At 37.0% G+C, this 72,089-nt stretch overlaps 1 long non-coding RNA gene across 1 annotated transcript; it reads right to left on the bottom strand.

Annotated features, from left to right (window-relative positions):
* Positions 1-23,274: 23,274 nt before the first annotated feature.
* Positions 23,275-60,017, bottom strand: LOC107079923 (uncharacterized). Its single transcript, XR_001480823.2, has 4 exons — positions 59,954-60,017; positions 59,681-59,771; positions 55,322-55,354; positions 23,275-23,840 (listed from the first exon to the last, which is right to left on the bottom strand). It is a non-coding gene; the product is annotated as an uncharacterized lncRNA (long non-coding RNA).
* Between the last annotated feature and the right edge of the window lie 12,072 nt (positions 60,018-72,089).

The following is a 72,089-nucleotide window of genomic DNA, read 5'->3' as shown; positions in this document are numbered from 1 at the left end:
CTACTGATAAAATAACTTTGTTTTTTACTTGTCTCTGATCTACAATTCTAAAGTCAAAACTGATGAACACTTTTCTCTCTGTTTACAATATAAGTACTTGGAGTCCCAGGCTGCAAGCAGTGAAGAAGGGAAAATGCTTATAGACTATGATTAATTACATTTATACATGGTGGCCAGTAATTGTGTCAGTCCTGGAAATTGTGTCTTTTTCTTGTGTGTTTCAGCGGTGCAGGAGGCAATAAACAAGGATGGAGGAAGACACCGTTTGCTCAATATCCTCGACAATATGTGTAAGGGTCTGGTGATGCTGAACCAGTCTGGACCTGGGCGAAGGGGGCAGTAAAGGAAACTAAAGGAGCAACAACCCATATTGTTTTGCCAAGCTTCCTCCTTTAATCAACTGGACATACCTGCCCCAGACTCACCGATGGCAAACCTCACTGAGTGGCAATGGCCAGTTGAAAAGCACATACTGTATGAAAGAGCCAGTCAGATAACTCTAAACTTCGGAGAAGGGGGGACAGTGAGAGAGATTGATGTGGTTGGACACAAAAGGACTTGACTCGGACACCAGGGACTGAAAGCAGAGGAAGAAAGCCCCAAGATCGTCTTTCTCCCCCCTCTACCCAAAACTCCACTGGGAGACAAACAGGTTAGAGAGGGGAACACCAGGGACACTCTGTTCCGGACACCTGGGACTGAAGAAGATGCCTAAGAACAACTAAAGGAGCAACACAGAGGACAGAACTGCTGGACTGCAATCTTTGAGGGGTTTTGTTCTGGTAACTGGGATCCAAGTGCTACTTGTTCAGGTCTGAAATGTGTGCCTTGGAGAAAGTCATGGGATCTGGGTATACAGGGTGTTGGAATTACTAGAGAATAAAAAGAACACCATGCAACACTTGAGTGTACTAGTTGTCCTGGAAGATAAAAGAACCTGTGTTGAGGAAAGAAGGGTTTTTATTATACTGTAATTGCTAGATGGCATAGTCCTCTGCAAAGTAAATATTATTTCTTCATGTAGGGGTCACCTGTCTCTGACATATTCTATTAGTATTGAAAGCTTTTTGTCAGGGGAATTCCAACCAGATTTTCAAAATACAATTCTCCTATAGAGTCATGTTTATCCTGGAACAAGACATCAGTAACATTCTTTAGAAGATACAGGCATAAACTAATAGTATGTTACAAGGACTTGACAGAAACGTTGATCTTATAACCCACTTGATTTGAAATACGAACTCCTGGCCATATACAGTAGGCAAGAAAATTGCTACTCCCCTGTAATAAGCCAGGGAATGGTGTTTGAATGTAAGCAAGGTTAAACATCGATATTTATACCTAAGAAAGCTGGGGAATGCTGGGAATTGGGGTATATCCTCCCAGACTTGAATTCCGTTTAACTGATGTATAAAATATAAACAAAAACATATTATAAATAAACCTCTACTTTGCAGAGTGAATAGAGGTCAAATATACTATAATGTTGCTCATTGTACAGCAGTGCAACATGACAGTAGTATAATTTATTTGTCTGGTTATTTAGAACCATCATTCTATTGATATTTCATTGTTGTTTAGAAATTTCCTATGGTGTATCAAGGTGTTGTTAAATGCTCCAGGTCATTAACTGGTACAGAGTTGGTTGAATGGTCATTTTGATGCATCTTCTTGGCACTGGAGCACTGAGTATAGAGTATATGTGCTTGAAACCTTAAGAGCTGGAAGCAGAACAGAAATGAGGTCTGTACTAGTCTCGGCAGGGCTGTCACTTATCTGGAAATATGTTTTAAGTTCAGATCTTTGATTTGTACTCTTTGAGATCACTAGAGGGAGATGTCTGCCCTAGTTACTCAAGTGGGGAACTAATGTGGTAGAGTCTGCTTTTAATTGCACAGTCAGATCATAGGATGCAAAACATTTTTATATTGCCAGACTGAAAAGTATATGCTGTTAAAGGTAGACATTTTGGCTTTTAAGCTACTGTACATCCACTTAATGATCTACTATTCACTATCTGAAATGCTGCAAAGACTTAGGTTGTTTTTGAAAACTCATGGTTAAATACTTTCCTAAAAAATAGAAACTATTTTTACCCTAAACTCTTTTGGATAAAGGAGCACAGAACTGTTGAGATCTTTGTCTCCCTTTCTTTCCATTTCTTCCAAGGTTTCATCAATAAGTGGAGCAGGAAAAGTTGTCTTCAAACCATTAGCTTTGGTGACATTTTTCACTGTTCCTTGTTATGCTTCAGCTAAACTTTTCTTTTTTTACTGTTATATTGCACAGGGATTTAAAATACATGTTCTTGCCTCATTAACTTCCCCGGCATTTGCATTTTACCATTTCTGCACAATGTGGTACATTAGAGACCACTCTGTGTTTGTACAGAAGCTTTAAGGATTTTTGTGATTCTTTGAGAAGGTGAACTTAATTAAAATGTGAGTTTTACCTGATATCTGAGCACACGGATTAACCCTAAAATAAAACATTAGTATCAAACATGAAAATACAGAATGTGCACTGTTTAAGTAATGATTTTCTCTTTTGAAAAAGGTAGATGAGTTCAAATGATATCTGTGGCCTCAAGAATGAATTCCTTTGGTTAATGGTTACTCATTAAGATACACAGTCTAATTTTAGGATATCCCAGGGACAACTACCAAAGTCTTTGTTAAAATAAACCTACAGTATATGTTAGATCATATCTGACTAAACATCATTGAGAGCACCAAACAGCTGAAGACATACTGTAAATAACAGAGTCTCAAACCTCCTTGAATTTTCAGTATTTGTGAAGTGAAATTAGCACCAGGTATGGAGAAGCATTTACAGTGATAACAACTTAGATTATAAATATCATTTTATACTGTAACTGACAAACACGCTTTTTACAACCAAATTTTACCTTTAAAAAGCATCTGCATACAAGCATAAACTGAGTTAGGTTAAAAAAAAAACGTTTCTCATCACTGGCAGAATTTAGTTACTACCTGATTATTGACCTTACTGTGATGCTATCTTAGTACAGTATTTTACATGTGTTAAAAATATAATAATAGAATTTGCAACATCTAATCTGAAGTGTTACCAAAGAGTTTTCCCACTGGGAATAACTATGTGCATGTCTGATTGATATCTTATGGTGAGAGGCTCTTCTGACATTTCCTAAAAATAAGGTGACCTTGATGTCACTCTGTTACAAATCTGTAAACCTGCTCAAGCTAAAGATATTCCCAGAATGAATTTATGTTTTCAATTAAGGGGAGCTTTTCAGACATAAATACGAACAGTTCATTCATCAACCTCCTGTATACCGACCAGCATTAATTTTAAGACACAATGAAAATGTTGTGCATAACAGTGTTCATTCTGGTCTATTTTAAGCAAAGCAATGAGGCTATGATCAGGGCAAACAGTGATCTAAATCATCATTGTATACAGAGACAAGGTACTGTAATTGTAGCATGTACATTGGAATTTTGCTTGTTCTCTCAGTGTACAGACAAGTGAAGACAACAATAAATAAAACCGAATAGCAAGTAGTGCAAAAAGACAATAAGATACAATACAAAAGGCAGTGTATGATACAACACACAGTATAAAAATTTACAATATACTGTACAATAGCAAACAACAATATGCAGTGCAACAAGACACAACATTCAATAGTTGGTGGAAAGGATATTAGTCAGTAAGTGAGTCATGTTTGGATTTAGCTTTTAGTTATTCATTAAATGAACCACCATAAAATGGTTTCTGAACATGGTGGCCTGTGTTTTGATGATGTGGTACCGCCTGCCACATCTAAGAGGTGAAAACAGTTCTGGGGTGTCTAAGGTGTTTGCAACAGTTAATATAGTTCTCTTCAATATTTGGTACTGTAGTCAGATTCTGTATGGTCATTCTGTCCTGTGTGGTGACTACATGACCATATGGTGATTCCACCAGTCAGGACACTCTCTATGGTACAACAATAAAAACTCAAGAGTTTCGGCTTACTCATCCCATATTTCCTCTGCTGCCTCAGAAAGTGGAGGGGGTCTAGTTCCTTGTTCAGAAAGGCTTTAGAGTTGTGGGCCCAAGGCAGGTTTTTGGAAATCTTTAACCCAACAATTCTGAAAAAGAATTTTTCACAGGGCTCCTGAAACAGCTAACAATTAATAGCGCTGTCTCCTCTACAGCACAGGGAAAAATGGTCAAACAAGGTCCTTAGATCTTGACCCGTGGGACACACTGTGAGTTTCACATCCCTGACTGGAGGAGACATGCCCCCTGCCCAGTGCAAACCTGCCTGGAAGTTACTAGAGTTGTTCAGGCAGGGAGAGGTTTCAGAAAGAAGCCTTATTGTAAAGAGAACACGATAAAGAAATGACAACTTTAGAGGGAAATCATTTTCAGACAGAATTCAATAATCAGCAAAGTTTAATAATGCTTTAAAAAAGTCATTGAGGTCACTCCAAATGGATGTATAGAAAAGAAATTGCAGGCATTTGTTACTGGAGTACCAAAGTTAATAAATTCCTCTGACTGTTTTGAATCGATTTTTCTCTCACTCTCACCTCAGCTAGGCCACCACAATGAATAAGCTTGACATTATTCACAAAAGCAACCAAATACCTAAATATATTTACATTTTATATGCATGAGTTACAAATAACAAAAAATGTATGTCAATAATATAACTTATACTAGCTTGGTCTTTGTCACTTTCTTCACTTGTGCTGAGAATTCAGAAATCGCAGAACAAAAACTCCAACCAAGCCAGTATAACTTCTTAAAGCTTAAAGCTTCAATTCTTAAAGCACAATTCTCTCAATCACATCGCCTTTTCTTGTTCTGTGTGTGGACTGCATAGTGTTAATAGGCTGTAGTCTGCTATCACCTGTAAATACACATGATAAGTATTGCTATTATTATGGCTGGTATTAATTATATATACAGTACATTTGCAAACAGAGTGACCTTCAGTGGTTTAAATGTATAAAGGTGAAGACATATAGAATCATTTATTCTGGTTAAGTGGTATCATAATGTATTATATATTCTTTAACATTTAACCAAATGTGCAGTTTGATTTTAATAACTAGAACTATATTGCCCTTTTCAATTGTAAACATTAATTGTATGTTCATATTTTCATGTGTACAAAACTCTACAGAAGTTCACAATGGGCAGTACTGTATGTATCCACAGTTTAGATAATGATTTACAATAATAATCTACTAGCAAAGTAACAATACATTCGCTTCAAAGAACGATGTACTCATTTAGCATTATAGCTTTTCTTCCTGAAGGTTTCTTATTTACTTAATAAAAAGAACTACGAAACAAGAGAGGAGTGAAGCACAAAAGGACAATGCTGCCAGCTCCGTTTTATATTTGATGTTATTTTAAGAACCCCTTTATGCTGAGATTCATGTGCCCCCATAGAGTTCAACAATGGCCACCAATACAGTAACTAGTGCACCAAAGATCTCAGGTACTGTATATGTAGAAAATAATCTCACACCCGAAGAAAGCCCCGCAGCCAAAATGTGTCATTTTTCAGCATAGAATAAATCTTTACTTGTTCCTCTGCAGCCTATGCATGCTGACACAGCTCCCCACCTGAACTACTGTTGAAAATAATGCTCAGTTCTGTACACCCCTTTTTCTGTTGTCATCACTGCCACTGGTATCAGTCAAGATGAGGCTCCTCGAGCATAGAAAATACATTTGTAGTTTTAATTGTGGCCCCCAGCAACATGACTATTGTATTTTCCTCGTCCCAGTGCAAATCTATGTATTTTATTGTTTCAAGACTGGTTATAGACCTATTTGTGGATTAAAGCAATCTTTTCCCAGGTGTATATTAGCTCCTGATTGATGAAGCAGATCATTAATAGTTTTGTCAATCAGCATTAATTTGGAAATCAGATTAAGAAGGTTTCTTGATAATGAAATATGCATAATGACCCCCTGAGGTTATTGTTTGAAAATTACCCCTGCTGGTTTGTTGAGAGAACCCTGGAAGACTTATTCTATCCCTGTTCCCAACAGTGCACAGTTAATTGGGGAATCCTGGTCACATCTGCTAAGTACGTTATCAAAATACTAAGTACTTCCATTCTCCTTTAACACCAAAATTATCAAGCCTGGGAGACCCCATTTCTAATTAAAATATCCTAGAAACACTCAACAATATCACCTGACACAAAAAAAAGTTTAGCGGAGAGATACTGCCTACTAAGGTTAATATTGCTTGTGGAAATATACTGCAACCAGACACACATTCTATTCCTTTTTTGAAAAATACTGAAAGCAATTAGTAGAGGACTAATAATTAAGCTTTTTAGTAAATCTTTATAGATTAGCGGTTGCAAATTCCACTTAAGAATCCATTATCCACTCTATATAAAAAAGCCCTAACAGTGTTAATAATTTGGTAGTAACTAATAATTAGCTGCATGTTTACGCAGATTATTCTCTCATATAAATGCATAATTGAGTGTTATTAGTTTGCTGTGTCTTTATAAAATACAATCTATAGATGCTAAAACTGTTTTGTTTCCTTAGGTGAGAATATCTAGGGGGGTTGTTGGAGTCCCACCAGAATTGCTCAGTTCTAGAGACATATTTATTTTACCAAAACAGGTTAACATAGTTAGGCATCTTAAGTGGATTATTCCTACTATTTTCAGAAGAGTTTAGTTCTCCCTGTGCACTAGCCCAGCCCATTTTTCAGCTCTGAATGAACCTTCAAGGAAATACGATAATCTAAGTAACCCTGTCATTTCATATCATAATAAAATCAACTCAGATCATAACTTTCCCATTTGCAGAGGTGAACAGGGGGAAGAGAAGGAAAAGGAATAAATGAACATTGAAGTAAATTACCCAGGAAAGATTCAATTACAATCTGAGAAAACACTTAAATTTTCTTTTGTGTTCAATGTAATTGGAAAAACCATTACATTATATATGCTGGGCAAAGATAATTCTAGCAATTCCACTGCTCTATTTTCTCTAAATTATAGGATTCTTTCATTAACTGCTCTTTCTTATTTCCATCCCCATCGTGGTATTTGTGACCCCAGGCTTCAGAGTTACAGATTCACGGATTCCTCAGCATTGTATCATAATCACTTCCAATCCCTGCTTATCCAAGTCAGTCAGGGTCACGGTGGCGCAGAACCTTTCTGGAGAAGCACTGGTGTGCAGCAGGAAACACCCTGGATGGGATGTGCAGGCAAGCACTCACAACAAGGCCAATGTTACAGAAGCGAACGAACCTGCCAGCAGGTTTTTGGACTGTGGGAGGAAACTGAAGAACCTGAAGGAAACCCATGCAAACTGCCTGCAGACAGCACCCCAGGAACTGAGCCCAGGGCCCCAGGAGTGAGAAGTAGCATTGCTGGCCACTGTACCACCCTTTTGTCTAGCATGATCCCCCAAAATACAAAATTTACAAAAGTATTGGTTGACTAAATGTCTCCCAGGTGACACCAGTAGTTCTCATCTACTGTAGCTGCTGAGCTTAATTATTCATCAACAATGTATTATTTCTTCAGCATGGCTTGACATTTACAGTACTTACAGCACACTACTGAAGGTTCAAATGTTTTTAACAAAGAGTGCATTTTCTTCAAGTGGTAAACACTTTAAGATCTCTAGAGGGATTTCATGTGCTTTATTTTTCTCAGATACAAAATACAGTACACCACGCTGAGTGCAGAATAAAGATCAACATCTACTGAGAGAGAAAAATCGGGTTTGGAGGTGTTTTACTAATATTATGGAAAAACGTATTGGAAGTCTTATTCAGTGATTATTCTTGTTATATTTCATTTCTGACGAACTATAGAGTTCAGTTATTTCTATGTAGAACAGGGCTTAAATCGTTAGTATCCTTCTGGAATGTACTGTATCCAAAACAGAACAGAATTCTACATGCAGCATCAAAGTGCTCTTCCATAGCAATGCATTTTACGTGCCAGCTACATTTTGATTAAGGGATATAAACAGAAATAGTTGCTCTTCCTTCTATCGCATTTTATTTTGTTTCTCAAGTTTTGTTTTCTACTGCTGAAACATGTACTTCCTCTTTGTTTTTACTACCAATTAATCTCGTAACAACGAATCACTGGCTGTGGCAGAAACAGCCCGATCACTGAGAGCCGAGGGCTCAATCTCCAGTTCTCCTTCGGGGTCGAAAGGCTTCCTGGTTTCCGCTCCAACACGTTTTGTTATTTTAAAGATGCATTTGATTCAAGGTGGAGTTTAACTCGCATATCTTTGCATCCTGCTGGCTGTTATTTATAATTCCATGGTTAATCAGTCGTCTAGCATCCTCCAAGAATCACGCCCTAGGGTTTTCAATCGGGGGAAACATGCAAAAGGATTAAAAGCAGACTGACTCACCCAGACATTAATGCACTCGTCTAGGTTGCGGTGAAAATGATCATAATAACGCGTTACAAGAAAAGCATTCTAATAAGTTTGGCAAAAATAGAAAACCCCTAAAGAAAAGAAAAACACCGAGGAATCGTTCTGTGCGTTTACGTGGGCGACACGAAACTCCACCTTAGAGCACCTTCAAGGAGGCCACAGTGGAAAATCACATAACCCCAAATAATGTCTAAACAGAATTTGACGGATGGGATTTTTTTTTACCCCTAAATGAGGTGTAAACAGTGTGCACACAGCCGTTCCAATTATTTTTTTTTAAAACACAGCGGTCATTACCCATATCCAATGTTGATCAGCGAGGCAAAAAGTTGGAATCTAACAAATTATCTGGAAAACTGCATGTAGAGATGTTAATGAGAAAGAAAATCTGAAAGCCATGAATCACAGGAAGGGCATCATTCTTTTTCTTGGGGATGTAATGCTTCATGCATTAGGTAAAAATGCACTGTTGCAGGTTTACAGTATGTTATTTTATCTTCAGATGTGTTCAGATATTCGTAGATATCAGTGCACAGAAGCAATACATTTTTACAGATTTGGTGACTTTGACAATATTAGCCACCATCTGCTACAGAACTGATCTTTATGGAGGAAAAAAAACTTTTCCTTTTATCATGCTGACCAGAAAAAGGGTGATATAGACGTTTTTTTTTACCATCCTTTACTGTTGAAAAATCAATATAATAACTTTTACACATACAGTACTGTTCTACAGAGTGTATTTCAATATTAACAATATTAATATGGAATATTCATATTAAAATTCCAGAGTAAAATTTTCGTTTGACAATCTAATTTTGAATGTATATTCATTTTTACTGTATGTTTATTTCATTTTGAATGTTTGTTCATTATTATAGAAGATACTGTTTGCAAAGTTGGTAAGACAGTGTTTAAATCATACTGTATATAACCTTTGTAAACTGAACAAATCCTGCAGTGAAGTAAACTGTTCTTCATTGAAAGTCTCGTATAGTGTACCCAGTATCTTGTGGGGATGACAGGGACTTGGGGGGATGACTGAGAGGAGTCGCCGTGGAATCAGATTTTAGGACACAAAAAAGAGAAATGTTACTGCTGCTTTAGATTTTACAAATTATTTTGTATGCCTTAGAATTCATAATTTCTGTTCGCTTCATGCATATTTTATATTGTATTCACTTCGTGTTTCATGGCTACTAGGATTATAGTAAATATTAATGTATGTTTGTAGTTTTTTTGCCTTCTTGTGAATTGTTGGACCCTGTCCTGAAATAGTTCTCTATGGAGTTCTTTATTTACTCTAAATAACAGTTTCCCACCTCCTTCTACATTCCTTTGCAATACCTTCCAGTTTCCCCTGTGAAGAGCAAAGGTTCCCATCATGTGAAACACTCACCATCCAGGGCATGCCATTCTGCTGTGGCATTCTCACTCAATAGGTCTTTATACAGTTCTGGAACATGTGAAATCTATTGGTAGGACCCATCCACAGTAGACTCCCTGCTAAATCTGCAGGCGTTTTCCTGACTTTCTATGCTGGTGTGAAAAACCCTGCCACCTCCCCAACTCAATTGGTTGCACATATCAAAAGTAATGCTGCTTTCTTGCTTCAAACTCCTGTTGCTTTCGGATGCCTCTCAGCATGTGGCTGGAGAGAGACAGAAGCTCTAGTCATCAAAGTGCTGAACATAACAATGTGTTTTTTTAGCTATGTGCTTCACACACACAAAACAAAACTAAGCCTGTTGACTTCTTTACCATCATCGGTTAACAATTGCATTTAAAAATGCTGCCCACATATATACCCTTTTAAACACTGAGCTTATTCAGTTTCAGTTCCTTTCTAATTCATGAAAAGTATAGATCTTAATCGTCTTTATTGTCAGATAATCAAAAAGAGAATGTGAGGGATAAGGTAGAATAAAGAGTTATATAACCTCTGAAAACACTGCACTACAGTATATATTTTTTGCATTGCAACTACTCCTTCTCCTTCTTGGGTTCAATTCCTGGGGTGCCATCTTTGTGGAGTTTGTATGTTCTCTCTGGTTTCGCGTGGGTTTCCTCCAGGTCATCAGTTTCCTGCTGCAAGGACAGGCTGGTGCTGTATGCTAATTGCCTTCTGAGAAAACAAATTGGCCCTGATTTGAGTGTGTCTGTTTGAGGTGGACCGGCATATTGTTCAGGGTGCACCTGTTGCTTCTCCAGATACAGTAGGCTCTGGCTACATTGCACCCATGTATTGGATAAAGCAGTTAGAGAATGGATAGACCAGTTAATGTAATGGACAACAAATGGGGTATATTGCATTTCCCGATAAGACGTTTTCACTCAGCTCTCTTCCTGCTCACACCAAAAACAGTTCTTTTCTGGGTTTGTCATCTGCCTTTCCAGTAGGAAATGACAGAAACCTTTAATCAAGTAAACCTGAAATCTGAGGGAACAGATGCTTTGTTGGTTAAAATCAATAGATGTCGCAGAGGCTCAGAGCGTTAGTGAACTGGTGTGCACTGACCCTGTATCTCTCCTCTTCACTGCTTGGCTGGCCAGACCATTCCACTACAGCTTTCAGAGTGGACACTGACAGATTTCAGTGAGAAATTAACTCCAGCACAGTGCCCCCCCCCATAACCATCCATACGTTTTAAGGACTGAATCCATTTAATCCATCAAAATCCATTATGCCAAAGAATTAAAAAGAGAAAAATAAAACAATTTCAAAGATTCATTTTTATTTATGTGTTATCCTTTGTTTTTACACATAGAGTTTTATTATTATCATTAATTTTAAAACTCCACTTTCCATGTCATTATACTTATTTGTAAATGACACTTTTAATTTTCATTACCTGTACCTTAAAGTTTATTTTATTATTGAAGACATGTTGCTTCAATAGACCCAGAGCCAGAAAAGCAGCAGGACAGCAGCAAATTACACTTTATTAAACTTTCTCAACACTGCACAACAGCTTGATACTTCTGTCCCACTCACTTCTTCAGATTTTAATGACCTCTGCGATTTCTGCATAGCCTAAAAACTAATATGAATCAAGGAAATGTGTTTCTTTTATTTGTAGAATATGAGACATGCTTCAAAGGAGAAGTAGTTGTTCATCTAAACATTTCATTTTATTACAATGTTAGCTTCGTTCAGCGACTAATGAACATCGCTGATGAGCCTCAACAAGACACTCCATTTTTATTATTATTAGTGGGAAGAAAGTTGACTTGGAAGCAATCTGTTGGTAAAGACCAGTACAGTACATGAAGTTACATCCAGACAGGATGAAAGTTACTTCTGAAGAGGTTTCAGTGTTTTTTCCTTCTGTTTACAAAAATAAAAGACCTGCCCATGTTCCTATAAATTTCACTTGATGAGCCAGGGAATCCAATATGAGCAGCACCACCTCATTTCATCTCGATAGTGTTTAAGACTTGACTGGTGAACCAGATCAGTGACCTGCAAGCTATTTAAAAATCACTTGGAAATGTCTAATGGAGTTACAATGGTCCTTGAAAAAAGGAACAAACTATTCAAACACAGCTTGCTGTGCTCTTCTCCTGGGTTGGCTTGACATTGAGTCATGGGCATGTGAGCACAGAAAGTGGAAATTTTGCCATTGTGTGAACATACCAGAAGGGAAAGGCAAACGTCCTATTGGGACGTCTAAAAGAGGCATAAGAAATAAGACCGATCCTTCAGTCTGATGAATTACATAACCTTGGGGTTGGGTGTTTAGATTTATGAAGGGGGGAAAAAGGTTAATCTCATGCCTATTGATTTGGATGGGCTCTTGGATTTATAACAAGTGATACGAAGTAAGAGGTGAATTGCGTGTGGCCTAAGATCTTTGAATAAGCCACATTTTCTCATGTTTTTTGTATTACTTCATAATATCTGACCTTTGTTTTATTTAAGCCATACAGACAGTAAATACCAAATACTCATCTGAGAAGATAAAAAAAATGTTGCAGTTCTTTCTGGCATGGATTGCAGAAATCTTCTATTCCTTTCTTTATTACTGTTGAATGTGACTATTATATTGTAAATAGAACACAAAACACCATAACTTTAGAATGACCCTTTTGTAGTGGAAGCTTTCAAGTAAGCTTGCTTAAGGATTAACCAAGAATAAAGAAATCACTGGAGACCCTGAAGTAATTTGGCTTAAGATTTGCAAAAAATACAGTAAGTGATTTGTTGGACTTTATAATTCCCTTGAAAATCGTCCAGAGATCTTATTTGCATTGCCATTCTAAAGTTCTTTTAAAATCTTTTGTTTTATTTTCATGCTTTATCCATTCTGTTGTGTGAGATTTCTCATTTCTCTTGCAGCGAACACTCTGTGAGTCTTGAACTCTCCTTCAACCCCTTTTCTGTCCTGTTGTTTATTATGTAACCTTTACACATTGATATTGCTTTACATTTTTAAGCGGGTCTGCATCCTGTCACTATGTGATCACATATGTACCACTGTATCCATATTTTACATATTTACATAATGGACACCTAGTTTGAGCCTTAACCAGGAAGGAGTGCTACTGTATTTTTTTTTTACTTGGACGGTTGTGTCATGACATGCATTCTGGAACTTGCAGTCTTTGTGTATTTCCTAAAAGACTGAGTAGTCCCTCACTGCTCCAGCATTTCTTCTGTCACATCTCCATCAGGCCCTGTCCATTGCTGCAACACTGGATGCAAATGTGAATGGTTGTCTAACTTTATGTATTGGCATTGGGATCATGTCTAGGGATCAAATGGTATCCCTTTAATGGTGCATTAAAAACAAAAGACAAAAAAGATGGAGATCTGTATACATTTCTTTTCCCCTAATAACTAAGGGAAAATGTTAATGAAAGATCTGTGCAGATCTACAGTAATTAAGTAGCAAACTAGGCTGGTATGGTGATTTCATCTCTTAAAATATGTAACCCCAAAGCCTAATGCACAGGTGCTGTTCCCAGGCATTGTTGTAGCTTAAATCTACAAAGTTGTTTTTTTCTTTTATTTCCTTACAAATGCACTAGCTAGGGGATGAAAATTAAAAATCCAAAAGTCACATCAGCAGTGAGTGTCCCTATACACTGTGATAAAAAAAGAAAAGGATTATCAGTGCCTCTATAACAATTGTTCAACATAAAGGATGAATGTCCTGAGAAAAAATCATTTTTCAAACTTCAGACAAGAATATGGTCTTATAAGAATGCTTGATACCATAAAAGATAAAGGCTACAACATTTTCTATTTAATTTTGTAAGCTGGTGGATGAATGGATACCATCCTGTGAAGTCTGAATCCCTGGTGATGTCACTTTCCTCCAATCACTTTCCGAGTCACAGAACAAAGGTCTGAGATGAATTCATTGACTCAAATAGATTGGCCTTTCTTATTCATCATCAACTGAGATTTTAATAATGTGATATACATTTAAAGAATTGCAGCGGTCAAAAATAGCTGTGGTTAATTAGACCACAGAATTTACAATTGAAGAGTAAGAGTTTAGTCCTTGTGGGATTATTAAATCACGTTCCCTTTGGTAAGGCACTAGTTATTTACTATGAGGTGTCAAATATTGACAGGGCATTGGACAACATTTCATAATCATCAGACCTAGTCCTAGAAAGACCTACTTTAAGAAGATCTGTTGATTTGAGCAGTTAATCAGGTAGAACAACAAGGTTACAGGAAGAGACATTCAAGATCATAGGAATCATTGTGGGGTTAAAATGTTGTTTAAAAATGTAGACTTTCAGTTTATTTCTATAAAAACTAATGTATTATGAGAATGGACTGAATATGAAAATTAATGACACCTTTTTTTAAATTATTTTAGTTAGGACAACACACTCCTCTATGGCTTGGGCAGTCACTGAATATCGATGTAATGTGTTCATCAGCTATCAATTACTAAAGTATTTTAAAAAACACACTTTCTGTGTCCTACAATAGGTTTGTGACTTAACCATAAAAAACAGTGCATGCAATATGCTGCCTATCCAAGTAAAATAATCATATGGTTTTGTAGTGTAACTAAGGTTATATAACAAATGTTAAACAGACACCATAAATGTGTTTCACGATTATGTATGTTAACAGCAAATCCCTTTATGAGTCTCAGGTAAAAGAAACTAGTTTTTGGGCTTCTATGAATGTCTCTTCATTTATTCAGTTTCTGAACAGTGTATCCCAAGGTTAGATGTCTCAATGGAAAAAATGTATTGGGCAAATGTAATAAAGACATGCTTATTAAAAATCCCAAAGTTTTTTTTTCTCTCACCCAGGTTGCTGGCCCACTAGAGAATAGAATCAGTTATGATGGATGAGTTTGCAGCGTAAACAGAAACACATACTGTAATAGAAGAGAGGGCCAGGTGAAACCCTGCAGGCCTGGGGACCATTTCTGTGTCATTTGTAATCATTGGCAGAATTGGTATTACTAGTATAGGTATAGGTATTACTAATCCCCACTGTACTCTATCAGCATCACTGGCATGTGATTTTCTGTACAATGATTATAGTTTATCTGGGTGGATTTGTAATTGGCTTACTCAGCTACAGTATGGACAGGTATTCAGTGTTCTGGAGCTCTGCTGGGGTGGTAGGACAGTGGTTTTAAGTACAGAGTCATTCACCTAGATGAACTGTTGTAAGTTCCAGAAATAGATGATCTGATATTCCAGGTATTAGCAGGTCACATTGAAGAGATGCATCTCCACAGCCCTTTGTTATTTGCTGTATGTCTAAAGTAATTATACAGTATGGCGTTTCAACCTGTAAAAGCCAAGATTGTTTTACTTAAACTGCAATAATAGGTCTTGTGAGTGTCTAACAAGGTCTTGCGAGTTGTGAGTTGTGCCACATCAGTGATTTGGCCCATAGAATAAATAAAATCAGTTCATAAATACAATTTTACTGTCATAATATATTTGTTTTCACAATGGATGCACATTAGTTGGAAGGAGAGGAAGTCGACGATTTAATTATGAAGCTTGACTTTTAACCTAGTATTCTGCACTGGCCTAATTAAATTAATTGTATGCATAACTATGGTACTGTATATGCAATATATTATGCAACTGGTGGATGTTTTTTTTTAGGATTAGCAACAGTACAAAGGAGGGATTATTTAGTTTAATTGTTAAGTCTGGCGGTAGCTCACCTAATGTTCTGCCACTGCCTAATTAAACTTGCTCATTTGTAAATGGATAATGCCCACAATGACTTTGCGACTTCACTGCACTTCACTAAAATAAATCTTCAGGTATTTTTATTAGATGATTCTGCTCTTCTCTCAATTTCTATTGTTTGTTTTCTTTTAATGGACGTGTATTTGTCTTTGTCTTGTGTTTGTCCTGTAGAATTCAGTTAAAGTTCCTTTATGTTAAGGAATCACAGGGCACGCCTGTTACGTGACTCACTGATACGTTCTTATGATTGACTGACAATGTGTGATATTCTCAACCAGCTGGACATCAGAATCTAAATCTGTGATAGAGTTAGAAAATATTCCTAGATGATGTATGCCCTTTTAAACTTCATGTTAAAATAGATTTTGACATTTATGGTAACATGAGAGGTTGATCAGGTCTGTGCTTGGATTTAAAATGTGCTGGAAGTGCTTTTGTTTAAGGCTCATCTCCAAGAAAGCATAATGTCTCTCTCCTTAGATGTCTCACATCTTAGTTTCTGTTTTTTGATTATGTTACTGTTCATTACTCCTCAAATGTATTGACAAAGTCACCCCAGTGCACTACTTCAAACTCAACAGTGAAACAAACTAGACACACATGGAAACTACATAGAAGTACATTTACAGTACAACTGAGAACAGGAGGAAAACCTTTACCCAAATAGCTGTGATAATATGGAACAAACAACCCAGCCACTTGGTCAAAGCGAATACATTGCGTTTTTTCATGAAGTAGTTGTATCCTCAGATCAATTAGCTTCTTACTAATTATGTGATACAAGGCTCAGAGGAGCCAGTTTGTGTGGTTTCTATCTTCCCTGGCTTGGACTGATGTACTGTAGGTACAACAACAATCAGTCTGCTGGATTAGTTATTGGGTGTAACAGATAACTGGGTCAAGAAAGAAGGGAATTTAACTTTATACCTACTGTTGCATATAGTGTACATTAGAGGCCAGCAACAATTCTGCACTTAACACATCATGTATAGAAAATGTACAAAGCTAGTAACAGCACTTATTACACATTAAATCCATGGATAATCTTTTGTCTTTTTAAATGAAGACCTGAAACCAATTTAAAAAAGCTTCAAAAATGTGATTTTCTAAAGTAAACTTTATTCTTCAAAGTTCCTAGTAATCATTATCAGACCTCCATCCTTAAACTTGAAAATACTAAAGGATCCCAATAAGGTAATACAAGTTTTTGCAGGTTTCCCAAACCCAACCTAACAAAAATATCTTTCCTTGCTACCCATTGCTACCAAGATCTCCCCATCTACAGAACTCCTTTGAGGCCCTTCATAAACCAAACAACGCTTATTCCGCCCATGTGAGAATGTATGTTAACCTATTACCAATTATCTAATAAATTAACTAATTATGACCTGAAAGGAGCCTTTGATAGCTTCTAGTAGCAGATCATATGGTATTACAATCCCATTCCAAAACTGGCCTGCCACATCTGAAACAAATACAGTATGCAATTATGGTTTTATTGTGAACGGAAGGTGTGCAGACCTTTTGTGATTGTGCAGTCCTGTTGAGAAGTTCATTGTTGCAGTTGTTTCCTTACATGCTAAAATATTTGGGAAAGACAGGATTGCTTTGGCAAACAAGCAGACGTAGCAACCAAACAAGGACAATAATCTATAATATCAATAGTCTTCTACACCAAAAGACATTTCTGCCAGCTTCTAAGCTATTTGCATGCTAATGAGCCTGGATGAAGAGAAAAAAGAAAAGAATAAAAAAATGAATACATTTTTAAACAGTCCTCTCACTTTCAGACTTATTTCTTTTTTTTTTTCAGTTGCAAGGCCTCGTAGACAGAGTTAAAGTCAATATTGAATATGTAAAAGGCTGCCATATTCCAAGGCCAAGAATTATTATTTCTATTACAGGACTGGAGATAAGTAGAAAAAAATTATGGTGGTTGCAGTTTGTCTCTGTCACACTCTGTAGCTCCTAAGTCGATCTTGTACATCGGCAGTTTTATGGTAGCTTTACAAGGGTTTTCTGGGCATGTAAAACTTCTTTATTTAACATTTTCATTCACCAGAAACTTAAAATTGAAGAGGTATTATGAAAATTGTTGAGAATTGTTTTAGCACTTAACAATTGTTCTGTGTTGTCTCCAGCTCAGTGTACACTCCTTCCCACTCCTAAAATATTTATTTTAAAATCAAAGTCCTAGTTTTAATTACAGAAACCTCGGTAATACAAGTGCCAAATAGCTCAGTAAAGGAGTTGTGGGCTTCAAACCATATACTTTTCACTTAACTCAAGAAAAATATTACTTACTGCATGTGGACCATGATTATAGTTTAATGTTCTGGAATTGTCCAGTTATTTTTAATGGGTGTAACCAACCAAATCCAGCCATACAGTTATAGCAGACAGTAGACACAAACCTGAGGTTCCTAGGACTCCTAGTCAGTTGTGTGTTTATCAGTCTCTCAACAACATATCCAGAAGTCACAGAAGGAGAGAATAATGCATGATGAAGAGTAGACAGACTCCTGTGATCCACCCACCTCTGAGCATTCATTTTTAATAGTGTATGTCTCAGGCTCTGCAGTCCCATACAGATGCTACAGTAGGTCACTGAACAGAAGAAAGGCACATGCCTTACCAGTGTCGCAAGCCTTCAGGGGGCTTGGAAACTGCAGGGATCACTGTAATGCTGGGAGCCAAGAGAATGCTGTCTGTCTAATCCCAACCTTACCCTCAGAGGCACTCTGACCCATTGTGGGGAATCATGGTCACAGTCCTGGGGAATCATGGTCACAGTCAGCTGGTGACATGACTCAAGCCCGATCCCACGACCCCCCATGACAGACCTCATCCTGTGCTCAGTCAGGTGAGAGTATTTCCCCATGGAGCCACAGGGGAGCCTGATTTACAGTATTTTTTTAAGAAAGCAGCATGCATACTAAACTTGGCCTTCTGCACAGCAGAATTTGTTACTTTTCCTTTAAATCACTTGCAGTACTGGAGGGCAGCAGCAGAGACAATGGGGAAGGAGGAAGCAAATGCATTCTGTCAAAAGACAAAAAATGTTAAGAGCATCACTGGGCTCGACACACTTGACTGTACAAAGTATTGATGAGATTTATCATCATTTATTTAATGTAATTTTTGTATAATATGCCTTTTCATATTAAAATTGCATATGCCATTTAACCTTATTTCCCAAAATCATGTTTTTAAGGAAATTTCATGGCATTTAATTACACTAAGGACATTTTATTCTGCTATGATAAAGTATGCAGTGAACTGAGGGCTTTTAAATATGGCTACACCAGGCTTGTTTTAGAAATCAATTTTCCTCTAGCCACATGTCGAACAGTATATAAGTGCTTTGAAGGGCTTTATCGGTGCGGTACAGTAATGTGAACTGCATTGTAACTGCAGTTTAATTATACTGCACTTGCAGTTATAATTACACTCTATATGGAAATTGGTAGTGTCATCTAGGTGACACTATAAAACTGCTACCATATTTTTCTTAAAGATTTTTTAAAGTCTAATTTTATTAACCCGTTATGTTTCTTTGTTTGGTTACTCCAGTTAACTATTTCCCTATAACCACTGGAGCCAGACAGGACTAGGAAAAGGTCTTTACTGAAGTCAGACACATCACTAAGATGAGATGACATTTGCTTAAAACTTCTGTGTTAAAGAAACACATCTGTCTACATGAGTCTACTCACATTGTCCTTGCTAATAAACTGCATCTCAACATTTTGAAAATCAGAGTTCTGACAGCAGTGTCTTCTGTATTTGAGTGAACATGACAGCTGCAGTCTGATTGTCAGGTGTTGCTCAATAATTACATATCATTGGGATAGTAGCACTAGTATTCAATATATTATACATTAAATATATTGCAATATTTAATTCAATGTTAAAATACTTTGTACCATTTTTTAACATATTGAATCATCTCTGTTTAACATAGTGTGTTTCCTTGTTTGACTGTGATGTGATGCTAGGAAGCAAATTGATTGTCTTCCATTTTTTCTCTATGTATGTTGAAATACCATTTAAAATGGCTTTGAAGCAAGATGGCAAGATCATGTTAATATTTTATGAAATGGTGGAAGACTCCAGGGATATAAAAACTTTGGCACATTTGCTTCCTTCTGCATTCCCTTGGTAGAAGAATACTCCAACTGTGTTATAGCAAGATTCTTTAGGTATTATACATTTCATAACCCAACTTGCTTTGGAAGTGCAAATTCTTTTCCCAAAGGGATTAAACACACACAATAGCCTGTGTGTATTTTGAATTATTAGACAAGGAATAAATATTTTGATACCCTTCGTCATTTTAGTTTTGCAGTGTTTATTCAAGTTTAACTGAGAAATGTATGTGAGGAACACAAGCACCAGTTAACCCTTTGGGAAATATAAAAACTTGGAAAGCTGATAATCAAATGAGCGCACACTCTTCTCTTGGCACAGCTTGTTCACTTGTCTGTCCTGATTAATGGCTTCTGTTTACTTACTGTCATTAAATCTTTTTCACATTTCCGTTTTTCTCTAAATAACCTTGACATTGATATCATCATTTTTGCATAACAAGTTTCTCTGGGGAACAATAGACTGCATCAAAGGTAAACTTTAATACTGGGATCTTGTTTCTTTTTGTTTTAATTTGCCTATGATTGCTACAGTATGTGTTTTCCACTTTAATTGGCCAGTACCAGGCAGCCTGTGCTGTTTGTGTTCATTATGGTGGGCTGTATGCACTATTGCAGATATTAGGGATTTTTGCTTGATGTTTGGATGGTATAAAATTAGAATGTTAATTTTGATGTAGTCAGAATCAGAATCACCTTTATTCGCCAAGTACATTTCATCTACAGTAAATTCACTCTGGTATAATTGGTGCTGGAAAAACAATTTACATACTGTATACTGTACCACACACTAATAGACACCATTTTTGGTCTTGGTATGTGTTGGAGTTGATTTCTCCTATCTCGACAAGAGGTCCAAGACCCATAGATGCAAAATAACAACTAAACATAATAGATCACCCACAATTTTTCACCATTTCACCCACAATGCCATGATGGCATGTCAGTTTCTGCATGCCATATATAAAGCTGATGAGCGTTGTCCAGAGAGCTCAGTTGTCAGCTCATCGGATAGGGAGACATTGTTTCAACTGTTGTTTGGCACGTTTGAGCTGTCTCTTTTTCTAGTTTCCCTCAGAAAAGGCTTCTTCCTTGTAACCCAGTTATTGATGCTACATTCCTGCTTGTGACTATTTTTAGTCTCCCGCCAACTTGTGGAGGTCAATAACCAGTTGCTCACAGTCTTAAAAGAACTTCGGAACTTCAAACCTTAACCATGACAGCAAATGCTACTAGTGAATGTTTCAAGAGTTACTGTACTTCCTTTTATACCCCTGGGAAACGGGAAACCTTCAGAATCCCTATATACAGTAAGACATGGAGAATTCCGTTCTTCTTTTAAAGAGCAGAATGATAGCGCTGATTTGTTTTCATTGCATTTTATTTAAAATAATAGAGATTTGAATAATGGTTTTCTGGAACTCAGTGAATTGTGTTAGCAAAATATAACGTTGCTGATATTGGATACATTTGGGTAAGTACGGCACTATCATTCTGCTATATGAAGTTTTATATTCCTATTTCATCAAGGGTATGAATTAATGTGGAGGGCACAGGCCCAAAAGTGACTTTGTATTTTCTTAGCTTCATATTATATTTCACCTTCAAATTTGCATATGCATAAAAAATGTTCACTCAAGCGTATGCCATTTGTACAAATTAGAACTCTTTTAATACAGATCATAATATCTGATGCTCTAGTAGCTCAGATTCTCTTTTAATGTTAATTTGAAGGGTTTGTTTAATTGTGAATTTGAGTGGCTTGTTACTCACCTGTACTCGGGGGATGTTACCAGCTGGTATCACAGATGGATTTCCCATTAATATGTACCATTTCACTTACTCTGCAGTAAGTGTGCATCTGTGAAACTGCTACTCTCCTACTACATCTGTGTTACCAGCAATATTGGACTCTTGCTTACTGACCAATCTATGAGAGCCAAGGATGCACTTTTTGCAGTGGTGCAGAACATTCTCTGTCATTTCTGACAAGCTGAAAAACTCACAATTCCGTGTTTACTGTGTACTCTAAGGAAGTATTGCCTCAGAAATCTAGTGCTCACTAAATCACAAGAAGCCACCAGGGTCGCTAGACAAACTCTGACTCTTCAGTCAGTGCTTATAAAGGGATCTGGCAAACACAGGCGCAGCCTAAGTTTTGTGATGCCACCCTCTGGCAACTCAACCATATTTATACCATTCCAATCCATCCACTCTGCTACAGTGCCTAACTAGACAGTAGCTTAAATCTCAAAACCACAACCTTCCAGATAACAGTCCAGTGCCCTAAGCAGTATTGGGCATTTCACCCTCTCCAAGTCCTACCAAATAATAATAATAAAATGCCCATTATTTATGTATTACTTTTCCACATTATTATCCTATTTTTCATTTATTAAAAAATGTTATTTTCTGCTGTTTAGCTCTGAGGTATTTTGTCTGCCCTTCAAGTTCTGGTATTTAGTTCAGTTGAAAATGTCACCAGTCTTACTGTATCTAAATTTTATAATTCACCTGGATCCTTTTTTCATTTGTGTGAAAGAAACAGAAGTCCCCCTCACCTCTCATAACCTTCCCCCCCGCTTCAAAAAAGCTCCTTTTACATCTATGGCAACACTTGGGGCAGCTATAATGCATTTGTTTTCACTACGTTTCAGCTTAAATGTACAGTATAATATAGTGAAAGTTATTTGCAAGCCTCTAAAATTGCTTTATTGTTATACATTTCTTTACAGGCTATTTGGTTTGATTCTAAAAAAAATCATTTTCATAGATTTTTTTTTCAAATGCCACATTTTACGCTCTTGAAATTTCACTCTGGCCCTCCTTGCTTTCTGATTCTGGGAGGTGAAAATTTCTCTCTGACATTTGAAGGTGTGAGAATTGATAGATGAGGCAAGGGAACTGCAGCTTAAAGTTTAATAAATGGGCAAGTCAAACAAAGCAAATCTATAAACTGATGGAATGAATTTCTAAATACAAAAGAATGAAGTGTGTGTAAATACTTAGTAAACTTTTTTAAAGCTACATTTTCTGCCTTTATTCATTCTTTCCTAAGACTTTTTAGAATGAGATTCTGTCATGGGAGCCAGTCCTGACTCCCATGTAGTGCATAGTTTAGGACCCTGTGCAGACGGTATAATCCGGAAGTGACTGGAAAAGGGCTACGGGGAAAATGCAGTTAGGAATTTCTGAGAAAACGGTTCCACTTTGACTGTAACATCTGCACCTTCTGCGAAGAAGATATTGAAACAACTGAACACATGTTCAACAACTTTCTGGCACTCTGTTTGTTCTTGGCTATACAATGGTAACATTTGTGAATCCTATTAGCTATAAAGAATTTTCTGACTCATTCAAGCTATACTCTAAATCACTGAAAAGTTTAATAAATAAGTCTGGTGAGTTGGTCTACAAAAGTTTTTTAGCATACAAAATGTAATGTAACCCCTAACACCACATAACCTCTGTACTATGGACAAATAGGTTGTTTTTTTTTGTGTGTTTTTGTTTTTTTCTTTTTCCCCTGTTTCATTTACTTGTTGCTACCTTGTTGTGTCATGTTGAGACATCTGTATATTTGCATGTACAGTATATACCCCCGTTTGTTGTATTTTCCCTTTTTGTATTTAAATAAAATAAATAAATGAAAAATATTTTTTTTTAAGTCAGGAATGGAAGGGTGAACAGGGGGCGGTGCAGGTAGTGATCAGGTGCAAGGGGGGAGCGCAGGCTAACAAGTCCAAAACAGGAAATCCGGGCACAGTCCAAAATCCAAACCGGGTGATCCATCCAAGACAAGACAGGGTTAAAATCCGGAGAAGGATCCAGAACAAGAACAGGAGGTTAACACTAAAATTGAGACCCTGGGGAGAATGGGCAGAAGTGTAGTTTAGTTAGATCTTAATGAATGCAATAGAAGGATGTACTGTATCTCACCTGAGTCTACCCATGAGTATGAGGCTGCCCAAACCCTCCATCACTTCCTAGTGAGGAATGAGCTAAGGAGCTGCTCCAAGGGTGTAGATGGGGTGGTAGGAGGGATGCAAGACAGATGCATGAAGGGAAGACCTAGGTACAAGACATACATAGGAGAGCGGAAGTGTGCAAGATTAATATCTAACCTTCCTCCCAAAACTTGTTATAAACTACAGAAAGCACACACTTTTGTTCATCACGCGTTTATACAGCTAGGTCTGTCATGTCAGTATAGTTGCTACGAGTATTTATAGTACAGTATACAGTAAGATGAATTATGAAAAGTGAGAAGAAAACATTATTAGTGTAAGAGGAGTTCTCCATTAAACAATGGTAATAAATGCAGCTGATACTGTATAAACTAACCACTAAAAAAGTCTCAGCAGCATGAAAATGTGAACAAATGACAGTATTATTATAGATTGTAGAAAAAACTATTATAGTTGCAGGCCTAAGTAGAGAAAAACATACTGTAAATGAATTCATTCATGCATACCCTTTAGAGCTGAGCAGTCTATTTAAATGTTTTTACTTTTCAAATAAACCCAAAATGATTAAATTACAGCAAAAGATAATGTACAATATAACTAATTATAAAATTAGCCTGAATTGCATTAAATCGCCTTCTGTTGATAGGTTGTATATTTTGTTCACCTTTTAAACAAATTTTCCTTTAATGGCCATTTATCCAATGACAAGCATTTGTGGTATAAATGTTCCCAGACAAAAATGTCAGTTTTAATTAAGTTTCAGGGCACAAATAATACTCATATTCCATACACGTTGCAAATAATTCATCTTTGCTTGGGGAAACCTACAGTAAATGGCTCTTTTAAAATGAGTGTTTGAATTAATTCACTTTAAATGAAGTTATATTTTAGTACTGTAGCAACTTCCAGTATTAGTATTAACATGTTTAGTTTCATAGTGCTTGTAAAACATATTCTGCATTTCAGAGGAATAGTAGAGTAGGTCTGTGCCTGTTGGGGAAAAGTGAACTAAAATTGAATGCACTGTTCTTATTCTGCTTTACTTTTTTAATGTGTGTTCTATTGCTGTGTCCCTGTAAAATAATACTTATAAAGTATGAATGCAGCCTCATCAAGTTACATGGGGTTATTGCAAGATATAAAGTACAGGTACATCACTTCTTTCTGGATTCAACAGGGAACAAGAATAAGGACTGATCCTTCTAGCAAGTACTACACCTGTGTTATGCACTATTACATCTCAAGTAGTTGGCTCTTGTAGGGATTTACATTGTGAGAAAACAAGTACAGTATGTGCAGATTAGAAGCCACTTGCAAAAGCACTCTTATGAGGACAGCAGATTCATCTGAAAATGTTTTGTGACACTATCAAGGACATGTTCATTCATCATATAGTAAAGACGGACATGTGTCTGTATGAACATCTTTGGTTAAACACAACCAGGATGACTCTTGTTACACAGAAGGGTGAAATGAAATTGTGTGGAATGAAGTGAAATATGGAGGGACAAAAAAAGGCTTTAATGAACGAACAGGACACACCTTATTAAAAATGCACAGCATGGATATCAGAAGTGGTTATACAGTATTTTAATTGCAGAGGCTCACGGGGTTCACTATCCTCAGTGGTGCACCTTGTTAAAACAGAATATCACATTGTGTTCAGGGTCAGGAGTGCAGATGTTGGGCTTCTTGCTTAGCTTCCAGCTGAGGAAAGGTACCAGAGACTAGCTGTGTCACAGAGAGTTGTGAATGAGAAATGACTTGTCAGGGCAATGTGAAAGGCCACTGTACTAATCCATTACATCCAGGCCTTCATATGACCACTGCTAAGGAAAAAGCTGGGGGAGATGGGATAGTTTTGACAGCTACATAGGGGGTATGGGCCTGACTCATCATGGCCTCCATAACAAAACTCCAATTCATAAGTAATTAACTTGTGATTTATGTTCTGGGCAATAATGAGTAACATTGAACCATGACCTGAGGCTAATTAGTGGTCTGAAATGCGATTTTGGACTAGAAAAATAAAACAATTTATTAATTGGACAAATACAGTTTGCTCTAATATCCAAGTTATGTTTAACAGTGTGTGTATACAATAGATATAACATAGAATATCCATTTATTACTTGAAATTAGCATAGCCACATTTTGTGAAAGCGGGAAAAAATCTCTTGATGATTGCTGACATTATAAAGCTATGAAAGAGAACAGTGGAGAAGTCTTTCAAGATTTCTGCTCTCAGACTCATAGAATTTCAGGGAGAATTAAATATTTGACTATAAACTAAAGTGTTAAAGGAACTATGTACCTAAGTGTCACAAAGTGTCACAAAGACAGCTATCTGTGGCAGGTGTTCCCAGTCCTAGTCCTGGACACCCACTCACCTGTTGGTGTTTATTGCAGCTGAGCATTTTATTAAATAATTATTCCCTTAAGAGACCTAATTACTGTAAAGGTTTAATTGTTACTCTTTAATTGTCTTCAGTTTCAGGTTACCTTTTACCTATTTTGTTTGTTAAGTCACTTAAGAAACAAAACTAACAAAACAAAAATAAAAAAAGAAGACTCCAGCTTTTCCTGAAAATTCCATTCAGGATTCATTTAAGTAAAGAGCTCAGCTGCACTGAAAAACAGTAGGTGTGGGTCCCCAGCACTAGGATTGGGAACACATGATCTATAGTAGTTCTGTCAATTTTGTTGATGAAAGCACTTTGAGAGGGACCAAAAGTGTCACAAACCACATACAGTATACTGTAAGCATGTTAGAACTCGACCTGTAGAAAAAGGTTAAATGTAACTAACTGAAGCTTCATTAGACCAATTTAATTCCCCTAATTTAATGAGTCTCGGGAGACCTGGTTTAGCCAGAGAATCAGAGATGGGTGTTACTGTATGTGTTATGCCGTGGCTTGGAGTTGAAAAGCTCACGGCCAGCTGAGGATTTATCTGCAAGCACAGGGGATGGAAATGTTGCCTGGCAATGGAGATAAACGAAGGACTTACAGTATGGAGAAACCAAACAGTTGTGCTGCCCAGTGGTGACGAAAAGAACCCAGATAACAGGACTGCCACCACCCCAGTGTGGATTTCAGAAAACATAGAGAGGCACTGGTTAATGCAGACCATGGAATAAGATGCTTTGGTATGCTAAACAGAACTCTTAGTGCAAGAGCTCTTCTCACACCAGAATAACAGAGCACTGAGGCAGTGGCCAGCAGGGATTAAATCACTGGTTGATTGCTCATCAGTTGGTGGCAAGTGACTGAGAGAGCCTGCCATACTGGGTGTGGGTGGGGCCGGGCAGAGTCATGTTCTCATGCAAATGCCATCAGTCCCCGTGGAAACCGAGGACTGGAGCTCTGACCCACCTGGGCGTAACATTTTGAGTCTTTGTCATAGAATATAGCTCCTATTCATACTTAACATTAATACTGCTTAGCACTTGTGAGTGAATCATTTTTATATTGTTACTATTTTTAAAGACCCTTAATCTCAAAATCTGCCTTAACTCTTCGTGTGTATTTAAGTGAAGAATGGAACTCTCTCTATCGTGTTTTGAGGCCTCCTGCATAATCCAATAATTGCAGATGCCTAACTTCCACTCTTCTGAACAATAAAAGGATCTATAATTCATTTTCTAAAAGCTACTTTTACTAATGCTCCCACTGCGAGAATGCTTGAAAGCATCTTCTGTCTTTGGGTTGCATTGAATTATACTACTAACACATAAAGGTTCCAATTTAGTTCACACAGTGCAGTTTAGAAATGTTTTAATAGCTCTGTACCAGAAATATAAGTTGATTTCTAAGATTATCTGCCAAAGGAGGACGACACCTCAATTACTGTATACTGTCACATATTATTATTTTTAATAAATTGTGTTGAGCAGGCTTCCTATAAAAAGAAGACAACAAACAAGAAACTAATCATCATTCAGCCACTCTTAATTTCCTTGCCCACTCTTTTACTAGAACTAATAATTTAACTAATAATGAAATAATTTCAGCAATAAATCGGGTGTTGGTATCATGTTGGATTTTTACTGTGCTCTGCTATTTTATTGGTTGTGCAAAGAAAAAAAATATCTGTGATTCCTAAAGTATATTAAAAAATAAGGTGCTTAATTTCCTGTAGGATGCAATTGAGATACAAGTGTCTTAATAATTTGAATTTGAATTTAACCCCAGTGTTTTTAAAAAAATACCAAAAAGTTGTGCGGATTACTACCTGTCTGTATTATAAGAAATGTCTACTGCACAGGTATATGACAAACTCCATTCACCAGAGAGGTATCCCAGAATTTGTTATGAAGCTCAAAATGTATGAAGCAGAGAAAAATAACGCATAAGGCTTCCTGTCCAATGCGCCTTAGTGAAAAAACGTCCTTCTCAGAGACACCTGCGAAAGCACAGGGCTTGCCATTCCCTCCACATCCTGTATTTACGTTTAGAGGACCACAGGCTTCATACAGAAAATATTACATGAGCTCTATGCCAGAGGATGGTCTGACTTAGTAGTATTGATGTGCACATGGTCTGTCTGTCACCTGGGCATACAGATTATTCATAAAGATCAAACTGTGGTCTAAATATTCCTTGTCTTTCTTTGGGACCAAACAGGTAAGAAGTTTTATTTCAGACCTCTGTATTTCATGTCGCACTATACAGTATGTGTGACAGTACATCTCCATGGCAGTCAATGTGCAGTTGTGATTAGGATTACGGGCACCAATCTCAGATGGCACACTCTGATGTTCCCCATAGCAAAATATGTGCTCATATTGCTCCAGTAAATGCCTTGCTGTATAAAGGGATCCCCACTGGTTGCTTGCAAATGAAGGTTTGTTCTTAACTGACTAATTTCACAAGGAACAGTATCACCCAGTAAGAAATTAAATTCAGGAATGTTATTGGAGGGGAAGCTATGGCTTATCCACTTGGCAGAGAGCCATCCAGCTGGCTGTAGGAAGAGGAAGCTAGCATCCCCATACAGAGAGCAGTGAACTACAGGGTAGCTGCAGATGTGAAGATGGGGTGGAGGGGGAGCAAGAGAGAGAGGCTTACTGTGGCATTCATAGTGTTTCAGGAAGTGACATCATGGAGAATTACAAGTTCCGAGAGGTAAGGGAGAACTTGGTTGCTGTCATTCCTCTTGAATTTTCATTAAAACACTATTAAATAAAGGATTAAAATCCACAATATAAATTATTTAGAATTTAACATTAACCTTGCTTTTTAGGAAAGCAGAAATTGTGCTTTAATCCTTCAGATGAATACAGTAGGATTCAATTAAAATTCTTTACTTCTGTGTTGTTGTCCAACTGTTTTTTTGTTTTTTTTTGGGGGGGGGGGGGGAGCAAACCCTTCTCATGAGCAGATTAGGGTGAGTACAGTACACAAATACCAATGAATACCATTTTATCTGAGCCAGGAGTGCTGTGAACATCAAACGCAATAGAAATGATATGGTGACTGTGAGATATTTTAATAAAAGCTGTAACACAGCATTAAACTTTAATCATTTTGCCTCTCTCTAGTTCCACAAGGCATTTCCCTTTGGATGGTAATAAAAATCTGTATACCAAAGTTTGCTTTCCCCCTCTGGTATTCAAAACTCCTGCTGACCACATTTTTTTTCCCTCCTAAAGCTCAGAAAGTTATACACTCACACAATGTTGCTGATTTGTCAGTGTCTTTGCTCCAGTGTGAGATGGCAGAGTGAGAATTCCAGCAGAATTACATTTGAGGACTATCACGTTACAAAAAAGTAAACAATCACATTGCTTGGATTACTAATGCTCACAATATTTTTTTTGTTGGTTACAATGATCCAGTCAAGAGATAAGGCAGACTATTGTGATAGAGCCTTGACATTCGTGCTAGTAATATCTTTCTGAAATTTTATTTCTGTTAGGTTTTGTTACTGATTTTAAAATGGAACACTTTTTTTACATGGCTCCTAGGCATCAAAGTTATGTTTCTTCACTTTTTCTTCCACAATCTTTATACCTAATAAAGTAAAGTTTAAAGTCCCCCTATAACTGCTTCATGCACGTATTCAAGACGTTTCCGCACATGTTGCAATATAAATGTAACTGAGATGTTTATAATGGCCTCATGCTGTTCCACACAAATTCTATTTGACAAAAATGTGAAATGAAACAAAAATGTGAGATTGTAACTGCTGAATTAGCAGTCAGAAGGTGTTATGCCATATTTCTTTCTTCCTCTGTAAACTAAAGTGTTCACATGCAGCTGTCATTTGCAATATGGCACATCATGACTGAGACATTCTGGGCTCGGAGTTTGGCCGTCAAAAACACAAGTCAGATTCTCTCCATGACAATGGGGTTTTCAACATAATTAAACGACTGCAGCTATTGATCTCAATAAAAATTTTTGCCCAGGTGGGGAGGTCGACAATCCTCAGTATCTGAACACTTTGGTGATGTGCTTTCTTTCTGGGAAGAAAATAGCATGCACAGTGTGGTCTGCAGTGGCTTGAATATGAACCTTCTAAATCTTTTGATTGCCACACGTCAGGCCCTTAACATTTGGACTAGAATGTCATTTTATCCATCCATTTTCTAACTGCTTCTTCACAATTCATGGTTGGAGGGGAGCTGGAGCCTCTCCTGCCAAACAACAGGTGCAAGGCAGGGTGCAGCCTGGACAAGACTCCAGTCCATCACAGAGCACAAAAAAATACAACCATACCAGGCCAGGGCCACACAGACACCAATATACCACCTGTATTTGCTTCTATTTACTATTAAATTGTAATGTGAAATGAGAAAATGTTACTTTTCACGGCTATTTAACTTTCTAAACCTTTGGAGTTAACTGATTAGAGATTTTAAGTGCGAGCTAGAGACTCCCTAGCTTTGGGAATACGAGACCGGCCATTCAGAGAGTTCAAGGTCTTGAGAATGTCCAAACACACATGACCTCCCCCCCATTACCATGGTAACAATTTGCGTCAAAAATGGCAGAAGTTTGCTATATAAACTGGAGCTCTGCACCTATAAACTTTGAACAATTGTATTGTTCCTTACATACTGTACAGTACATACAATAGAACTCACTTGTTCCGTTTCATCTTGGGGTCCCAAATTTGTTTGTTTGTTACCTTCAGTACTGAATGGAAAGCTGTTTAGCATCTAAGAGATGTTCTGATGCAGGTTATAAAGGGAGCAGCTTCATGCTTTCCTTAGTGTGTGTAGAAAAGTGTGGTTCTGCCATACAGTATAAACTTCAAAATGGAAAAGGCAACAAAACTTTTTTCTCCCTGCAGCAAAGACAATCTGTAATCTTCATTACCGTCTTATTTAAAACGTCTAATTGATGTTGTTGGTGTGCAAATACACAAATTAAAGTGATTACAAAATGCCTAATGATGTGTCAGTGTTCTTATTTGAAGTTAATGATCTAATTCTCTTCCATTTCCATAATTTGGTAGGCAATCTCCAACCGCTAGTAAGAAAATGCTGCCTTTTAACCCCATTCAATCACTTTTTTCTTATTTAAATGTAAATTTTGTCTTTTGATTACATTTATTTTTTAAATAAACGAGCAACAGTTTAGCCATACCCCATAAGTTGTGCAATCAAAAGGTAAATCGTTTTTTCTGGTTTTACACTCCTGTGGAAATGTTTGTGTGCTGAATTCTCAAATCTGTTAATACAGTTATTAGCTTACTAAATCAAATCAAACTAAATCAAAGTGTTTTTACAATGCAAAGTTTCCTCCTATGGCTTAATGGGCCTATTGTTGTATTTCATATATTTTATCTGTCTTAGTCTGCGTATTTATGGAAAATGTGGGAATTTGAAAGCTTGAGGTATTACAAATTAATGTATTTTTTAAAGATGCGTTCTATTAATATGAAGTCCGTAAAGGATCTTATATGTGCAAAGGACAGTATTTAATAAAAAAAATACTTGCTTGTTTTTTTATTTCTTTATGGTTATAGATTAAGTTTGTACATTTTGCTGGTGTTCCATGATGATTCATTTGCAGTTAATTGCTTATTTGGCTTATTTTACCCGCTGTTTAATATGCTTTTCCTTGTATATGAGTTTCAGTTCAATCAGTGATATTTTTCAATTAATTTACCACATTTTCCACAAAGATAATTGATCTGCACGAAAGCATTCGGTTGAACTGTTTTTCTAAAGTTTAGAAGTTCTTACATGTAGTCGGGTAAAGTTTTTCTAGCAGTTCTGAAATCATCCACCTAGGACTAGCTAATGCATCAAGCCAAAATCAGATTTTGATCTGATTTTGCTTTATTTGTATTGTGTATTTAGTGTAGTATACGTTTCCATGTATTTGTGAAAATTAAGTAATTTGATATAATGAGATATCACCATGCTGGATCATAATTGAGAGAAAAAAAGGAACAGGGAGGAGAGAGCAGAGTAAATGGGATTAGGAGAAGAGAGAGGGGGAAGGAAAAGGGAAAAGAAGTGACAGTGGTTGTGCAGAATTCCAGGGAGGGATGACAGCTTCAGGAGAATTGGAAAAAAAGAAGACAGCATGGCAGGAGCACAGCTGGATGTTTTGCACAGAGAATGTGTCTGAAGATTTGAGGTGGGAAAGAGGTGAGAAAGTGACTCCAGTAATGGCTTGTAAGAGGGGAACGCAATAAAGGTCTTCGTAACGCTGAGTGTAAAACATGTCTGTCTTTGACAGATAGACTCATACTGAAAATATGTGCATAGAGTTGTTTTTCAGAGTATTTATACATACAGGGCAGAAGTGAAACATTATAATCTGATCTCCCCCTGAATGTCTGTTAAATAACATTTTGCTTTTCACAGCATTTCCTATAATTTAGGAAAACAAAGACTTGTTCTGCACTGCTGAAAAATGCAAAAAAGGTTTCTCCGGATTTATAGAATCAGAGCAAATTATTTCATTTATTTCAGTTTAATTTTTGGATGGCTGTCTCTTCAGTTGGGGCATTATCGCTTTGTTAATTTTATGGCTGTGAGGAAATATTGTTTACAATCAAATCTATCGATAGAATTCTATTGTATCATGTACTTTACTATGAGATTGTTAGCTCATTATTGCAAAGCGGTGTGTGAAACATAGCCCTGATGCTTTTGTTATTACATCACAATAAGCAGACATAGTTCTGTTCTGTTCTTTTCCTCCTTTTTAACTGCCTAGTCACTATAACCTGTGTGTTTCACTTTAATTTCTCCCTTTTTATTGTGTTTGTTGTAATCATAACAGCAGGGTGATGTTCCTGCCTTCATCTCAGACAGTTGTTAAGGCTCATTAAGTTTAAAAACATTCTTCCTGTAGTGTTTTTAAATGACTGGTTCTACTTCCAACATAGAAATATTCCTTCCCTGACAATACAGACAACCAAACTCCTTTCCTCTAACACCATCAAACACATGGAGAGAAATACTGTTGCTTGTACATTTTGGATTGCATTCTTAGTAAAGCAACACACTATATATTGCTTAGACTGTGAACTAAAACGGTGCCATAGTTCCTTGGAGAATAGGACCAATAATATACATTTGAATTGTAATCTAACAAAGTCTAAGAAAACATAACCCTCCCATAAAATGCACTTCTCTTTGTCTTCTAAAAGTTTCAAGCTCTTCTGTTTCTCAAGCCCTAAAAAGCATTGATATTCAGTGTAGAGATTTAAGACTTATTAAGTTAATTTCATCATTTGTTCATTCAAGGCCTTTGTAATGGAAATCACATTAAAGAAGACATAAATTTCTAAAGTGAATATTTTACTCTAATAGTTAATGTGAGCCTTTTGCTGAAAATTATCTTTTACTGGAACCCCTTTATTACACAAAAGTACTTTAAATCGGCTTTTCAGCCAAAGCTTTGATACTGTGGTCTCATTTTATAATGCGTTTCACTGCCTTTATGTCTTGGAAGTAGCACAAATTAAAGGGCATTCATCTACATTTTTCTCCAAAATTAACAAAAAAAAGTATAGCTAATTAATAATTGCTATTAATATGCAATTAATAGCAAATTAACATTTTAATATTTCCTTGTTTTGTTGACCTGAGAAAACCAGAAAGCTATGCTTTTTATACTAATAAAATAATAACGCAAATTAACATACATTAGCTATATATAATATATATATAAAATGTATCCTTTGTCTAATACTGTATAAGATAAAATATTTTTATTTGAAAACAGACTTTAAAGAAGGCTTTAGAGAAATATCTAATGTTGCAGGATCATGGTGGAGCTGAGGCGTATCTCTGCAAGCAATAGGCTCAAAGCCCTTAGAAGAAGTATGGCCATGGTAAAGCCAGCCTACTCCGTAGCCCTCCAAGCAGGATGGGCATGACACCTTTATCGGGGAATCTATGGGCTAAAAATATTCTTTCCTATGTTATTGATGTACTGTAATGTTAATAATGTTAGTAATCCTGCTATCTGTCTCAGAAGCCCTGCTGTAACCAGTCTACAATTGATGTATAACTGGAGTCAAAATTCAGTGGATCTTGCAACCCAAACCCTACTCTGTCCTGAAATGAACACCTATTCCAATACAATTTTTACAGCATTTTTCAGCTGATTGAGCTTTTGCCTAAAGAAGACACATTATTAAAGAACATAAATTTTAAAGAGCCTTTCTCAGTGGTTTTGATTGTTTCAAACTCGACTTTTTTGGTTTGAGGACAATTTCCAAATTTGATGGCTGAAGGGCTTCAGAGCGAGTTTAAAGGACTGCTTTGTCAAAACACCGGCTAGGTTAGGTGATAATTTTCTCCTGTCTTCAGTTCTTTGGAGACTTTTGGCTGTCTCTGTTGTACACTTCACCATTCAGCAATGTCACAGATGCTGGATGGAATGGCCAGGAGAGCAATAAAGAGCGAGGAGGAAAGGGTGACCAGGAAATACAGTATATAGCCCCACACAAAGACACACCAGAAGGACAAGCAAAGCACAGGGAAACTAGGAACAGGACAAAGTAGGAGCGCCCTCTAGCTGTAGAGAACATGACAGTACCCTCCCCTTCACGGGCGGCTCCTGATGCCCAAAAAACAGATGAGCTGCACAGCACTGGGGGGAGGAAATACCTCATTTAACTGAAAGGAAACCTCTGGGAGTCCACTGCTGAGAGATACCCCCTCCTCCGGGGTAAAAACCTTTATTGAGTAGAGGAAGGGGGGGCCGGGCAGGGCTCTGGGGTAAAGAGACAAAAAAAAACAGACAAAACACGTAAGAAAGCACACACAACAAAAATAAACCTGGGAGACCAGGGCAACAAACCACAAGAGAAAGACACACAACAGATAGGAACCAAGAAGCCAGAGAAACAGGGGTCAGAGAAACCAGGGAAACGTGGAAACCAGGAAGTGAGTAAACCAAACACCAAGAGTAAAACAAAAGTAACAACAAAAAACCCGATAACAAAAAAAATAAAAAAACTGCACATGGGGCCAAAAAAAAAAAAAGTTCAACATTCTGTAACGGATGCCGGGAGTGACTTCCCGTGGAAAGCCAGGTATTCAAACGTGGATTTCGGGAAGGCATACTGCTGAATGACCCGCTCACTGGCTCGCATGTGTTATGGGGACTCTTTCACTGCTTTTGGGCTTTCCAACAGTTCTATCCTTACAAAAAAAGGTTGTTGTTCACCTTAGCCAGGTAAGTAGTACCAAAAAAGCTAAAAAAATTGAAATATGAACTAGAGTGTAAACTGAAAGATTTGGAGGTCACACCTGCATCTCACCCACTTCTGACGGAATATACAGTATGTAAATAACTCTTTTCTTGTTTACTTGATGTGCTATCATTTTGCACTATCTCCACCCCCTCTTTGCTCTTGTAGTAGCACCCTGGCTCATTCCTCATTAAATTGTGGGTAGTCTGATAAAGATCACTAATTTAAGTTACACCTCTTCTCCATTATGGGTTTGTCTGAACCACCAAATATTCATTAAGCATACCACATATATTTATTCTATATGTAAAATTCATTATAATGCATAGATATTAAAGTCAAAACAGTCTACGATACTTGTCTATGATGCACAAGAAGTTGAAACTCTGTGGACCTGCTAGAAAAAACGCTTGTTTTCAGTTTTTATCCTTTTCAAGTTTTTCAGCACATAAGCTGCAGTCACATTTCTTTTCTGATCCAATTATTAATCTGAATAGGAAGATGCTTCTCATTATGAAACAAATTGATGATCTTTGCTTCCTTTCCTTTGTTTTACTCCAGAAAGCCCTGGAAAAATGCCAGGTCTAGAGACCAAACACAAACTTACTGTATTCCTTTTTTTATTGAGCTTGGAAAGGAATCATTTTTCATTTCAGTTAGAACAATAAAACTAAGTTGGCAGAAAATTAATTTTTCATAGCTTGAAAACAATATTAGCCGTCTCGGTTTTTAACATTATTCTTGAATGTATTTTGCCTTTGTCTTATTCATTCAGATTACAATCTGCTGCACAATTGTGTCATAGTACCACTAGTTAAAGCAAATAGTTATAGTTTTTTTCAATGGTAATCAATGCAAATGTTCAATGATCTTACAAATACTCAAAGACCTTGAATGCATAGCACAACAGCAGAACATAAAACAAGGTAGATATACTCTATTTGGCTATTATGATAGATGTTACGATATATGTGAGCGATTCTGCATCCACTTTCAAGAAAGAGGCTTTTAACACAGCCCTACTATCCAGGATTAAGAAAATAGCGCATCACAAGACTCCTTGTTTACCTATATTAGACACCAAAACTTCCAATTTTAGCCATGAATGGATTCTATCTATCACCATTTACCCCTTTTAAAATAAAGAATCATTGTCCTTTTTTGCCCTGAAGTCACCTACAGTAGTTGTTTTAAAGGACCTCATATACTGTATAAGTCTCAGCAAGATTTACTCTGCACTTTGAAGTACAGGATACACTCATAAGAAAAGGTCAAAAGAGTGAGCTGTCTGACAAAGGTTTTATTATTAGGATTCTTCTAAAGAGACATTGATAAAGGGAATTAGTTTCTGACTGAATGGCAGTGCCTTTCATGTTACGTGCTGCACATTTTCTTTAAAAATAATTTTTCACCACTGGGTCATATCCAAGATCTTTTTGTCTTGTTTTATTGAAATGCATTTAATAGTATGCTTATTATTATTCTTTCTTCTTCCATGGTTAAAAAAAAAATTATAGATGATCTATATTGTGAATGTGAATAGTTTTGCCTGGATATTTCTATGACTGGACATCCATTCGTTCATCCATTTTCTAACTGTATTTTCTAGTATAGGATTGCATGGGAGCAGGAGCCACTCAGTGGACAGGATGCCAGTCCATCACAGGGCACACAAAGACACAAACACGCACAAGTCAGTTAACCTACCAGTATGTCCAATTAACCTACCAGCTAGCACATACCATGTAGCACGTACCACATCTCCCAGGAATTGAACCCAAGGCCCCTGCACTATGAGGCAGCAATGATAAAAATTGTTCCACAATCCTGCCCCATTATTGTACATCTCTTTAGACATGTCCCAGAAATGATGAGACACAACCCTTTATTTCTCTACTCTACTGTCCATGCTTCACTTCAGGAATGGACCCTTTCTACTGTATGTGATAAATTCCAGAACACACTAATTTTATGGGAGAGTCTTCCTCAGTTAAGTTTCCTATGTCCCCATAACTTCACCAGCTGACAAATGAATTCACCACTTGAGCTGCCAATCTATAATTTTATTTGAACAATGTACAGCTGCAATATAGTGAATGTTTCATGTAGTAAATTGCCATAGCTGGGTTACTGATGTCATGCATAATTACTGACTTCTAACATGTCTCGACCTACAGCCTAGTCTGCTTCTCTCCTAGGAGAATGGAATGGGTGTACAGATCATAGCAGTTATTGAAAGAATGAACATTACAATATAATAATAAAATATGTTTATAATTATCTTAAAAGTTCTGTTAATCATTCATTTTGAACTTCCTACAACAATTATACATTGTTGACAGATATTGCATAGTGTTAATTGTAGTCTTATTGTTATTTTTGTAGATCAACCTTTAACCTCCATATAAGTTACCAAAGCCTGCTTTTTTCCATTAGTAAGGTTATGTATACAATATATACTTTATAGTCACATTGCCTTTTAAAAGGTTTCCAAATCATTTACCGCACCGAAAGACTGTCTTTGGTGTCTCCGAAAAGCATCTTTCCTGATCTGAAGTATGAGTGTGGATTGTTACTGTATAAGGGCACAGAAGTTGTGGATTGAGTTTACCAGGTATTTCAAGAAATAAAAACCCTGGGATCAGAGAGCTACGAAAAGTCAAAATAAATTCCATTTGGGGAGCAGCAGATTAATAGTAACACACTGTCTACTGGGAAGATAAAGACTCGAGGCTTATATAACTTCAAGATTTGCAACTGAAAGGGTCAGTAAGGTAAAGGATGTCCCGCAGAACGTGTTTAACATTTATATGGCACCTTTAATCAGCCTGGGGTTTAGCTATTCTCTACAGAGGTGCCCAGTGTAGACCTCCCAGCACCTGTAACAAAACTCTCTCGAGGTGCACAGAGTTAAAAAAAAACTAATTGTGCCACATGGTCAACTATAAAGCAAAGGTGGAATTTCTCACTGTGTTAATGCCGAGACAGGAGTTTTAAGTATACCAGACACATTTTGTTGTAAAAAAGCTAGTTTAAGCACAACTGATTTTTTTCTAGCTGTTCCATTCAGACACAGACATATATTTTAATCAGACTAAAAGTAAATTGTAATAAAGCAGGGCCCATTCAAGGGATTGAATTGCAGTCATTTTCATTACAGGCAGCAGGGATGATTATAGAAACACAGTCGAGAGGACTCCATTTATGTGGAATTAACAACTGTAACCAATGTTTGCCATTCTGCCTTGGCTCTATATATTGTAAAACAATATCTCTGCCTGTGCAATCAAAGCTAATTTATATTCCTCAGATGGAAGGAGGGCTTATGGCTCTGTAAATGGCAGATTAAAGCGCATAAGAGTGAGGAGTGCCTGTAATTGATGCAGTAATCAGCAGGCCCTTCAAGTCTCAGTGGAAGAGCACCTTTACAGCGAGAAGTGAGTGCATGATCGATTCAGTGGAGCCCTTTGGTGCTTTAGGGTTGGGTAGCAAAACAATATTAAAGACATAAATTCCACAGAAGGAGATTTTAGTTTTATTTTTGTCCTATTACTTTTTAATGGTAAGAGCATTGTAGCACAGTATTAGTGCAGACGGTTGGCGCCATGCTAAGCACTCAAAATTCTAATAATGATGTAACTATATTCTAAGCTCATCACCATTTGAACAGTATATGGTTAACAGCATCAAAGGTCAGGAAAGTGGACTTGAAGACTGGTGAATAATGAAGAGAGCCTGATTTAATTTTGCCTGAGGAACTTCTACTGGAAGTAGTTACATTTATTCCTGTATCTGTTGAACCTCAGTGTATTGGATTTTACACGCTTTTGGTCCTAGAGGTTGAGGTATAATCTATGTATAGCAGGCTTGGACCTTGACAGCCTTACAAATTCAGAGAGGAAGTCAGTCGCTTTTAAAAAATAAGAACACAGGGGATTTGCTCAAGACAAAAGAGTGCAGCTCATGATTCTCCTCCCTGACATCTGAGGGAGTCTCTATGGCTAACTATCTCTCAGTCTCCACAACGAAGTCTAATCTCCCCATTTGCAAGTATAAAACCTGTAGAGCTGGAGAAGAGGTTGATTGACTGCACATTGAAAGCAATAGGTGTATCAGTATTCTCATGACAATGAATCAGTCAGTCACTGCCACTGGGAATCTGTTGTCCAGACCAGCGCCATCTAATCAAACTGGCACTTGGTCTGTCACAGCATGCATAACATGACCTAAACAGGCACAATGAAGTAGAAAATGTTAACTAAATGAAACCCCACAATTCCCATTATCCCTTAAGTAGATGTTTTTATTTTGCCATACCATTATAGTATCTTCCTTACTGTTAAGGCTTCTTTTTCTTTGTGTATTTCATTAGTTAAATGAATTTTCTGCCGAGACACATGTTCAATAGAATGTTTGTGTCTAGTGCATTAGAATGCAATTACTGTCCCCACACAATGTAACAACAACTACAAAATTGCTATTGATTTTCTAAAAAAAAAACACAGCCCATAGAGCCTTTCCATTTTCTGAAAGGCAAAAAGGCACATCTCTAACTATAAATATGCAGAAAATCTATAGCTTTGTGGATGATTTTTAAAAGAAAATGTAGACTACATTTAAAGGTTAAACTAACAAAGGATTGGTTTTCCTGCTTTTTATAACGTGAAAAGGAGAGTGCTTTTTGATTCAAGAAAAAAGACATTCAGAAAATTGAAATAACTTTCTGTTCCAGAGACCTGGAAATAAACAGATGAAGAGTACTTTATATACTAGAGATATCCTAAATACTGTACTTTTAGCTGAAGTTTTAGGTTGACTGAAAAGTACTGTATTGTACTGTATATGGACAGTATTACCTGCTGTCCCCCCTCAGCCCTCTACAGATTTGACAGTTCGGTGCTGGAGATCTGGAGTGGGAAAATGTCATACACAGCACACAGTATGGATGTATCTTTCTAGAAGAACAGCTACAGTAATGCAGTTGATGTATAATACATTTTTCTGCTTCATAAAGCACAAATTCACTGTAAGCATCATCTTTAACCACTATAAACAGGTCAGGGCTATAGTAACATTATAGCATTAGAGGACTTTAAATAATCAAGTGATAATTGCATTAATAATTATATATGCATAATCAAATTAAATCATTTATTTAGTATGCATAACAGTACTAGGACTCCCAAATGAAGAAATATACTGTAAGCTAGAAACATGCTTTTATGCAATTGATTCTTGAGAACATGCATTCAGTTTGTAAGCATGGACCTACCAAGCTTCACATCAATTACGAAAGAAGAAAATCGTTATAAAATCTAACAAATGTATCCTCATTTGTTTTTTAGGGACAGCTTTTGAAGAAGTGCGGTTCAACGGGCCAGAAGAAGTGCATTTGGCCATGCATTATAGATGCTCAATGTCATTTTTTTATCCATCAGAGCTTATAAGTTAAGCTCACAATACATATACACAGGTACAAAATAGTTTTGAAAGCATCATCTTAACCTTCTTGCCAGACTCTAAATAGGTCACTGATCATTGATTATGTTGTTGCCTAATTTAGTAACATTTTTCCTGTCCTTTTTTTGTGACAGAGGTTTATACAACAAGCGAGATGAGTCAAGTATTTCTTTTTGGCATGTGTGTCATACATGGAAGATACTCTTTGTTTCATAGGTCTGTCTACATTGGTTACCTCTTTCATGGGAAAATGGCATTAAAATGTCATTGTGATCCTTTATTATTACCTAGTGAAACTGTCAAACTGTGTGGCTTGGAGGTTAACTGAAGCCTATATTTGCAATGTATATGACATCATACTTTAATCATTGAGCAAGTGCCTCAAAAGGTCAACCTTATTATTTTTATAGCTTATAGCAAAGTACTTTAGGAGGTGCTATATTTCAGGTGACATATTAAACTAATTTTAAAATTAAAGGCCCTATCCATCTAATGGACTTTGATTTTTTGAAAGAAGGGGAATGTCAATTATTTTTATTTCCCTAACACATTGGGTTCTGCAGGAATATAGTGACGTTCTGAGCAGAAGTTCTAGAGGGATGATGACAACCAAGCCGCTTTTGCCCCACTTTTTCTAAATCAATATCATTCCTCTCTTCTAGTCCCGAAAGCTACAGTATATATATCATAGGCAAATCCTGTTTTTGTGTTTTGTCTCATGCAACTTAATCTCCACATCTCTGCATGGGTGTCCACAGTGTGTCCTATGGCCAGAGGTCTCATCTTCATACAAGCACATTAAGCCAAATCTACCTGTACCTCTTTGTTTTGATAGTGGGCAGCATGGAGACATAGTGGTCAGCATACAGTAGCTTTGGGGCCCTGGGCTCAGTTCCAGACCTGGATTGCTTTCTGCCTGGAGGTGTATGTTTTCTCCATGTTCACGTGGGTTTCCTCCAGGTCCTTCAGTTTCCTCCCACAGTCCAAAGACATGCTGGCAGGTTAACTGGCTTCTGGGAATTTGACCCTCTGTGTGTGTGTGTCTGTGTCTGCCCTGTGATGGACTGGCATCTTGTACAAGGTGTATCCTGCCTTGTGTCCGTTGCTTGCCGAGATAGGCTTCGGCTACTCCGCAACCCGACCGCAAAATGATTCATGTTTCTTAACTGGGTGGGTAGAGAGAATACAGAAAAAGGGAATAGAAACTATGCGTAGCAGATGGCAGTGATAAAGCAGAATTGGACATCAAAGACTCCACCTTACAGAAAATGTAATAAATGGAAAATACAAAACTAAAATAATGTAGATGAGATTAAATATTTAATTAGACTACTGCTTATTACAGAGGTTGAGGAGGAACGTTCAATCCTAATCTCTCACACCTCTGCTCGCTTACATTATTAAATCTCAGACTCAGGATTTCCTGTGGTGTATTTCTCTATTCCCATCTACACCCTTGCAAAAGTGAGGGGGGTTTGTGCAGCCTATCCTCACGGCTAGACTGCCATTACCCTCAGCTGGGTGAGTCACGCCAAATATGCTCCACATACTTCTTCCTCTATTGCATTCATTAGGATCTAACCGAACTACTGAAAATATATTAATCCAAGATTATTTGAGACTGGTTCATCTCAAGAATTATTCATTTGGTCATGGTTAAATAAAAGCTTAAAGAAAACCTCTGAACTGGAAGTGTACTTTTTAAATCTTTCGAAGTGCCTGTGGTGATGCAATTAAAGCAGCTCTAGGAATACATTTTAACCCTGCCGAAATGTCACGCCAACAAACTGGGAAATATTAGTACTAGTATCAGAATATTTGAAATATTCTTTAGATGTGGCTGTCTGAGCAGGATGATCCAGTAGGTCTTCTTGCTGTCTCCAGATCAAATAGGAAAATATCTCACCTGTGTTATGAATATTTAAAGGTAAAATGCAATTAATTTCTGTAAAGAAGCTAAAGCTGAAAAGTAATTTTCTCTTTCACAGTTTGACACTGGAGAGATCATGTAAGGAAAGTGCAATTCTTCTTTGGAAATGGCATACCCTGAGGGTTGAGATGTGGCAGCACAGAAGCAAAGCAGAAGAACCAGGAATGAGGTTTATGTTGTGTTGTAGTGTGTTACAGTGATAAGATAACAAAACTCTGCTTATTACCTCCCAGCCAGTACAAAAGAGACACCTACAGTACAAGACGAAACACATTAGCACATGTCTTTTAGACAGTTTGTGAGCACCTTTAAGTGCAAGGTTTTATGGAAACTGTAGAATATTTCTGTGAAAGGATCATCTGGGAGCATTTGCTTTGGAATATAACAGATTTTTTCCAATTACTCCCTTCTCATTTGTCAGAACACAGGCAAGAGCCTTTTATAGGCTAGTATGATTAACAGAGGTTTTCAGATACTAGATTGCAATGTTCCAAGATGAGTCATTGTCCTGTACCAGCACCTCCACCAGTTTTCTAATTGAACATTCAATTGTCGGCTGGTTTACTAAATCTGACTCAGTACTAGTTGTGCACCAAAAGGATAACAGGTTATTACATATCCTGGACCTTTCATACACAGATAAATGGTAAAAACTATTATGAAGGCAATTAGAACTATTTACATGACTTTACCACCTTGTCACTTCCATCTCTAAACAATTTAGTTTATTACTGTTTTAGGCATTCAGCTTTGTAAAGAATTCAGCCCAAGGTCAGGCTTGCAGTCAGAAAACTGTTCTCACTGGTAATGAGCTTGTTGTTCTAATAAAAGGACTGTCATGATGTTATAAAACAGCTGTGTTTTCAAATTACCTTGCATTTAAATGGATTAACTACCTAAAAACTGCCTTGCGTACCGTGACCTAAGCTACAGTGGATGTGAATTCGGTATTCCTGTGGTGAAAGTCACCAGATCAATTTTAAAAAGTACAAATGACTTCTGCCTTTGTAAGCGCCTGTTAAAAGCACAGGGGTTCTCTCTTAGAGGGCAAAGTAATTCTAAGGAACACTTCCAATGAGCCAAATCATTTTTTGTGATATGAATTTGATTTGTAGCAGTGGCATTTTCAGCAGATTTCATTGCTGTACATGTTAGATCACTGCTGTACGTGTTAGAAAGAAACTGCATTTTAACTACTGCAAAGAGTGATGAATGGATTTGGAATTTGCCAGGAGATTACGGGTCTTATAAGACTGTACATCTTTATGTGTTTAAAGGCAGTGCTGTGATTTATTTCAGCCTTGGCAAACAGCAAACAAAATAACTTAATTTTGAATATCATAATAGTAGTTGCTGCACAGCATTCTAGTATTGAGTTTTATTTAATTCAAAGCAGAAACTAAGCCAAACATTCAATTTTGTGTTGCTTTTGAGATTTAAAAAAAAAACTTTTTATGGACTTCAATTAATTCTAAGCCACAAGATGTGGAGGAAAAGATCTTTATACATTTTAATGCAAATAGTATTTTGCGATTAATGCATACTTCAAAAAGAATATTATGATTACCAATATTACAATTTCTAGAAATACATTAGCAGGACTATTTAGGATTCTGTTTAACACAAAATTCTGTCTTACCAATGGGAAAATTAAGCCTATAAACAGAAAGGCTTCAAATGCAGAACTTCCAGTAAAAGTAAATATGCATATACAGTATGTTTAGTTGAGTAGCTGTAAAATCATGTGATATAGAAATATTACAAATTCATTTTCAGGGTACAGTTAGTAACTGTTTTTTTATTGGTAATGTCACAGCATGTACTGTTCCATAATCAAGGGCAACCGGCATGTAACTGGACATTGAGTATTTTTACTAAATATTTACTCTGTGAACTGGAGATTCCAGAAGCTAGTCTCCACTATTTGGACCTTAGGAGGGAAACGTAAGAACCTGGAGCAAACCCACATGTATGAACACATGTATCCAAACTCCACACAGACAGCACCCAGGTCACCGTCACCATGTCACTCTTGAATACTTTTTCCCCCAGGTAAAACTTAATGTACTGTTATTGGTTTTTTTTAAGATATACATTGCATTTTGCACATCTAATCTGAAGTCTTTGTCTCTGCTTTGTTTCTAGATGGGACCAGGGTTTTGTTGCCTCGGTATGCTCCGCAGAATGAGGAATACATTGCAGACACAGCTGTGTCTCACAGCACAGAGACATCTAATGATGCCCTGAATGCTTGCCATTTGCCAGCCGTGCCTGATGGACCCAGGGAACACATGGCTTTTACTAGGGATATTGGTCTTTTTTTCTCCCGGTTTCTCATAGCTTTGGCTCACAATAGTAACATCATTTCTGTCCTTTGTTCCTCATAAAAACTACAATGATCATGCAATTAGTGCAGAATAAAGAAAAAGGGATCTAGGGAAGAAAAGAATGAGCTTTCCTCTGGGTTTCATTAACAGGAAAAAAAAAGCTGTGCGCTGTACCCTCTATTGTAATCTTTCTTTCTGTGTGGTTCTAAATGAATGGCTTAAAGCCCAGATTCTCTCATTGACCTTTATTAATGAGTACATACTGAAGGTGAATACTTTTATAAAAAACAGCTTACAGCAGTAGCTTTGGAGGGTGAAATAATCTATTGAATAAAGAGTATATTAAGGCAATAATATTTTAAAATGTGCAATTAAACATGATGAGCAGGACCAGATGGAAACTTAGCTTTGCTGCAAGAGTCTTTGCTTAGTGAGTGGGTGGCTTCTGGACAATTTAAAGGCAGAAAGAAATGTTGTATTCTTAAATGTAGGCTTAATGATGATCATATTAAGAAAATAAAAGAAGAGGGGAAAGAGAAAAAGCTTTTTCATCTGTTGCAATTCACATTTCTTTACACAATGTTACTCAGGGAAGATATCCTGTAAGTGTACAATATGTCTGCAAAAAAGATTTTTGAAAGAAAAAAAAAACCATAGAAAGCAATGAATGTTGAAGTAAAAATAATCCTAATCATAAAAGTATTCCCCTTGGCATTGCTTAATCATAATGTTCAGTGAAAAGGAATGTAATACATTATCACACTGAGGCATCAGAATCAAATAAAAAAGAAAGCTTGGATGGTAGCAAAAGAGCTCAAATAGCTATGAGAGTAGTGGAAAATTAGCATTTTGTGTTAAGTATTGTGGTACCAAGAGCCTCCCAGATCAGATATTGGTGCGAGATTAGAAATTAATGAGAAATTAGAAAGGGAAATATAGAGAGGAATTAAAGAAAAATAAGGAAGTTAACGCAAATTTAAGGAATGTTAAAAAACATTGGGTGTTGCTACAAAATATTTCATGTAAAATGGTGTTACATGAAACTACCATATTGTGTTTAGCACATTCATATGAAAGGTGTTTCCTTTATTTTTTTTTCTCATTAAAGGGAAGTTTCTAACATGCTCAGGAAGGATGATGCTACAACAGAGATATTGCTGCTCTAGAGGCAGGTCAAAAGAAAGTAACCAGACTCACACTCAGACTAAAAAAAAAATCAACATTATACTCAAATTACACAAATTAAAGGGAACATAAACTTAAACACCTATTTCTCCTTTCAGAATCTTCAAATGTTTTCTTCCGATTCAGTGTTCTTCCACATTTCTGTGCTCTGTTAATCAGTTTTATCTGATTTGTAAATGTCAGCGGAACCCTGTCATTTCCAAAACAAAACACTCCTGAAAGGACCAAATGTACACTATCACACAGTGTGACCTTGTGTGCCCCCTGGTGGAGATGAACATGTTCTAATTATAGATGGCTACTTAAATTAATTATTTACAAATGTATAATCTACAGTACAAACATATAGTCTACCCTGGCATATATAAACTTGTGTTATTACTTGTTTAACTAATATGAAATTACACAATCTTCTTGCACAACACATGTAATTACAAGGAAATTATAGTTTAGTCAATGCACTTCTAATTTAAGTAAGTAGAGATACTTCCTTGTAACCTGAAACCTAAGAGAATTTCACATTCTTATCTGTGCTTAACCTACAAAGCTTTGCCTCTTCAAATTCTTTAAAGTGTCATCACTGTCAAGGAGAACGGGAAAGGTGAAGCAGTGGTACATATCTTGTTTGTTCAAGTCACAACTGCTCAATTGAGTGGTGACAAGTTGATTTATCTTTATTTTCTCTTTTGAATTTGTGTTTTTGTTTTGTTTTAGCTGAGAAGCTATCATTTGATTTGTAGAGGGTTTTTTTCCCTTTGAAATGAAAACATCTGTTAGTTATACCCAGGGAATAGGAGGGTAGAGATAACAAAAAGTTTATTCAAAACAAATTTTTTTCTTTCTTTTTTTTTTACAAGAGAAAAAAAAATTCTCATTTGCATTGTTATAAAGCCTGCATCTCACAAATTTAAAGGCTGGTTTATGAAAATTCTGTTTTCATATAATACTTATGTTCAGTGTGCTTGAAACTGATTTTCTTATGCCGAATTAATTAGCATTTGCTTTATACTGTAGGTTCATCCTCTAATAATAATATTAAAAAATGAGCTTATTTATTGTTGTATGTGTTGTCTCAGTGATTTATGGAATCACCCTTGAAACCAAAAGTCCATTTACAAACAGTCAACTTTGTCACCTTTTGTGACCATAGCATACAAAATAATAAAGTTTACTTATTACACCTACATAATGTGTGTTATAAATTGTGAGAGCATATTTTGCATAACTGAAGCTTCATTTCCCTCCCTGATTTACAAGCTTGTCTTCCCAGGCTTTCAAGAAATTTAAATGCAAGAACATATTCAAGGTAAAAAAAATGCACAAACCATATTTCTTTGTTTTATACATAAAGAAGCAAAATCATTTTCTGTTAGCAATACAATCCCTTCTCTTCATATAACATTCCTTGACAAGAAGTGAATGTAATTTGCACTTTCAAATGGTGATGTCTCTGACTAAGGTAGAAATTATTGGAGGTATGAATGTTGTCTAGCGTTAAGTTCAGCAAACCTTAAAATAGGCCGCTATTTAAATTATTTATTCCCACATTAAATTCAGGGGAAAAAAAGCTGTTTGAATAGAGAGCAAATTAATTTCTGTAATTTCTGCAGCTTTGTTTTGTTGTGCATTGTTGCCCCACAGCTCAATGCTTTTTCCCCAGTTCCTCTCCCATACTTTCTCACAAATGGTAATTAATGCAGATAATAATAAATATATACATTACATTTTTTATATATATATTTATATAAGCAGACACAGATGCCAAAGAGAGTGACTGTGGAGGAGTTTGTGTGAAAATGTGCACTTTCAAAGACCAGTCAAGAGATTCGTGGTAAAGCACACCGCTAAGATTGACAACAACGAGGGAATGGGAGGAGCCTCTGGTCAAAGTCGACGCCCCGTCTGAGGGGGCGGAGGCACTGGTGTGAGGTTAGCGAAAACTGAAAGAAAAAAAACGGAGACAAAAAGGAAAAAGAGCAATGTGCTGCTGTGCACTGCGGCATCCAGGCTGGTCTTACTGTACTGTACCCTATCTAACAGGGTCCAGCCTGGGTAAATGAACTGGACTTACCCTATTTAATGGAGTCCCGTCTGGAAGAAAGGGTGTGCAAGGCCATAACAAAAATAAAAACTCAACCTGTCCCAGTATAGATACGTGGTGGGACAGTCAAAAAGAAAAAAAAAGAAAACAAAATAAAATCACTGCTCACAACCACCTCCGGGACTGCTCCTGGAAGGTTCTCCCCTTGCGGGGGTCTGCTCATCCCTCCGGGGAGGTGCTCAGTGTGTCTTAAAGGGTCCACAAAGCTGCTGCTCATCCTTAATCAGGTTGTTAAGGCAACGCATCGCCCATAATCCAGGCCTCCACCTCCAACACTGAACACGCCCCCGCGTAATGCCACAATCACTAAATGGATTCGACATGAATGTTTAAAACAGATAAGCTATCATTATTTACAACAATTTGCTGTCTTTAAACATTGTTGTGACGTTACATTATACATTGAGACTTGCTGATGAGAGGCAGATAAAACTGCACCATTTCCATTTTCCCCTCAGTTCTTTATACACTGTGTGGCACACCCAGGGCTGGTGTGCCTGAACAAGATTTTTAAAATAAGCGTGACCCATTAAAACAGACACAATTGCCCCAATAAGGTACAAAAGTTTGTAGTGCAAAAAATCAACAACCAGGCATGGCCACAAACAAAAATCCTAAGGTCTCTCTGTCAGGTACCAGGCAGTTAATCTGCTTACCAGCTTTCATACAGTGGGCGGTGCGGTGGTTCTGTGGCTAAGGATCTGTGCCTGTGGCTTGAAGGTTGTTAGTTTGTATCCCATGGCCGGCAGAGGAATCCTACTCTTAACCCCAACTGCTCTAGTGGTGTCGTATAAATGGCTGACCCTGTGCTCTGACCCCAAGCTTCTCTCCCTCTGTTTGTCTCATGGAGAGCAAGTTGGGGTATGTGAAAAGGCAAATTCCTAATACAAGAAAGTGTACAGCATATGGCCAATAAAGTGATCTTACCTCTACGAAGTGTCTCTCTTGAAACCAAAGTCTCTGAAATTCTTTATAAACTCTTTGGAAAAACTCACAGATCCTACAGTCCCGCAACCAGTCATTTTCCTTCTCCCTTCCCCCTCTGGTGAAATCATGAGGCAGAGGATCTGCTCTTTTCCTGCAGACAGCAGATATTGACTGATAGTGACAGCAGGAGACAGGACATTGCCAACAGCTTCCTGGGGAAATGCAGCTTTGACAAGAGCTTTGTCTTGTCTGAATATGCTGTCTCATACAACAGGTTGAATATAATTTGTTATTTATTTGTTTGTTCAAAACTTTTCAAAAAGGGATTCTACAGATCCAGATTCAATAATATTTCATTTTCAAGGAGTTATCCCATAACAAAGTGGTTAAGCCAAAACATATTACTGTATACTTAAATACAGTATAATCAATTTTCCTTCGGGATCAATAAAGTCTTATATAATACACTTAAATACTTCATAATCATTCACAAAGTACTGTATCTGATTCTTGGATGTTGCTGTTGTGAACTTTCATTGAGAGGCAAAAATAAAGAAATTATTTTCTTTACCTGATATTAATAATTCAGATAACTCACTATTTTACTTACTGTATATGTGAGTATCTGCAGTGAAGAACCTGCTTGTGTTTTAGGACAAGTTTCATACTTTGATTTACACACCTTACATTAACCCTCCTTTGCAGACCTGTCAATAAAGAGGCATTTTCCTTTTCATGTTTTGAGACTTTTAAGATTTGCTTTATACTGTATTTGCCTCAAAAGTTGAATTGCTGGGCAGTACAAGTAAAATGAATTGCATGAGGCAACATTTAACACCAAATCACAAACTCCCAGAAGAAATCGGTAATTGTGCTCTCCCACTTGGGGGATCCTAGCAATAGTATGATTGGACTTTTAATTTTATTTCCCTCTTGTTTGCAAGGGGTTTGTCAAGCCAAGCAATTTTTGCACAGTATTGTTATAAACTGTAGTGTGCATTGGTGCTAACCCCATAGCTCACCTGGTCCAAGCCAGTCTTAACTGTAATACATTTTTCAATCTGCATTGTTTGTAATGGAACCTGAACTTTCTTTTAGTAAAAATGCTCCATTAATTCAAGGTACACTATTTTTCACCAAAATGTTAGAATTCTTAATAGTCCACCACTGACATTTATTGTTAATTATTGTACTTCTGGTTTTCTGACAGCAGCTAGATAGAATTACAGTGTGTGTATATAATGTAAGTCTCCTAAAGGATATAGACAGTTCTGAGAATTATTTTTTTTCTGGCATTTTGCTAATGGCACCCTTGAAAACCTGTTTTGTATCCTTCTGTCATTGTGGGAAAAGTTTTGTTTGTGTTTTGTACCTTTATACATTTTCAGGATAGTTTCCCTCTGAAGATCTCTCAGATTCTAAGACTGACAGATTGTATCTATTTTCCACTTTTTTATGGCAAACATTTCTCTGCAGCAGGATGAGACACCTGGGATCATCGTTCTTGAGCTTTTTTTTAGTGAAATTAAACCCACCCATTTCTAGGAAATTGACATCATACACTAATAATACACTAATACACTAACACTAATAAGATTCAAGTCAGAATCTGGTATTTGTTAAGTAAACTGTTTGCACATACTGTATCTTCTGGAAGTACGTGATGAATTGTGAGCTGCTGCATAGTATGACTTCCTCCTTCAATTTTAATTTATTTCGTTTGTTGTTGTTCTGTAGCCTTCACACTACAAACCTACAATCTATCAAAACTCCCTTTCATTTTCAACAACTATTATAAACATTCCAGGTGCTGTTAAACCTACTCTGTATCCACACAGTATTAAATTGAACCCTCCTTTTTCTGCTTTTCAGACACTCGTGGTGACATTATGTGCATCTTCATAGGATACTGTGCCAAACTGCTGCAATTTTGATTTGCAATAAACCTGAATTGAATTTACCCAAGCCTCTTGTTTTAAGAGCAGGCAAATAAATCAGAGTTTCAGAGTTGCAGAATACACACTCTGTAAAAGATGTGTGTTTTCATCTATAGGGTGTTATGTTCTGGACAGAAAGGAAGGAATAGTGCAAGATAACTGTGTAGACTAAAACACAGTTGATTCTAAGCTCAAAATGATATCTGGTTCCTAATATATTGCAAAGACACAGAAAAATGTCCCTTCATAGTTTAAGCACAGTTATTAAATTACTGTGACTGTGATTGTTCAGGATATTGTGTGGAATTGCCCAGACACTGTTGAGAATGGGCATTGCCTTGAGTTTAAGAAGTAATTTGTTTTTTCACCGATGCACTTCATTGCCCTCTGTATCTGGTGCCTGTCCGTTTAGAGATTGTGGAATGAGGAAGTTTTTCAGTTAGTATCGATGATCGCTGGCTGGTATCTACAATCTCTAAATCTCTAAACTAAATAGACATCCAGTATGGTTAAATCTACCAGTACTGATACAGTCACCTTCCACCTGGAAGACTGTAAAGATTCCCAGTATCAAGACCAATGTTTTTAGCCTGTTAATGTCTGCTCAGTCTATAGCTGGGTTCAATTGTATTTCAATTGTATTATAATAAAACAGTTCTCATATGGGGATATTAATTGAATGAGTGGGACAGATCCACACATTTGCATGTGTATTGTAATGCATTGTTCCTTGTTTCTTGCTGTAATATTCAATGGTTGTCTGCAACCAACAGCAGTGTTACAAATTCTTATGCACTCAATGTCACATGGTACATACAGTAAGTGATCTATATCTGGATTAGTAAGAGTAATCTGTTCTCTGACAGACATGAAGGCCCTGCTCTGGACTCCTGGAGAGGAGATATATAAGTCGTTTGCTGACTTATACGTCAGGACACCAGTCTCTCTTTCAAACTGGTAAGGGGATTGGAGGGGAGACAGGCACCAATGTCACTCCACTCATGAACAAAGAACTCAAGGGTTAGAACATACTGTATAGAGACACCTCTCAAAGTGGGCATGCATGTCTCTGGAAGGTGGGAGGACACTGAAGGAAACAAATAGCTCTGGCACTGGAACTGGCAGACACTGAATGTCAGAATGGGATCACTGGGATCAAAAGCTGTGAAGCCACAGTGCTAACCACCATGCTGCTTCCCCTAAAAATGAAATAAACTTTACTAAACTGGTGGTTATAAAAGGTATCAAAGACGTAATGGGGGTTCTAAACACTGAACAAGATAAATGTTTCCTTAAACTGTCAGGTGTCTTATTTCAATTTAAAAGACGTTGTTAACACATACTGTTAAATAGCATTTTTCAGAACAAGAAAGTTTTGTTTAGAATACTTAGTACAAACATGGCTCCAGGGACTGATATTGTAATAATATTGTTTATGAATTTGTGACCTGGTAATACTGAAGTTGGGAACCAAAAAATTAACAGTACTAGTTTTCAGAATTTGGACAGAAGAAAAATGTTTTGACTAGGTTCATCAAGTCCCAAATTTCCCACATTCTGGACCTCATCATCCAGAATCCCAGCAATTTTTCTATGATTCTTTAAAATGTCAACAGCCTAAGATTGAAGAAGAGACATTTGGCCCAGTTAAACTTTAATTGGGTCAGTCTGACACATCTCCCAGGTGAAGAGATGTTTAGAAATTGAGATAAAGAAAACCTGCAGAATTCAATATCTGTACCTGCTGTACAGAAGCTGAACTTTTCTTTTCAAGTCCTACACAAGAGCTGCTGGTTTTAGTACTTGTAGCCAGTGAGATTTAGACTTTATTGTTCGGATCTTACAGTTACAAAATAATTGCACATATCAGAGGTGAAAAACATACATACAGCCAAAACATTTATTATTTTTTGCCCACTGCTTCTTGGAGAAAGAATATCAAACTTCAAGCATTATTTTTTTCCGAGAGGGAGGACAGCTATAGAAACCAGGAAATATAACACTACAATTTTCAAACCCCATTACATCTTTTCTTTCAGTTGAGGGGCAGATAATATACCATATATAATATTACAGAGTGTAAGTACTATTATTTCAAAAACATCTCTCTTAAAAGAATATAAAGTACGTCTGAGATGAGCACCAACATAAATAAAGTAAGTGAACACCAGTCTGGAACACTTTCACATATTCCAGTCAATTGTGCATTCTTTTAAAAGATTTTGTGCCTTACTGTTCCAGTTATGAACCTGTACTAAGCTGTTGCAGTGGGCTTTAATATTTCAGTTAAAACGAAGGATCAATTAAAAGTCAGTAATAGAAATACGAAGCTTTGCTATCACAGGATACAATTTTGAAGGCCAAAAGGACCTTTTGAAAATCATTTTCTGCCATTAAAGTCAAGCTAGAAGCAGGTTTATATTAGATTTTGTGCACTCTGTTTTGAAATGGTTCAATATAGCCTTTAATGAAAAAGGTTCATTATAACTGTGGAGCCCCACTGACTTATGATCCCATCTCCATATAAGGACTTGAAAACAGTCCTGAAATACAGAAAACAATACTGAGACAATATGGTATGGCTGAGTCTTTGCACTTGTCTTACCGTCTCCCCTGTTGTGAACTCAACACAAAGGATTGTCATGCCATGATACCTCTCTAACAGTAGTGCCACAGAAATGTCAGCTGGCTTCTTCAGTTCCGATAACACAATCGAGGCAGCATTTACTGTACGTCTTCACTCTATGGATCAACGCTGAACACTTTATACTTAAAGTTTTTACATTACTTTATGTACTCATGTATGTACTTTTCTGTACATTCCTAACACTGCTGTAATTCAGCAATGTTTGGGCACCACTCACAGCACACTATAACAAAACTGCAGATCCGTTTTAGAGGGATCTGTATTCAAACTCAGAGTAATTAATGGGGAGGGGGAGCAGACAGATTGCACTGTTTGATCCAGATGTCAGAGTGAGACTGAATTTGATTGTTTAATCTGGTCTCCAAACTCAAGAAACACAAGAGTAATCTCTTATTATTAATGGTAGTTGCTTACAAAAACAGTCTACTAAATGGCATGTGCACAACATCTACTGTACTGTAGTAGCACCACCTGGCTAGGGGCTGATGCAGGCAAAGATGACAAATGCATGATGGTGGATAAGATTAGAAACAGAGAACCTCTCTGAACAGAGAAACGCTCTCACTATGTTGACATGAGGGATACTTTGTCTGGAGTCCTGTTCTAGTCAGCACTTAATGGGGGTCAAAATGAGCAGTGGTTAGGGCTTGAGACTCTTTATTGGAAATTTGTGATTTTGACTTTCCACAGCAGTTGTTGTACTTCAATTGCTCCTGTCCTCATGGCTGTGGAAGTACCAGCACTGGTGAGATGAAGTAGCATCCCCACTGAGGAGAGACTCATGCACTTTCAGTCCACTTAATGCTACAAGAAACAGTACAGTAAAAACTCCAGCATAATGAACCTCTAGGCTCAAGAATGGATTTCTTCTTACTGCTTCAGATTCATTACCAAGTACTGAAAGGAACAGATTCTCTGGGTTTTCATTAGCTATACCTATAATCCAAGAATACTAGATGTTGGTGTGTGATCTATACTGTATACTTCACATATTTTCATCTCCTCTCTAAAAATATACTGTCTCCCAGGCTCGGGTGCAGTTATATTTCTCATCAGCCACACCAGCAGTCAGCAGGGATGCAATCACAAACCTCTTTAAAAATCCTATCTAGGCCATAAGGTGAAATAGATGAACAGCTGAACTTCCGTAAGCCATGTATTTTGAAGTATGTTTATGAAACGTGCCTCCAATGCCATCCCTCACAAGATATAGCATTTATACTGCTGTTCACAGAGGGGCTGATATGGTTTTGCGTACACTGCCATCTTATCTTGCCCAGTTAAAGCAAATGAAAGGTTGGGCATCTGCATTACTGTATATAAAAAGATACCAAGCAGAAAGATGGAAAATAGTGGAAAAATAATATTCTCAGGGTGTCTGTCTCAAGGTACTGTACCTTGTACGCATCCATAGGGCATCTTAAGGGCACCTACAAGGAAAGGATTATATATTAGAATATTTTTATTTTAGTTTCAAAGTAAAAAGTAAAGTTCCTGTCAAACCTTACAGAATATCCATTTAACATGCCCATATTTAATATTAAATCTAAATACACCTTTAAATTTAAGTTTGCAGTTTCATTTAAATAATCTTCTATGGACCCATCTATGGTTATTTGTCTGTTGAAACTATGTTTCAGGGAACAAGTTTGAATTGTATGCAGTCAGAAATATTCTATACCAAGCTTTCTTTAGTTCATGCTTCTGGCCATCTAAATGAAAACTTGAATGGGATGAAGTAGGATAATAATCTAAAGGTGACTAGATTGGAGTTACTAGGGGAACTGTATTAGAGTTGCACAAATTAGTAAAACATACATTAAAGACAGGATTTTCAGAGGTTTTCCACTTGTTAAGAGAGAAGATATGTGGAGGATATAGCGGTATATCTGAGTTACAGAGCATGTATCAAGAGAATTTATAGAATGCAAATGTAATTGTTTATTCCTTTAGGGTGTCACTTAATTACATTATCTGAGGCAAAAACACAGACTGTTCCTTTTTTCCATTGAGGTGGGCTGATTGTTCATGCAAGAAATTAAACCACTGGGGTCTTGTTTTCACTTTTCAGAGTGTAGGCAGGGATAAAGTACCGTTTTTTTTGCTTTTAAAATGGCAAAAAAAAAATAACAGCTGACTTTATTGCAGGTTTTCTAGAAGTCCTTCAGACACAGTGATTTTTTTACCCAAAGTTCAAACCCATTAAAAACATTCACACTCAGCTTTTCCCAACAGTCATGGTAAGTGTTACTCTTCTATAATATTTAATCATTGAATTTGTTTGGACTTTTTTTTTTATAAATGAATGAGAATGAATCGATAAAGGTGGTAGGCTATGGGGAGACATTGCTTTTGTACCCTTGTGTAAAGTACTTCAGTCAAATTGCTCCTATAAAATACATACTGTTGCTGTACAAGTGAGCATGATTGTAAGTTTGTAATACTTTTTAATATTTCAGCAAGGTGTTTTTAATATGGATACAAACCTTCAGAAACCCCCATTTTTAAAACCAACTCGTGTTCTTTTGTCGATATTAGTGTGAATAATATTATTGGCCTATCTTGTGTTCTGGCTGACAACACTTTCAGATATAGTGTAAATGTGTTGCAAATGTATTGTTCACAAGTCACTAGAGGCAATTATATTTTTCAGAGGTCACTAAAGGCATATTTACTACAGTAGCTCACTGAAAGTTACATAATTCTATTTTGTAGCTAAATATCTTACAAATCATAGTAATAACTATTAATATAAATATACTCCACTGAAAGATTATTAGATGCTTTATTGCAAAAAAAAGTTATTGAAGTTTTCAGAATTGACCTACAACTTGAGGGACTGATGAAATATTTACTGTAGGTACTTTATTGTTAAATATTAAATAAATATGTATTTTTCTGACTATGCAGTATGTGTGTTTATGTATGCAGAAATACTTTTAATCATGCAGTGTGCTCTATAATATCAGATGAAATAACAAACTATTTCAATTGGAAATGTTCCTTTTTCCTTATGAAATTTTGCTACAGCCAAAAGGGTTTTTCAATTGTCTATTATATTAGCACAAAGCTGCAAAATAACCCTTACTACAAAGACAGGAGAAATTGAGTGGTGTTTTCCATGCATTTATGGATAATTACAAATGTAAAATGAGTTTATCTGCAGTCTCTGAAGCCTGTAAACTAAAATTGTTTTATTTTCATTACAAAGCACACTCAGATTAAAAGTTCTCCTTGAGGGTCCCTCAGAGACTGCAGTACAATTTAAATGAACTGCAAAATAGAAAACATTGTATGTGTTCATCCAATAAGGCTGCTTGGCTCTTCTGTTGGCTTCTCACTGAGTCAGCATGGTCTTCTTTTCTTTTAATGAACCACTTTTTTACTTTATTGAATTGAAGATGAATAGCATAATCAGAAAACAGAAGAAATCTCGCAGGCCATGCAAAAACAGCTAAGAGGTGGCAAATGAAAGGCAAACAAAACTTATTCTAAATGTTCACTTCCTTGTCATTCAAAAAGGTGATGTTCAAAGATTGAGATTTATGTAAGAGTATTTCTCTTGCAGAATAGTTTGTTTTGAGTTCAGATTTCACTCCATCAAACACCGGTTTCATCTTTCTTTATCTTTGTGTTTCTATGTATCCCTATGTTTGAGATGTTCTGTATAGTTTGGATCCCAATTCAGTCAGTGTCCCAGCATCCTCCTCTTTCTTGTGTAAGGACATTAATGAAAAAGACACCCATCCAACAAGATTTTCCCTGTTTAGGATTCATAGTGAATCCACTGTAGGTGTTTCAGGAGTTTGGTAAAATTATAATTTAACAACCAGGCAACAAAAATAAAGGATACTTTAAACTTTCAGGTTATCTCATCTGACTGATCAGTTGACAGTACTGGCTGAAAACCATCAATGTCTCAATACCCTTAACTTAGAAGAAATTAACCAGGGAGTCAGCTGAAAAGGTGAAGCTGGAGTGGAGGGAGGGGTGCTGGAAAGGTGTGTTTATACTGTATGTAGGGGTGCAAAAGTGGAATATTAGAATTTGATGTCCTCCTTGGACTTCTGTTAAGTAACAACATTATGTGGGTTAGAAATTAAAGAAACTGAATGGGGTGTGGAGAAGATTGATTCAAACCATGAAAATAATTTCCTTTTTTTCTGTTGCTGAGAGTTATTAACAATTAACAGGTGTGTTGTAATGAGCTGTTTAATTGCAATTCTCACCAGGCAAAGTACATCTGCTTCAGTACTTCCAAGCTTCAACTAAAAAGTTCCAGCAGAATAATCTTAGGAGTTAAGGATGAGTAGCAATGACAGGGGAGCCAAAATGTAGCGACTGGCCTAATTGCAGTAGGCTCCTTTTGCGTTGTAAGGCTCGGGGGGCTCACTTGACAAGTCAAGAGAAACTTCCTAATAGCCAGGTAGAGCACTGCTCCGTATCAACTGCTTCCTGAATGGCAAGTTATAGTAAATGCCAGGGTTTCAATCGCAGCTGCCAGAAAGCAACATTTCACAGCCGGCTTTAGTGAAAAGATTAACTATGAAATAACCTTGGCTAGAACACAGACACACTACTTTGTTGAGGTGCTTTTGAAATTGAAATCTAGACAGAGTTAAATTCTGCAGAGCGAGATGAACCAGTGTTTTGGTGTAGCAATATTTCCCACTTCTGAGCCTGCAAGTGACCACAGTTGAATGTCGGCAGGGGCAGAGCAGAGCTGAACTCGTCAATCAAGCTCTAAAAGTACCTACAGGAGAGTTACTGCTAAGTGGAGACACTAGCTTTTACTGCTGCTCCTAGTGGACAGCTCAGGCAGTTGTGCTTCACAGCTTGGAGAAAGCCTGTTGCAGTCAGATAGGGATGAAAATTTGAATGTTCAAATCCACAACGTTTGTGACACAGAGCTAATCCTGCACTGGTAGTAAGTGTTTTTACAAGTTGAGGAATACTTAAAACAAAGTAATTGACCTTAGGATAAGGCCTGGTCTATTTTAATATCCTTTACCCATATATTAAAATATAGTAATGTCTGGGTAAAACAGGTACAGAAAACCTTTTTCGAAACCTAGTCTTTCTGAAACTATTTCCACCTCTCTCTCCTGTGGTTTTCATAACAGAGCATCTGCCCTCTGTCTCCAGACATCTAATAATGATCAACTCTGGAAGGCTTAGCTTCAAGGTTTTTAAGCTGTGAAACCGTCACTCGAAATATGATAACTCCAGTTGGTTAGGTGACTGAACGGGGCCATTCCCCACTGCTTTGCTTTCTACATGTTGTCTAAACCTGTTTTCCTCTTGCACAGAGTTCTAAATTACTTATCAGGGCACGCTCATCTGTTATGCCTGGGAATTGCAGTGCTTCATATTTGACAGCAGCGATACTAAACTGGCTGAGTTGTGCTGACTCTAGGTGAAGATAAGTTCGCTGGGATATCCTCAGAAACTCACACTAATGTTGGGTATCAAAAGCTATCCAGCCAAACTTTCTGATTGTGTTTGGTTGATAATAGCTGCTCTTACTTACATAAATTAGGCCATGAAGCTTGTCTACCAGAATTGGTCCACAGAAAAATTAAAAACCAAGCAGTGAGCTGGATATTAGTAGAATTGAATGGCCAAGGTGTACCTGTATGCCATTAATCTGTCAATCAAAAAACTTTCCTTGGTGTATACCATAAATACATTTAAATCTCAAATACAAAATAATTTGACAAAGGAGAATATCTTTGTTTTTTATGTCTTTACAGTACCTTCCTGCCAGACTTCTTGCTGCTGTGTAAAAGGTCACATGGAGCCCACTGGGTTATTTCAGGTCTTGGCAGATAAATGCTCAGTGGAGTGCTACCATAAAAGGGACGAAGAACATTCCAAAAGGAAACATAAGTGTTGATTTTCAAAGCTACAACTGCTTCCTAGAAAATTGCACAACTCTAAGATCATATGCGAGCGATCAATCGAATCAGCAATTCAAACAATGTAAAGCGCATTTTGTGGTTTGTCTTCGGTTCCAGTTTGTTACCAACCTGTTGTGCACTGAAAGCCATCTGTTCCCTCTGTATATCGCCGTTCACTTCACTCCTTCCAACCTCTTTGGTTCAATGTTGCACGGTTACCATGGTAACCTCCAGCAGGAGTTCTCTCTACAGGAAACTCTCATAAACCAGAACAGGATTGCGAGTGAAAGGTAAATAAACAGATAGCACAAGATTTATAGAAAAATGGGTAACAGATGCTTGAATATTACACACAGCTTGGACATAATTCATTTTTTCAGGTTTCCGGAGCCTCTACTCCATTAACTTCCCAAATGCCTTTGGAACTCAGGAAAACTGCATTTTGTTTCTAGGAAAACCAGACAGATTTTTTTTTCTTTCCTCTCAAGAAACTGGAGGGAAGCAATGAAAATTGTTTTCAATATTCTGTTTGGCTTACTAGAATTTATTAATCGGAAGGTCTCCAACCATTCTTGGAGATGGCACCAATAAGATGTTTTTATGGATATGGTCAGAGATTACAGAAGGTCACTCAAGCCATTGCACTCATCTTGGTTTTATTGCCCTATTTTTCCATAGCCAGTACTAGCTGTACTGGGAACAAACGTAAAGCATGAAATTCGCTTTTCAATTCAGATCTAACTTGGATGCTTTGGTTAGTTTGAGAGAGTTGAGTCCAGGATCCCCTGAGAAAATTTGTATTTTTCATGGAAACAACATGCAAACTATACACAGACATGGACTCGGGTCCAGATTCAAACCCAAGACCCTGGTGTAGCAGCAGTGCTAACTGCAACTGTGAAGCATACTTCTGGACCCTATGCAGGCAGTATAATCCAGAAGTAAGTGGAAAAGGACGACGGGGAGGAGACGACAAGGATCAGGAGGGGTTGACAGACAGGGGGGCGTGACGATGGTGAGCTGGTGCTCAGGGGGCGTACAAGTCCAAGGAGTCCAGTGGGGAAATCCGGGGCGAAGTCCAAAAGTCCAAATCCGGGCGATCCAACCGTACCAGAATGGGATACGGTACAGGGACAGGGAATAAAAACGGGGTGCTCTGAGCCCCGGACTCAGCAGGGTCAGGACGCCTATAGGAGGCCTGTGGCCTCAAGCCGCGGAAGAAGGCGACTTGATGGTAGGCGGGCCTCCGGGCGACCGCCTTCCGATGCAGAGCCAAGAGTAAGAAGAGCGCCCATCCTAAATAAGGAGGGGCAGGATTGGGGGCAGGTGCACATTATTAGCAAAACAAGAAAGAGCCGGAGCACCCTTAAGAGAAGGGATTATGATCGTGACACTAACCACCATGCCTCCACGGTGCACAACTTTATCAGGTTGTTCCAGACACTCACTTCTCTTTCTGTAAAAAAGTGTCTCCTGTTCTCAGTTCTAAATGCACTTCATTGCTACCTCTGTATTTGTCCTGTATTTTGTTTTTGTTTCTCTGCTAAGTATAAAATAATCCATCTTTTAGGATTGTGGAGGCTGTTCTTAATCTCCTCTGGTTAAGACTGCAGACAATCGCAGTGAAATTCTCAAGAGGATTGAAAGCATTAAGAAGAAAGAGTGAGATTTATTCTACTAAATTAAGACTGACTTGTGTTGATTATTGCTACAGTGAATGATGAAACTTTATATTCTCAAACTGGTGTTTATGTATGTAAAGTCACTAATTTATTTTTTAACTATGTAAGAGAAGAACCCCTCAATAGAGGATTTTGTGATATTGCCAATAAAAGAAAGAGATGTTGCTTGTTTTCAATAAACATTACAAGAGTGTTTCTTGTGATACTGTAGCTCTCCAATTCGTTTTTTTTTTTTAAATCAAGTGGGAACTTCTGTTAGGTGACTCTACTTCATCACAAGCTTACTTAAATAATGCTGATAAATCTGAGAACTGACTACTATTTGGTTCTGGCTGTCACAATAAAACCACAAAACATAAATCCACTCAAAGATTGTGGACATTGTTGACATTTTCACAGATTACAGCCTGTAAACTTATTGACAGACACATTTGAATCTATTTATCTGGGAACTAAAAATAAAGGAGCCAAATCCAATTTTGTTTTTTTTGGTAGTTGGCAATGTTACTGAAATGTGTTGGCCAAGTAGCAACAATGCTGTCAGAATTATAAATACTCTAATACTGGCAGTTAATGTTTGAGTTTGAGTTATTTTGATAATGGAGATGTTCAATTGAGCTATTCAGAACTCTCAAAAGGAATGACAAATCAGCCCAAAAGCTATGCATCAAACACAACAGATATCTCCATGTGATTAGCATTGGGAATACCACTCATACTGTTTTTGCCAAAATGACTAATAAATATAGCACATAGAAATGTAAGCAACTGAAAATTGCTCTTAACACTTAAAATATATGTCAGGACTAGGAAGACTGAGAGAAGCTGATCTGTTTAATAACATAATGAGTGACATTATGTTGTGATTCTGTGATTACTTCAGTTAGCTGCAATGAATAACATCTCAACTATACTGCTTGTTGTGAGCTCTCACAGTGCCATTTCACACAAATAACACCCATGACGTTGCTAAGGGGGGTCCAAAAATTATTAGAACAACTTATTTTATAAGTCATTTTTACCCATTTGCTTATGACATACTTAAGCTATCCCACTGAGTACTGACAAGTTCCCATTCGTTTTAATCCAGCAGTGGTTATTATTTGAATCCAGTCTCATGAATAATTTGGAGGTGCATATCTAATTTTTGGTTAAAGAATTAGAGCATTTCGTCACTGAAAACTTGTGTGGTCACTTGGCCAAACATAAATTCCAATATACGGTATAAACCATTTCAATTAGTCTCTCAGAGCACAGATGCGGTGCGTCACTAACACCACCCCTGTATTCAATCCAACAGAGGATCCTATGCAGCAATCTAACATCAATAATTATGACATGCTAACATTAATAAAAAAGAAGAAAAGGTCAACTTCTGTTCCTCCAAAAGCAAACTTTGTGTTTATAGTTTCACATAACACAAAATGCGATTGAATGTTCCTTGGATTAGCAGCTATTTGTATCACAAACAACCTGTCAGTTTGTTGCATGGCACAATATATCCATGGTATAATATAATAAGCAGACATCTGCCACACTTTTATGTTGCCTTCAATAGACACATTCTCTATAAGGCCAGATTTTCCGGTTCAGCCCAGTTATGGCTGTAGTTTTATCTTGCTGCTGGAACTTGTTTTTCTCTACTGATGATTTTAGATCGGATGCAAGCTGTGTGAATTTTTTTCAGAGATCTGTTCTTCTCTCCTTATTGTTCTATAAAGTACATCAATGCATTATCCCCTGTCATCCACATTAGACAGGATTCTATGTATACAGGAATCATGCTCATTATGGCTGAATCTCAGATGAAGACATGTGACCTAAATTGCTTGTTTGTGTCCATTCAGTAGAGGTCACTACAGAATAAGTGGTTTGGCCAAATAGTGCACCATGTTCATTTAGGATTTAAGTTTATGCTCCTCTACTGTATACCAGGTAAAACATAAACAAAGTTTCTATTAATTCTGCTGATATGTTTTTGCCCTACTTGAGTTTCCTGCAAAGGAAGCCGCAGTGTGGTGTGGTGAGGCAGAGGCAGCGGTTACTTGGCTGTTGTAATAACTGCTCAGGGAATGGGAATCCCATTTCTATTTGGCTGTATTGATCCTCACAGCCCCCATTACTGGAATAACTGACCCAGGAAAGGCAAAGGAATAAGGAACGAGAAGGCACACCAGAGCACTCCAGTTCATAAATCACTTTTAACTTAATTGAGTTTCTAATGCCCCCTAAGTCCCTACAGGACCTAAGGATGTTGCAAGGAGCTAAGAATGCAATCAAGAACTTATAAAAGACCCAGGCTCTTTGTTTCTGACAATAGGAGATTTAATGTTAAACTTAATAGTAAGCCAAACCGCCCCCAAAAACTTTGCTATTTCAGAGAATGGTTCAGCTGGTACTATGGGTGTGTGCTTTGAAATTAAAATGCTGATAGTCTCTGAGCTATTATATTGCATTAATAGGAATAGGTTTATTCCATGCTGAAAAAAAGAAGAAAGAGAACACAACGTTTCGGCCGTGGAGCCTTCTTCAGGTGTGAGAGAGACAGGGCAGTAGGCAAAGGTAAAGTAGCGGGAGAACAAAGGTTGGGAGGGAGGAAGAGTGAGAGGCGGGAGCAGGGGACAGAAAAATCTCTATACTGTATGTCACAAATATTGTGAGGTCAAACCTTGATTGTCTAATTCAAATTTCAAATTCAAAGAGTTTTGAATGGCAAATAAATTACAGTGTCACTGTACCAAAGCATTAATAATTTGAAAGACATTTACAGATTTTTACAATGATAACATAATATTGTTTATAAAGCTCACTGACTGTTCCACAGGCTGTGACAGAGGATCACATGCTGGGCTGCCAGATCTATTGGGTAACTAGAGGACTGAGAGTGGGTTAGGCTGAGCACCACTGGGGTCGGTTTGCGACCAGACAATCAAGGCTCTCCATCACCGACACTGCTTTCTGTGATTTCCAGGTTGGGTTGCATTACTAGTGAGGGACATGTCACTCTTTCTATCAGTGATATTCCCAATGTAACACACTTAGGAGTTTGCAGCACCCCAGAAGATGAACAGCTCAATGGGAGATGGTTTGGTTTGTCTTTTAATCTTCACCCTCCCCCAGCTGTAGAGGAGATGTTATTGTGAACTCTGAGACATCAAAAAAAAAAAAACAATTGGCAATTTCAGATAAGACAAAAAACAATTGATTTGATTTTCTTGCTGATTTCCTGTAAATTTTCATGGTCTGCTGTGGAATTTGACAGTATGCTAGAGATTTCTTTGGCACAATTTGTTGGTCTTATAATTTTTCCCCCATTGCTTGAATCAAAATCATAATGTAGAATAAAAAAATCTTAATATTTCTAAATACAACTACAGATTAATCAGTACATGTACTGTACTGTATATACAGTATTTTGCAATAATTATAATATTATATTTGTATTGTTTGTACTGAGTAGTGGTGTTTTTAAAATATTTTTTTCTTCATTTTTAATATTTATTTATTATATCTACATTCTTTGGTATTTAGTGTGTTTTTGCAGAGATCATTACACATACCACTGGAATAAACACAAATAGTACATTCTGAAATGGCTGCCCTGACTGAGTGGGGAAGAAATTTATTGTAACATAGAACTTGTCTTAGAACAGTCTATTTTCAAGCAATGTTTGCTAGCTTCTTCTATCTGCATTGCCACAAAAACTAGGCTAAAGAAAGTTTTCTCATTTTTAGTTTTTTCTGTAGAAACACAGAGGAATTTTACAACTACTCAAGATCTGTACAATTTTACAAGCACTCATTTCAGAATGTACTTAGGGCTGCAAACAATGAACAAGATTAATGCCCATCTGGATTTTGCCATCTTTCATAAACAGGCTTTAATCAAATTTAAATTATACAACTTTTAATTAAGTGTTCAATATTAGATGCTTCTGATAGATCATTTTCATTTTAACAAACAATTGCATTACAAGCAGTAGGGGTAAGGCCATTGTTAATTGAAATGCTCAAGAACCGAAATACAGTCTTGTATAAAGAATCTCTTATGCTTTTTTTTCCTTTTTGCATTCAAAGAGATTTCAAAGTAGGGTTTCAGTCATTTACTGTATCCATATGCAAGTGTGATTGTAAAATTAAAATATCAGGTGTTATGCAAAAAAATATTTTGAAATTACAACTGTCAAACTGAAATCTATGATATTCATTCATAATTTAATTACATTCTGTTTTACATTTATATGCTATACAGTATGTGGGCTAAACAACATTGAGTCCAAAGTTTAATTGTGAAAATTCAATTTAATGCTATTTATTATCTTTTATTCATGCCAGAGTTTGAACATCATCCTTCCTTGTGTGCCTGTGAATTGGAGAGGAAATAATTAGACTCCACATTCCATTTCATTCCATGAAAATGTCTCTCCATCTGAGACAGGAGGAAACAGAATGAGAAAGAGAGACTGACAGACACATTCACCATGAAAAAAGTAGGTACTCTTTACATACAGTACCTTGCAAAATTGTTCGATGCACATTTTCTTCCTTTAAAACTTGCACTCGTGACTCTTTAAAGTAGAGTTCAATATTCACACAATCTGTCTACTTTTCCTTTCATTTTTTTAATTTGAATGTGATGAGTAATTAATACTGTATGAAAGACAAAATGGAAAAAAAGTTATGATTTCATAAGTTTGCAGCCTCTTTGCTGAGGCACACCTAAATTAGTTTAGGAATTACCTTAAAAAGCCACACACTTACTTGAGCAGCCATTGTTTGAATGCAATAATAGTTTATTTCAGAATTGTTGTAAAAATGTTGTAAGGTTCCTTGTTCAGGTACTGCATTTCAATCATGAAGACTAAGTACCTTTCAAAGCAAGTGAGGGACAAAATAATTGAGAAGTACAGACCATAAGGAAAGTATAAAAAAATCGAGGTCTCTAAGTATCACTGTGAGCACAGCCTACTCAATCATCAAGAAATGGAAGGTGTATTGTAACACCCAGACACTGCCTAGATCAGGCCATTCCTCGAAACTGAGTAGCAGGGCAAGGAGGAAACAGGTAAGGGGGGCCGCTGTGAGGCCAACAGACACTCTGAAATAGTTGCAGTTTTCAATGCTAGAGGTGGGAGAAAATGTGCATCAGTCAACAATATCCTGGTCACTCCACAAAGCCTGCCCGTATGGCTAAATGGAACACCCATATCATACCCTGCATTGAATGTGCATCAAGCCACCTGAGGGATCCTTCAAAAACCTGGCAGGAGGTGTTGTGTTCAGGTGAGACCAATTTAAACTTGTTAGTCTTCTTGCCAAGTGTGATGTCTGGCACAGAACCAGCACAGCACACATGAGTAAATGTTGGCAGCATGATGTTGTGGCAGTGCAGAGACTGGGGATGAGGATGTATCAAGTAGGGACTGGAAAGCTTGTTAAGACTGAAGAAAAAAAGGAGAGAGCAAAGTTCAGGCAAATACTAGCAGAAAACCTGTTTTGGTCTGCTACACGAAAACTGGGGTGAAAAATCATTTTCTGCAGGAAAAACAATCTGACCTAAATCCTATAGAGAATCTGTGGAAAGACTTAAAAAAGTTTTAACAAATCTGTCAATGGGTATAGTCAAATATTGAGCCAAGCTTGCATTCAAACTTTGTAGAGTTTTTACTCTTTCGTTTTACAGGAATTTAAGGGGAGGGTTTGAATACTTCTGTCATTTACTGGAACAATGGGTTTGTCTGTTGGTTTAGGTCCTTCTCAAGAGAAAGAGTTCACAATTATAATCGCAGGGGCCATTTCCCATTTTTCTGAGTGTCTCTCAAAAATGTTAAATTAGCCTGACAGACTTCTAAACAGATTTTCTAAAAATGATTCCCTGTTGTCTCTGGGCCAGGAGAACCTCTGTTGCATGGTAATACAATACCTTTTTTAGATGTTGGCTGTTTGTATCGATGACAATGAAACAGTTTTGCACCACATGCCCTCAAGTTCTGAAAAACGCCTGAAATTCAACAGTCCAGAAAAATATAAATGCGTAATAATGTATGTTCTAGTACAGTATGTGTAAACAAAGTGCTTAACATATCTGTCCATCTTTTGAGGTGCTGATCACAAAGACATCCTGATGAGGTAGCTAAATGAAGAGTAGTTATGTTCCAACACTCTACAGTACATGACATTTCTATCACATAGGATTTCTATGTGGTAATTAGATACAGAACTCAATCACAGAGATAAGTACCTATAAATCCACTGATGACATGATCTAATGATTGAGCTACTGTACCTACATGCACAACTGTTTGAATTACACCCATAAGTACCAATTTAAATGCAAGAATAACAGAAGTCAGAGGTTAATCTTGCACTCAGAGGAAACACATTTAACAGGGAGAAAGGTTGCACATGAGAGAAGGCTATTTAGCCCTTCATACTCATCTCCTTGCCTTATTAATGGTTTTCCTTTTGCCACCACAAGTCAGTCTTATTGTATGACAAGCTTCTCATTTAGGCTTTACTTCAGCCTATTTTTAGGCTTCTTTCCCTTGTGAGGGAAATGCACAATTTAATTTTGGAAAATGTTTCACGTTGTGTAGGAGTCAGCCGCAGTATGATGCATGTCAAGCAATTTGGCAACAGTGTAATGTGTACTTTGACAGTGAAAGGAAAATTAAATCTTGCTTCTTTCGTATCCTTGGATAACCATTAGTCTAAAACTATATCACCAAAATGAATGCACCTGCCTTTTCCTGTTAACTAAATTCCTGCTTGAGCTATATTTCATTCCTTGTGTTTATCATTGCTTTCTGTTGTCATTTCTACATAGATTACTTGCCATGCTTTGCATTCCAGCAGTGAAGAGAATACAATGAAGTGCTGTGCTGTCTTTTTTTTACAAATGAGTTCATAAACCATTCCCAATTCTTCTACAGTACAGTGCAAACCTATTTTAGTCCATCTCCATCCCTCATCGTAATAATGCATTTTTCAAAAACAGGACTTGCCGGAAAAGAGCTTTACAAATAAAAGAGAAAAAGGAGAAAAAAATAAAGCACTAGTAAAAGAAGTTTATGATAAAAAGCTCATCATACACACAACTTTGAAAGGTATTGTACATTCTGTTATTTTGCTTTATATGTTATTTGCTATATACCGTATGTACCCTTGAACTTGAAAATATCAAGAACCCAGAAAATATACCAAGTCAAGAGGTGGATTCACAAGGGCATAAACTACATTTTGTTCCATGTTTAGCACTAGTAAGTTATATTATATTTATTTCTGATGTAAGTCTAGGACCAATATTTTGATTTTAAAAAATCAACCAATTCAAACAAAATACAGAATATATTATCATTAATGGTTACATTGAATATTCTTATACTGTATGTCAATATGTAATTTTTCTATTTATGGGTATATCACAGTTTTACTGTTCATTCTTGTAATATACAGGTATAGCTGAAAGTCTTTCATTTACTAAAATTCTTTAAATGAGCTGAACAGAAATGTATTCCAAAAGGTTAATAAAAACAATCAGTTAACTGAATATGCATCAAAGAATAACCAATTGCTTCTGTCTGATATTAAAGTATCACTCCCATTCTTTTCCCACTCTTGATAAAGGCTTTATTAATAATAAACAAATAAATAAAAAGAAGATTAAATGACTAATATTAGAATCAGAATCAGTAACAAAGGACATCTTTGTTAATTATGCATGACATGTTAAGTGTACGCAAACCAGAAGTGCATTGATTGAAAACTCATTGCTCTCCATAAAAGCCTCTTAAGTCATCTTAAATGCAGTCCAAGTTTACATTTAGAAACATTCAATCACTTTGCATCACCATTTAAGGTTTATTTCCTATGGTGGGTAAATGGATTTGGAGACATGTACTCAATTACTTCATTCAATGTTTCACTGCATGTACAAAGATGTAGTGTTTGCACACCATATACACCATACACCATATACAATATAAAAAAAGCTAAGATATCCCATAATAGCATTTGCTAAGAGTATTTATCTGGGATATCTTACAAAACTTAAGGACATCCAACATTCCAAAATGATGGATCAGTCCTCCTGAGGTTTAGGAACAGAAATAGTATTTGAGATCCATTATGAACCATTACTGACCACTAGTGGGCTCCTGAAGATGCTTATTGGATAGGTTTGGATGATCAATATTCTTTATTGATATTCAGTGCTTTTGATTTTCGGGTGAATATTATTGCTGTTCAATGCAAAAGAAATTCATTTTCTACACATATACCAAGTATGATTTGCCACAAAGAGTCTTAGAAATCCCAGGTAATTCACAAAGTAAATCTGTTGCACAGTTGAATAGCTCAATCCAATCAAATATCAAGACGCATAACAGATTGTAGGTGAAGTGCAGATATCTAGAAAGACACTGCTTTAATATAAAAGTGAAGGAGAGTCAAACACAGACTAATAATTTATACCATGATAAGACTATGGACAGTAAAAGAATTAATGAAACTGCTAGAAGAATAATGCAAAATCTGAGTCCATAGCATGAATAAGAAGAATCCATTATGTATTATAATATGGTTCACAAGGCTTTACAGGGTGTAAATGTGTGTGTCTGTCAAAATGCATTAATGGCTTGAATTGCTATTGAGCTTAACTGGAAATTTAATGCACACAGCTTTTGCCTTGTAGATCATAGAAGAAAAATATGGATTAAATATTTATTCATACTTCAAAATCTATTCAGAATTGTCTGATTACAATATACACAGGATAAGGATAAAGTTCCTCAACATCTTTATTAAATATTCCATTTAAAATATTTTTTCAGTTTGGCTTTCATAGCTCTGTTACACTGTAATTACGTTAATACAGACAAACTCATCTGTAATGTTGGTTTAAATGCACTGTAGTTGGGTGCACACAGCTTGCTGAAATTCAAAGGAAATAAAACTTTCACCTTTCCACCTCTTGCTTTAATGTGTCAGTACATTTCCATTTGATCTTGAGCAGTTCCAGAGAGACAGGGAATAATCAGCTGTAAAGGAAAGATTCCCACCCGTAAATCATTTTCTATTGATTCTAATGTGCGTATTTTTCCGCTTTGCACAATAAGGTAGACCACTGTAACACTTTATTCTACTAAGTGTAGAATTCTACGAAACTAATGTTACGATTGAAATAAAGAACCACAGGTTGAATACTGTATGCTCTTACAGTAAGTGGACTTGCAGACTTGCCGGATAATTTCTATTTAAAGCAAGTTGTATAAAGACAGTTCTTACAACTATCTTATACCACATGGTCAAAAGAAAAAAAATCAATTTTTCAAAATAGATTGGGATGAATTTACAGTAGACTGTGCTTTAAATAGCTGGAAGTAGAGATGAAACTTTTATTTCAATGTCATCAAGAGGCTGAGAAATCACACAATGGATCAGAAAGTGTAACTGCATAATGTTCGTGATGGCCATTAAATTGTACTTTAGTAATTCTGACTTGCTGATCAGATATTTAATTTAAAGTAATTTAATTAATTTCTGCTTTTTTAAAATGTGGTGAAATAGAGCAGTGTTACGCATTCCACTCGCGTCTCTGTCCCGTCTTGCATTCCCACACGCACACCCTTTAACAAACGCTCACCCAGCAAGTAATACGCCAATCACCATTTACTCCCATCACTATTTTAGTTCTCCTCTTTCCTCACTATTGTGGAAACTCATAGAGCTCCCAAGTGCGCATTATTCTCTTCTTGCCTAAACCTCGGTATTTGATCTTCTAGCCTGCTCCTCGTTTTCGACTTAGCCTTACGTTTTGGATTGATGCTCCCTCATTGTCTCTCTCGTGTACAGACCTACTCGCTCGCTTCCTGGTATTCGATTCGGCTTGGTGTTTTCTCTCTCTCCTGAGTCCTGCACAGGATCCATCCACCCTATCTGCTCGACCCTGACAGACAATCCAGAGACCGGAATAAATTAGTGCATTCACTCCAAGATTGTTAGAGAAAACCTGCTGGTGAGATCATTGCTCCCTATAAAAGAGACTGCAGATGATAGTGGTTGTTTAAGCTTTTAGGATAGAGGAAAGAGGTTATTCGCCAAGACTACAAAGTCAAATTAGTTATTACAGGGTAAACAAATACTGATAGTTGCGGTGTCAGGCTGTAATATAATCACTGGTCTAGTATTTGATCCCAGGCCAAAAAGGATCTGCCAGTAGAATAATCAACAAGAACAGGGAAATGTAGCAGCTGAGGTGAAGGCCCAAACTAGGGTGGAAAGGTCTGAAACACCAGGGTTGGTCTCCATCCTCAGCTGGTTAACTACTTTCCTGTATATTTGAAAATATACAATTAGTGAGTAAATCCCCAGACCACATAACATAAGAGAAGGATCTGCTGCTGTGGCTTATATCAAAAGCTTGAGACCATTGAGACCAAAGGCCTAACCCTTTGCTCTGCTGAACATTCCACCTGGTGGGGGGTTCCTTCATTCCTGTCCTTATAGCCAGGCTGTTGATCCTTTAGCAAATTTGCTTACAGCCACATTTTTATTTCAAAATGGCCCTGTTTGGAGTTTTTCAA

This window comes from Lepisosteus oculatus, chromosome 26, assembly GCF_040954835.1.
Source record: "Lepisosteus oculatus isolate fLepOcu1 chromosome 26, fLepOcu1.hap2, whole genome shotgun sequence".
Lineage (NCBI taxonomy): Eukaryota > Metazoa > Chordata > Actinopteri > Semionotiformes > Lepisosteidae > Lepisosteus > Lepisosteus oculatus.
This window is presented reverse-complemented; position numbering and strand designations above follow the sequence as displayed.